The 56,584-nt window shown below is 43.0% G+C and overlaps 1 protein-coding gene across 1 annotated transcript; it reads left to right on the top strand.

Annotated features, from left to right (window-relative positions):
* Window positions 1-29,647: 29,647 nt before the first annotated feature.
* On the top strand, window positions 29,648-55,973 carry TMEM200B (transmembrane protein 200B). Its single transcript, XM_083370049.1, has 2 exons — window positions 29,648-29,751; window positions 53,951-55,973. The coding sequence occupies exon 2, from the start codon at window positions 54,006-54,008 to the stop codon at window positions 55,308-55,310; it is 1,305 nt and encodes a 434-aa protein (XP_083226175.1). The 5' UTR covers window positions 29,648-29,751; window positions 53,951-54,005; the 3' UTR covers window positions 55,311-55,973.
* Window positions 55,974-56,584: the final 611 nt, after the last annotated feature.

Raw genomic sequence — 56,584 nt, 5'->3', positions numbered from 1 at the left:
TTTTCTCTTTCTCTTTTGCTTGGCAATTGGCACATGCTGGTTTTTAATGCCCTGGTCTCCATTGGATTCTGTACGATTCATTTAAGCAGGGATTGTGGTTGCCTTCCCATCACTTGCTCTCTGATCCTTCCACAGCTGGAAAGCCTCCCATCCAGGGGTGAAATGGCAGAGTGTGAAGTTGCTGTCTTGATTGATTATGTATCAAGTCATTTTCAATTCCTAGAGAACACACAGATAGACTTTCTCCGCAATGATATGCCTCTAAACCTGTTCTTTCAAGTCTCCCAATGGGGCACTCATCACCACCATAACCAATTTCATCCAGCTTGCTTCCGGTGACCATCATCTTTTCCTTCATCTTTCTCAGAATTACAGCTTTCTCTGGAGATCTGAGTCTTCATATAACACAGGGGTGTCAAACTCAATTTCACTGAGGGCCGCATCAGCATTGCAGTTGCCTCCGGGGGCCAGGTGGGTATGGCCTGGGGGGGCGTGGCTAGAGTGCATATGGCCTACTGGGTGGGCATGGCCAGCTCTACATCGTTCGCATCAAGGGTGCCTATGGGGGCCTGGGCAGGAGTGGGACAGATCTGAGGGTCTCTGGCAGGAGGAGGGTCTCTGGGCCAGGGCCAAGGCAGTGGGGGCCATTCCCTCACTGTTTCCAGGATGGCTTCGCAGGCTGCATGAAACCACTTCGCGGGCCAGATCCAGCCCCCGGGCCTTGTGTTTGACATGTCTGATATAACAGGTCTAAACTGGGATACTTTGATCCTGTTCATTTGTGCTTTGAGTGAGAACTCTGGATTAATTTGTTCAATGATCCATCCATTGTTTCCTTGGCTGTCCTAAGCATGGTGTTCTGCGGAATGAAAATCATTGGGGGCTGGAACCTGGAGGCTAAAACATATGAAGAATGGTTATGGGAATTGGGTCTGTCTAGTCTAGTGAAAAGAAGGACTGAGGGGGGCATGATAGCTGTGTTCCAATATTTGAGGGGCTCCTACAAAGACTAGGGGTTCAAACTCTTTTCCAAAGCACCAAACAGCAAGACAAGAAACAACGGTTGGAAACTAACCAAGGAGAGAAGCAACCTAGAACTAAGGAGAAATTTCCTAACAGTTAACCAATGGAATAGCTTGCCTTCAGAAGTTGTGGGTGCGCCATCACTGCAGGCTTTCAAAAAGAGACTGGACAATCATTTGTCCGAAATAATATAGGGCCTCGTGCTCAAGCAGGGTGTTGGACTGGAAGACGTCTGAGCTCTTTCCCAACTCTTTTATACTCTGTTCTATGAATCTTCTCCAACTCCATAGTTCAAAGGCATCAATCCTCTTCCTATTCTGCTTCTTTAAAGTCTAACTTTCACTTCCATTGAAGGTCACAGGGAGTACCACAGCTTGGATGATTGTGACATATTATGACATTTTGCTGTCCACTGCCTGAAAAAAATAACCATCCTGGAAGAAGGCATTGGTAAACCATTTTTGTGTTTTTACCAAGAAAATTACAATACTGGGTCCATTAATTCATTGGGAATTAAGCTTGGCTCAGAGTAGACTTTATTTCTTATATATTGCCAGAAATCACACATCACATTCATCCATTAACTGTATGTGGCTTAGTCAGTTTTGGTTTAATATGTTGCGCAAACAGTCAAGTCTGAAAGTCTAGGTCTAGGACCATGCATGAAGTTCCAATTAAAGTGATTTATTATTACTTTTGCCTACGCATAGCAGTCTACTCAACTGTTAGCATTATTTTGATGCTAGATAAGGGTCAGTGGAATTCAAAAGGGATTAGACTTGGTCCATTTACGGCTATGTAGAGACTCTAGGCAGATTCCTCTTTTGACTTTTGACTTCCAGGTTTTGCCACTCCTTCTCCCCAAACACAGACATTGCAGCTTATAAACCATGATTACTGTTTAGTGAAACTTCATGGAACTCAGCTTATTCCACAGCTCACAATAAATAAAACCTTTGTTCAATGTGATGCACCACGTAATCATTGTAACAATAGCTGTCAAAGACCTTCTGGAAGACTTTAGTCATGAATCTTTACACAACCTGGACATCTTAGAGATTGTGCATAGGTGGCTCCTAATCATCATGCCTAATTGCTCACCATGCAGCTGATGAACCCTTACAAATAGTTCCAGGGGAAAAATCTGGAATATTTCATTTCTACCTCCATTCCAGATGGTAAATCTGTATCAATCCATCTGGAAATGTCACAGTAAGAGATGCCCCAGTGTGTTTCTATAACCCTATTCAAGGTGAATGCCAAGATTGTCAGTCTTCCACCATCCACCTGCATTTGCAAAGAGAATCCATAGATTCTGCTGGGGAATTAGGCAGTGAATAACATGAATTAGTAAAGCCATTTATTAAGACCACACATATGCAGCTCATTAGCCAACTCAAGGTGCTGCACATGACAATGGGAGAATTTCAAACTGTACAAGCAGCTCAAAACTGCTGCCATGTGGGTCCACTTTTCCTTTGGAGGTTTCCTTGCCTGAAGGATTTGGGCACATCTCCAAGTAGTGGCTAGAGACGTGTGTGTGTGTGTGTGTGTGTGTGTGTGTGTGTGTGTGTGAGGGGGGTGTCTGCCTAGTGGGATTTTTTTTCTTGTTACTTGGCCTTTGCTCAGGAGAAAAAGTTCAGTTTTGATTGTCTATGGCAGGGATCTTCAAACTTGGCCACTTTAAGACTTGTGGACTTCAACTCCCAGAATTCCTCAGTCAGCGTGCCTGGCTGAAGAAGTCTGGGAGTTGAAGTTCACAAGTCATAAAAGGGCCAAGTTTGAAGACACCTGGTCTATGGAGACTCTCAGTCATCCAGGTCATACTTGTCTCAAAGGTGCTTTTTACAAAAGTCAACTGGACTGATTTTTTTTCCCCTTGAGGAGGAAGAAGAAGATGTTTCGCATCTCCCCCAAGAAACTTCATTGGCTGAACTGATCCAACTGAACTGAGCCAAACTGATGAAGCTTCTTGGAGGAGAAGCAAAATGTCTTCTTCCTACCCTTCATGGGAAAAAAACAGTCCAGTTCAATTTTGATCACAATTGTTTCCTCCAATTTGAAAGAAAAGAAAAAGAGTGTGGTGGGGTTCAGACCACAGGCTAAATGCAGAATCCAGCTAACAAACCAAAATTGCTGTGATGACATAAGGTAAAAGGTAAAGGTTCCCCCGCACATGCGTGTTAGTCGTTTCCGACTCTAGGGGCCGGTGCTCATCTCCGTTTCAAAGCCGAAGAGCCAGCGCTTGTCCGAGGACGTCTCCGTGGTCATGTGGCCGGCATGACTAGACGCCAAAGGCGCACAGAACGCTGTTACCTTCCCACCGTAGTGGTCCCTATTTTTCTACTTGCCTTTTTACGTGCTTTCGAACTGCTAGGTTGGCAGAAGCTGGGACGAGTAACAGGCGCTCACTCTGTTACGCGGCACTCGGGATTCGACCCGCCAAACTGCCGACCTTCTGATCGACAAGCTCAGCGTCCTAACCCACTAAGCCATAACCCACATAACCCACATAACCCACATAACCCACTAAGCCATAACCCACTAAGCCATAACCCACATAGCATGCCCTAATTCACACAACCCCCTGAAATGGTAGTCAGGTTCTCACAACAGGATGGGCCACAAACTATCCAATCTCACTTTAAACCAGTCTAGCCATTTGCTATGCTTCGCCACAAATCATAATTATTTCTTAAGGAATCTAGTTCTGTATCTCTCCGCATCTAAGATATACACCCTTGCTGTAGTCTATACAGGTAGTCCTCAACTTACGACCACAATTGAGCCCAAAATTTCTGTTGCTAAGCAAGACAGTTCCCCCTTTTTACAACCTTTCTTGCCACAGTTGTTAAGTGAATCACTTCAGTTGTTAAGTTAGTAATACGGTTGTTAACTGAATCTGCCTTCCCCATTGACTTTGCTTGTCAGAAGGTCGCAAAAGGGGACCACGTGATCCAGGGACGCTGCAACCTTCATAAATAGGAACCAATTGCCAAGCGTCTGAATTTTGACCAGATGATCAGAAGTGTGAAAAACGATCGTAAGTAACTTTTCTCAGTGCCGTTGTAACTTTGAGCGGTCATTAAATGAACTGTTGTAAGTTGAGGACTGCCCGTATATTAAAGCTGGCAACTAAATTGTACCTGAATACAGGTATTGGAATAGTGCCCCCTCCAATAGCTGAGACAACTTGTAAGATGAGGCATTGAGGTAGTTTGTGTGGGTCTACCATTGAGAATTTTCTATTTTTGAATCTGTGTAAGCTTGAGCCAGCCTGGTGTAATTCCAACAAATTAACCCAGTGGCTTTGATCGGTAGTTGCTTTTAAACTATGGGTCTTCAAACTTGGCCCTTTTATGACTTGTGGGTTTCAACTTCCAGAATTCCTCAGCCAGCATGCCTGGCTGAAGAATTCTGGGAAATGAAGTCCACAAGTCATAAAAGGGCCAAGTTTGAAGACCCCTGTTTTAAACAAAAGCAGCATTGTTTCATTACAACACAAGCCCTACCCCTTTAAATGGACCTGGTTTTTTTGTTTTTTTTTTTTTGCAATGCTTAGTATGACACAAGTAGACCCTGACTAGCAACCATTCATTTGGAGCAGAGGTCCCCAAACTTTTGGGCACCAGGGATTGGTTCCGTGGAGAAAGGTTTTTCCACGGACCGGAGAGTGCATGGTTTTCTGTGCTGTCTGCATCCTGCAAATGGGGCTTCGCTTGTGCGGACCAGTTGCTAGCATGCCGCAGCCCGGTACTGGTCCACAGACTTGGGGTTGGGGACCCCTGGTTTACAGACTTCAAAATTGCAACAGTCCTGAAAAAAGTGACCTGAGTCTTTGGAGAAGGGCGGGATATAAATGTAATAAAAATAAATAAATAAATAAATAATGATCACATGATTCACTGAACAACTGCAGTGCTTCACTTAGCAACCATAGCAAAGAAGATTGGACACAACTCGCTTAACAAATGCCTTGCTTAGCAAAGGAAAGTCTGGTCCCAACTGTGTTTGTAAGTCGAGGACTTCTTGCCTCTTAAAACTGGCAGCTACATCAGTAGCAGAGGAAGCACATCAATCTGCATTAAAATTAATTTGCTGACCATAAATTGGAGAGACTTTTCAGCACAATTGTATTCAATAACACTTGAAAGCTAAATGAAATAGCTCAATTAATAAAAGGCGGTCAAGCTTTTGCTACTATAGGATTCTGCAGTTGTATTGCGGCGCCCACTTAAGATAACGTAGCTGGCTCTGGAGAAGAGAAGCTGTCGCCAGGCAGAGCCAGTCCAGCCAAGCAGGGCCAGGTTTTTGTCAACTTGCCACCCAAGGGAGAAAGCGATTGGTTTCCTTCAGGGATAGTCAGAGGATCCAGGACTGAATGAAAAACAGTCAAAATGTAAGTTGTTTTCTATGAGTGGAGTTGTGCCACAATTCTGAAAAACATCAGTAATACTACAATGTCGTTAACCAGGGGTAGGCAACCTTGACTCTTTTATCACTCGTGGACTTCAACTCCCAGAATTCCTGAGCCAGCCATGCTGAGGGGAAAGGGAGAGGTTTCCAAGCTGAGCCATGCTAGCTCAGGAATTCTGGGAATTGAAGTCCACAAGTCATAAAAGAGCCAAGGTTGCCTACCCCTGCTTTATAGTCTTCGGTTTGCAGCCATTTGTTTAGTGACTGTAAAGAGTTACAACAGCACTGAAAAAGAGTGACTTATGACCATTTTTCACACTTACGACCATTGCAGCATCCCCACGGTCACATGGTCAAAATTTGGACTCTTGGCAACAGGCATGTACTTATGATGGTTGCAGCGTCCCAGGATCGTTCTGTATTAGGTCTGTCATGTTCTACGCAGAAATGCAAGATCCTGTGCTGGAGGTCCCCTCTGTGCAACTTTGTGGCCTAGTACCCATGTGAAGTCTCCACAAACCTAACCACATGTGGCTTTTCCATAAGTGATCCATATTTGGTTAATCTGCACAAGTATAAAAGCAGGGTAGGCTCAGGGTATGTCATTGCTGTGACATTTTTGGAGGCATTGTCAGTTCTTCTCATGTCTGACTCTGAGGCAACATCAAACAGGGAAGATGATGCAGCTTCCGGACAGTTGATGGATTAGCCATATATTCTGCATAATGCATCTTCAGTATTTAGGGCAACATGTGCAGTGCCTAAAAATAGACATCTAGGGCCTCTCTTTATGAGATTCTCATGATATTTCAATAGATAAGGTGGTTTGGGGCGCTTGGGGGCCTCTAACAACCACAGATTCTTCCCTGACTTCCACCACATAGGCCTTTTATTACTAATGGGCCTGGGGAAAATATCCTAGAAGAAAGCTATGTGTATATGTATGTATGTAGACACATACACATACATATACATACACCATGCTACAGGTAGTCCTTGACTTGCAACCACAGTTGAGCCAAAATTTCTCTTGTTAAGTGAGACATTTGTCACATCGTGATATATGATGGAAAATTTAGGCTCCACTACGGTTGTAAGTCAAGGACTATATATTCCAAGAAACTCATGCAGAGAGTAAAGCTATAACTATATGTTATAGTCATGATATAGTAAATAATTAATCAACCAGAATTCTTTGCAGCTTTCCAAACAGCCTTGAAAACCACAGGATTTGCCAAGAAAGCCAAGGAGACATAAGGCAGACCATCATACCACAGACCAGTAGAATACAGAAGCAGAACCAACTCAAATCAGAGGACAGAGCAGCCCTCAAGAACTTAAAAAGAAGGGCCTGGCCATCCCCATCTTCCCACAGACAAAGGCTGAACCACAGTTGGATACTATATAACACATTCAAAAGCCAAAGAATTCCTGGGGGAGAAAAACCTGCATCCAAGTCAAACCAACCCAGTACAGAAACTCAGCAAACGGATCAGCTGGATTTCTTCGATATATCTTAATTCGGGACGTTAGCACCCTGATGGTTAACTGCTTCAGTATGTCTCATTTGGCAGGGCTAACCCAGTCAGCTATCATTGGAAATGGTTGTTCCCTGACTTGGTTATTACCTGGATGAGGGACCACTTGGAAGTCTCAAAGTTGTAGACCAGACTGAGGCGTTGGAGAAGGGAAGCGCCAAATGGCTTCCAAATTATTGCAAAACAAAAACTACATCAACCGGACTTTGATTACAGCTACATACACTCCTGCTTTATTCATGACATTTTCTAACATTCAGCTGACAGTAGGAATCCTTTCATGTTTTTCCCATAACTACTTCTGACGTTTCTAAAAAGACAAAATAAAAGGCCAATCTGTTCAAAAGATGGACAAGGAATATAACCCTGCTACGTCTTTCAAGGAGGAGGAACTCCGAGGAAGCTTCTTGCTGAACCCCCCCCCTCCTTCAAGGAACTGCTGAGGTTTCCTAAGCAGTGGGGTGGGGGAGCAGGAGGGGCCTTGCAGCCAGATGAGCTTGCAGAGGAGGAGATGGCCGAAAGAACACTCTGTGCGCTTGACAGCCAGCCTCTGGCAAGAGCATCAGTGAATCCGTGGTGGGATGGAGGCTGGCCAGTGGACATGGTTGGCGCCTGGAAGCATTTTCCATGATGTAGGCTGTGAGGGGGGGGGGAAGGGGATGTTGGTATCCAAGCAAAGAACAAAAAGAGGAGGAGGAGGAGGAGGAGGAGGAGGAGGATAAAAAGAAGAAGGAGGAGGAAGAGGAGGAGAAGGAGGAGGAAAGAAGGAGGAAAAGAAGGAGGAGGAGGAGGAGGAGGAGGAGGAGGAGGAGGAGGAGGGGAAGGAGATTTCCTCCACCTAATGTGATCTCCCTTGAACATCTGAGGAGGGTGAGTTTTGCCTACAAGAGATAAGGAAGCTGAACTTTCCTTAGTCCTTCAAGATCTGAAACTTATGATTTCAGATCTAGTCACCTTATTTCACAATCAACACCAACTTCTAACTGACAGATGCCAGTCTGGTCTCAGGGCAGAGCACTACTGGATGGTTTTCTCCAAAGTCATTTCAGCTCTAGTGGTTGGGGCTAAGTTGCTCTTCTGCTCCCACCCTTTTTTCTTCTTCTTCTTCAAATTCATTCCCATGGTGAACATCTGACCATTTCCAGAGGGCATCTATTGAAATGAATGGAAATCCGTCTCAGCTTCCTTTTCTGTTCCGCAAGGCAGAAAAACTCTAGGGTTGGTTGCTTCCTACCAGTACCCTAAAGTAAGATAAACTGGAATAGAATACTTTGTGTTTTATCATGTCGGAGAATCCCAGCCTCCGTCTTAGCATCTTGCATGAACCAAGCCACGATGAAGCCTTGGAATTCTATCGTGTGCTGTGTGAACACAGCACTTCTATGTTCTCAGCCCTAGTACGGATTTGAACTTGTTGCATGAAGCTATCCTGTAGTTTTTACACCCTAGCATCTTTTCAGATAGTTCATCCTGAAAGAAATACTTTCATTTAGTAACTGGAGGTGTAGCAGCTGGGGGAAAAAAACCTCAGCAATAATAAGTAAAGAATTCAGTACACAAGGATCCAATTTGTTCCGAAACTCCCATGGGATTTAACCTTTCCAGAAAAGTGACCTGTGTGAAAATAAACTCTACACAAGCACTTTTATTAAAGCACTGAACTTCAAAGGAAGTTTATTCTTCAATTCAGGGATGCTGCCATTTATTTCAATATAAAATCTCTGCCCTACCCCCAATACAGCTGAAATGCTTAAACATATCTGCAGATGTTTCCATCTAAAGAAGGGGACCTTTGTAAGGCCATTACGGTATGATCTATTTTTGGTAATATATACTGCTCAAAAAAATAAAGGGAACACAAGATAAGACATCCTATTATTAAATACAGTACATTGTGTTGTTTAAGTGTTCCCTTTATTTTTTCGAGCAGTATATTTTATTGATTTAAAAAACAACATAAATTGCTTAATAATTGGTGAACAGTGTGTTGTCTGGGTTACATTTGTAAAACAATCACTAACAACTGATTTCTATAATATTAATCCACATAATAGTTTTAGCTGATTTCCTCTTTTCTCAAAATATCTTCTTTTGCAAACATTGAGTTAATACAATCCTTATTGTTTTGATAGATAACAATGAAATATATATTTTTTCCCAATAGTCCTAAAAATAATAATCTCATCAATATAATATTTCTTTTCTATCCAATCATTCTGGTTGCCTTATCACAGATCCTGTTACAGTCCTTATTTTAATTTGTTTCTCCCACCAAATTCTAGATATTCTTACCGGTTAAGATTTTCTCAAAAATTAATTACATTTAAGAATTTAACTCTATTTTTTCGTATGAACCATCTCACACTTTTACATTTCTTAAAAAATAGATAAAACAGTAGAAAAAAAGAAAAAAAGCAAGCATAAAGAAGCATAAAAATAACATACTACTTAAAATATATATCCCTTCTAAGCTAATATGTATTTATTTCCTAAATTTCTTATTCTTGTTAACCATAATTAAAATATGTTTAATCTTAAAACATTCCATTTAATACATCTAGTCATCTAGTTCTTTGACTCTTATTCAAAACATTTTTTATCCATTATAATTTTCTTAAATTCAATCACATTTAAACATCTAAAACATTTCCTTTATCAGCCTGTGGACTTCAATCATGCTGGCTTGGGAATTCTGGGAATTGACGTCCACAGGTCGAAAAGTTGCCATAATTGTTCACCCTTTGTCTTATACTTTCTGTGCACAAAAATTGGCTTGCTTTGCAAATTTAACCATAATATATAGTCTGTTAATGAATTATTGGGAACTGTATCCAGTCACTGCTCGGGCTAGATCCAGATAATTTGAATAATATGTTTTAATTATAATTTGCTGGGGAAGTCATCATTGGCTGGCTGGCTTCACCTATCACATTATGCTAAAAGCTTCATGCTATGCCCAGACTGTGTCCTGTCTCAGACAAGTGACAGATTGTCATAATAAGAGTAAAATATCAAGTAAAATGTCACAGCCAGAGGGGAGGAAAGTCAAAATAGTTGCCATAGAAATGTAACTGAAGCCCCACCCCCTTTTAATAACACATGTAAAAAAAGGAATTGTGGCGTCCTTGGTGCTCTCTGAGTTTGGGGGTTTTCTTGTAGACGTTTCATTACCAAACTAGGGAACACCATCAGTGCTAGAAGGAAGTGGGGTTTGCTATTGTTATATGCTAGTTGCTTGCCCTGTTTTGGGGTCTTGCAGTTCATGTTGTATTAAGGCGTTGTCTGAAAATCTTCCCAGAGAACATCCATTATTAAGTGGATTAAACAATAACCATTCTAATGATCAAGTACCATAACCGCTGTACTTAGTCAGATGCTAGCTAGCATGACAGCTATGTCCTTTCCCTCGAGAAATAATCAATGCATTTTCAGCAATCAGAGCATCTCTATTATACCAGCTCCTTCCACTAATTAATCAAATGACAGACGCAGCTTCTGAAGCTTTTCTGCATTCGCCAATATGAAGTGACAGCTGAAACCGTCACAAATTCATCCCAGTGGAGCTAATGGGAGAAGAAGGAATCTGCTCTTCAACACAGTCAAAGCCTGTTGGTAGCCTGTGAAAACGTTCAGGTGGAAAACTAATACAATCCATTCCTCATTTTTTTTTAAGGCCACCCCAAAAATAAGGGGAAAGAATGCAAGCCAGTTTAGTGCAGTGGTAAAGATGCTGGATTAGGGACTGGGAGACTGTGAGTTCTAGTCCTCCCTTACTTAATGTCAGGCCCCAAGAATGAAGAAAGACACAGGGAGTTACTTTTGAGCAGTTTCCTTTATTGTTCCTCAGCTAGAGACACAAATCTTGCCATACTAAAGTAACTAATGAGAATTGCTAGTGAGGAGCCTTCTGTGAGGTCTTTGGCGCTCTCTGAGCTTGGTTGTTTTCTTGCACACATGTCATTACCAAACTAAGTAAGATCATCATCAGTGTTAGTAAGAAGTGGGTTTGCTAGCAGGGAGAAAACCCCACTCCTTACTAGCGCTGATGATGTTACCTAGTTGGGTAATGAAATGTCTGCAAGAAAACAACCAAGCTCAGAAACAACCAAGGATCCTACAGTTCAACCCTGAGCTAGAAATATTCTCTTCTATCAGTACCACATATGGTTGCCTGATGCTTCAGAGGAACTTTCTTAACTCTCTCTCACCAAGCTATCTGATTTTTGCTGCCTCTTGGCCCTCTGGAATGCAGGCCCCTCCTTCTTGGGAATCCAGACTACATTTCACCACAGCCATGGAAGTCAGAAGGGTGACTATGAGCCAGGTACTTTCCCTCTGCTCAGCCCACTTGGAGAAAAGAGTAGGTGAGATCATGACATACACCATCTTGAATTGTAGAAAATCAAGGTGCAATCTAAATTTAATAACAACAACAGCAACTCTTCTAAACTTTCCTTGAGAGTTCTTCTCCCCGCCCACCTTCTGAGCTCTGCTAAAACAAATGCTTTTAAGTAAAATTGAAACTAATATACCAAGAAAGCTGAGGATTATAGGCTAGTCTATGTTGTTCAACCTCTGCAACTTTAAGATGTGTGGACTGTAACATGTACGGAATTCCTCAGCAGGATAAAGTGGAGGAACATTAGAATACAATATAATTTTTTTTTAAAAAAAATTCCCAGACATAGAGTATGGGAAATCTCTTCTGTGTGGTTGCCCAAGAAAATCACACAGATGTTCCAGCTTGTTCACGGGAACCTTCAGGTTTAAAGATCCCCTAAGAACTCAAAAAGACTGAATTGTGGACTCTCCATGCCCAGTCCAGTGAAGTCGAATCTAGCTTATTAGGTGAATTCTGCCACAATGTTAAGTAAAGATACAAAAGATGGTCTCTACTCACACGACGTATTACCAAATTCCTTCTGATTCTGTGGGCGTGTGTACATCTCTACCGTACACCTGGGTTGTGTTTGGGTCAAGCTGAAGGTTGTCTCCTTCTCCTAAAGTTCCCCCAAAGTGTGAATAATGCGTATCAGCACTCAATCAAGTGGAGCTTCATAGTAAATGTGGACAAAACAACTGCACGGAAATCCCAAAGCTGCCTCTTTTTTTTTCTTTCCAAAAGGCAACTGGACTTTCTATGATATTTTTTTTCTCTTGAAGACATTTTGCTTCTCATCTAAGAATTTTCTTCAGTTCATCTGAAGAACTGAACAGAAGAAGCATTTTGGATGAGAAGCGAAACGTCTTCAAGAGAAAAAAAAATCATAGAAAGTCCAGTTGCCTTTCGGAAAAGCACCTTTGGGACAACCGTGACCTGGATGGCTGAGAATCTCCATAGACACCTGCATGGAAAGTAAGGGATCAGCTGACACCTTGAGTTGGAAGTTGTAATTTATGGTCGCCCCCTAAGAAAATTGATTGGAGCCTTTCCCGGCATTTCTGAAACTCCAGTTCTTCCAGTGGATTTAAAAATCTCCCAGCCCACAGAAATCCCGTCTCTGCTATTGAGATTTATCTTGTGGGCAAATCAATGGGGAAGATATAGCTACCCCACCCAGAAGAAAATAGCATCCTGGATAGAAAACCTATATTATTAATAAGAGGTGTAATTGAGCTGTATGGTTGTTGTTTTTTTGAAATCTGGGCAGCCTAAGGTCTTGTCATGCATGTTTGGCTTTACAGCACTCTGTTGTTTATTCTGAGACAAATCCTCCAGTCAGTGATGAGGAAAGAAACCAGGAAGATCCATTTCTCATGCAAATGGAGAAAGATTAATCATTTCTTTCCAGAGGCTTTATGGGTCAAAAACTGTTGATTTTCTACTCCTGTCACCTCGCCAAAGCAAGTGCCTTGTGGCTTTCTTTCCTTGCCTCCCACCAATATTTTCCAGTACAGTTAAAATGAGGAATAAAACAGTAATTAAAACTAACTTTGTTAAAGACACTAGAGGAGACATGTTGCCTGAAAGAGAGATTTGGGGTAGTAAATTCCAAAGGGCAGAACTGTCCCTTTTCTTGCTATTTGAGGGAGGGATGGAGGCAGGGACAGAGAATCCAGAAATCCACCAGATTGATGCAATTAGAATGCATGCAAAGGACACTTTTACACGGCCATCACGCTCCACTCCTCGTTCCCAGGTGGCCTTCCGTTTTGCTGACTCCAAACTCTCCAAACACAATATCAGCCTCATTGTCCCAAATTTCTTGAGTCTTGCAGAAACAAAACATTCACCTCAGTTCCACTCCACGCAAAATAACTTTCTCCTCGAGGCAGATTTCATGAAAAAGAAAGAAAGAAAAAATCCCAGCGGATCATGAGAGAGGAAGCTAAAAGGTTTCAGGTTATCTTTCCTCTTCAAGGACCAAAAGTCCCAGAGCTGAAAGGCATGGGGGAACAAGGTCCCTGACACAGGAGGACTCCTGGGGTAGCCAACCTTGGCAACTATAAGACAGGATTTGAAGAACATTACAATCTAATTAAACTTGGTGGGGGGAACCACACTATTTCCACGTTTGGGTTTCAGATTAAAAGCAGAGGTGATGTTTGTGCTTTTAGGAAAATCTAGCTGGGGAATATGTAATAGCTCTCCCTCAGCCTCAATATCTTTCGAATTCAGGTTCCTGAGTTAAAATATTTAGAGATAATTATTCTCTCAGTGACATGGAAAGATAACAGTTTTAATGAATAGAAATATGCATGAAAAATAGTTCGAGGATTTGGACTGAAGCACCCCCACACTGTGAAGTCCCGAGATTTCATTCTTACAGCGTATTCACACAACATTTGATGTGGATCCTTGTGGATCTGACAATCTACACAGGGTGGTGATGACCATATACATTGCAGGGTTTCCTCCTCTCCCCCCCTCCACCTGATGCAACAACCCTGTCAGGTAGGATGGATTGGTAGACAGTGGCCCCATGTCATCCAGCGTGACTCCATGGCTCAGTGGTCCCAAATCTTCCATGGTGACTCCATGGCTGAAAGTGCACTTAAATCTAGGTCACAAATGAAGGCAAATATATTTGTCCCAGGATAATGTTGCAGGATCCAATCTGGGTCGGTCACCGGGACCTGGGGTTTAGTCTTCCGAGCTTTTGGATTCATGCTGGAACCCTTCCTCAGAGAACTTCTCTCTCACCAAGATGCGGTGTTCCCTGAGGATGGGCTCCAGCATGAAGGCTAAAGCTTGGAAGACTAAACCTCTGGTCCCGGTGACCAACCCAGATTAGATCCTGCTAAACCTAGGTCTCCCTACTTGGAACAGTTCCGCACCTGCACCTCTACACCACACTGTCCTTTCTATTTCAGCACAGAGCCAGATTTGAGTGGTTATATTTCATGGCCAAATACGGGTGCTTCCACCGCTTGCCATATCATGCCATGTTTTGGGGGGGGTCATGTTTATTTAATTACTAACTCTATGCCTCTCTTAAGCTTAGATACTTAACATCGCTATGTCAACCCTGCTAACATCGGATGTTTTTGCATTGACAACAGATGGAAATGTAGCCATTTTTTTCCTTTCGCTTTTAGAGTTAAATGATGCTGGGGAGGGGGGGATGTGAATGAGAGTCCAGCTAGACATAACAACACTAAATGTAGCGTGAGAATCAAGGTTACTGAGCCCAGAGCTGATAAAGAATTGGTGGGCTGGAGAGCTGGAGAGGAAGCTCGTGCTTCAAGCTAATTGGGGAATGTGATTTATGACTGTAAATTGGAGGAGGGAATTGTGCTTTGATACTATGTACCCAGAGGAGGGGAATTCCATTTTTGGCTTCGATTATGTAAGTGCCGATATTATGCTACTCGATTAAAGATTCTTTAAGGGAAACAATGCCTCAAAGTTCTTTTGAAGAGATGAAACTACTTGAAAGAACAGCCCATTGGGAACTGAGTCTTCCTATTGTCTTATCTTCTCCTGGATTCTAATCTATAAATGTGAGCAGAACAGCTAAGATTATAACTAAGGCATTTGATCTAAGAACCCGTTATATTGAACAGAACGGGGGTATCCTGTAAATCCAATGAATTTACCTGGATGCTGATTCCATGCACCACATATGTATTTATAGAAAGAATATTTGTAGCTCAGGGTTGAACTGTGGGGTCCTTGGTGCTCTCTGAACTTGGTGGCTTTCTTGCAGACGTTTCATTGCCAAATGTCTGCAATAAAAGGTAACATCATCAGTACTGATATTATCAGAGAGCGTCAAGCACCCCACATATGTATTATACCGCTGTATTTTCTTTTTATCTATTTTACCCATATATCGTGTATTTTTATTTGTTCTGTATTTTTCATACGGTTGTAAGACTGAGCAATCAGTAAAATATCTATTTCAGCAGAGAATAAACCTGGTTACTTAACTGTTAGAACACAATAAGGGGTTCTGCTAAGAAAGATCTCTGTTGCTTTCCAGAAATTCAGCCACAACACCCTAGCAGTTGCCTGGTCTGCCTACTCCAAACTGGGCAGTTTGTCTAGGAAGACATACCTTCTCCATGATACATGGCTCCATCAAAGGGTTGTTTGCTTACCTAAATCCCATCATTTTTCAGGCTGGTTGTTTTTAAAAACTTCCAAAAGGAAGTGTTTCACACAAGCCTTAATTTCACCCCCGGAGAATCCAACTTGGTACAGATTTCAACCAATCAACCTTTCTCAACCTCTTCCTAGAAGTCTGGAAAATCTTGCCCACATTTCATCCAAGAAAGTTCTGAAATATCGCTGAATATAGTCTTTGAAGGATTTTTTAGGTTGCCAAATTGCAGGTGTGGGAAGGAGAGGGCACTGGACTGGCTTCCTTTGGGGAAGGAATCCAATCTAGAGAAAAAGGCACACCTGAAAATCAAATCCGCCTAAAACCTGAGCCTAATTTATTTGAGCATTCTAACATGGATCTTCCCCTTGCATCCAGCAGCAATTGCTGGAATTGGGAATATCTAGACTCTAATCTAATGAAGAGAAGGATGAGGGGTGACAGGATAGCAGCCTTCCAATATCTCAGGGGCTGCCCTAAAGAAGAGGGAGTCAAGCTATTCTTCAAAGCACCTGAAGGCAGGACAAGAAGCAACGGATGGAAACTAGTCAAGGAGAGAAGCAACCTAGAACCAAGGAGTAATTTCCTGACAGTTAGAACAATTAACCAGTGGGACAACCTGCCTCCAGAAGCTGTGAATGCTCCAACACTGGAAGTTTTTAAGAAGAGACTGGCCAGCCACTTGTCTGAAATGGTATAGGGTTTCCTGCCTGAGCAGGGGGTTGATGACCTCCAAGGTCCCTTCCAACATGATGATGATGATGATGATGATGATGATGATGATGATGATGAAACAGAACAATCCAGGAAGAGCTGTGGGACATGCTCTATCTGTTCTTGCAGACACTGTGTTGTGCTCTAACTGATTAATATTCTAGGCAAATATTTTTATTTCACTTCTTCCCGCAGAATACAAAGTTCATCACATCATGCTCATTTCTGCCAAGGCCTAGAATCCAATAAATGTAATCAAGTCACTTTGACTGCTCATTTTGCTTCTCCAGGGTCATGTAATCTATTAAAAGTTACCCTATTTTTCCTTACTTCTTATACATCCCTCCTGCATTAATTTGATGAGAACCCCACCATTCTCCTTTGCTCTCCAATCGTTCAGTCATATCCAACATTCCAGCACATTGGAAGACAAAATAAATAATCAAACAAACCATGAAGGACTTTGTGGTGTGTTACTCATCTCTGAAAATGCCAGCTCCAGAGGTTAGGAATGCATTACCCACAAAAGAAGCCTGTTTACAATCCAAGAACAGAATGCACTGAAATTGGTCTCTGGTCATGTATAGATATTGGAACACTGCTATCATGTCACCTTTAGTCCTTCCCCCCACCAATTAAACTAGACATGCTCAACTCCTGCAACCAATTTTCATGTGTTTTAGCCTCCAGTCCCCTGATCATCTTTGTGCAAAATAAATGCAAAGCTTTTCTACATAGGGCAAAAACTGTGACTGGGTAACTGACTCTGATTTCCAGAAGCTAAACGTGGATAAGAAACTCTTTATCTTTAAACAGATAAAGTCTCCCTCGAGTAGCTCTTGACTCCGGGTGAGAACATGACTAGCACGTGCTGTTTTCTTGGCAACAATAGAGAAACCATTCCCTTCTGCCATTTTCTAGGATGGTTTTTTTTTTTGAGATCCTCAATCCCTAGAATTTCTGGATCATCTCCTGTCCAACAATGAAGCAGGCCTTGCCCTGTTTGAATGTTCAGAGATCAGCCAAGGTCAGCGAAATGTTATTATCATCTTTACCTTTAAAGATGATAAATGATGTTTAATGAATATAGTTTAATGAAAAGAAGGACTAGGGGTGACATGATATCAGTATTTCAATATCTAAGGGGCTAAACAGAGAAGATGAGGTCAAACTATTCTCCAAAGCACCTGAAGGCAGAACAAGAAGCAAAGGATAGAAACTAATCAAGGAGAGAAACAGCCTAGAAATAAGGAGATATTTCCTGATAGTGAGGACAATTAATCAGTGGAACAACCTGCCTCCAGAAGTGGTGAACGCGCCAACACTGGAAGTTTTTAAGAAGAGATTGGACAACCATTTGTCTGAAGTGGTATAGGATCTCCTACTTGAGCAAGGGGTTGGACTAGATCAGGGGTAGGCAACCTTGGCTCTTTTATTTTATTTATTTTTTATTTTAATTCCATTTATATCCCGCCCTTCTCCGAAGACTCAGGGCGGCTTACAAGCTTAGCAGTAGCCTTCATTCTATGTATATGCCTGCTTATTAGGGCTTTCACACACACCCCAAGCAGCATTATTACAAAGTCAGCTTATTGCCCCCAACAATCTGGGTCCTCATTTTACCTACCTCGGAAGGATGGAAGGCTGAGTCAACCTTGAGCCTGGTGGGACTCGAACCTGCACTAATTGCAGGCAGCTGGTGTTACTTAAGGAGGCATTAGCCCACTGCTCCACCAAGGCTCTTATATGACTTTTATGACTTAAAAGAGCCAAGATTGCCTATCCCTGGACAAGATGATCTCCAAGGTCCCTCCCAACTCTATTATTCTGTTGTTAAGAGTTTTTTTATTGGAAATTGTGGGCATTTCTTTGAGAAACAGAATTTTGAGCTGCTATTTTTCCCTGTGTCTTCTAATTTCAAAAAATGGGGGTGGGGGGGGAGAAAGAGAGAGAGAGAGATCCTGTAGATCCAGAAGGTCTACATGAGCAAAACTTATTTGCAAGATTCCCCTCCTGGTTTCAGAATTGGAACTCTGTTTTGTTATCATTCCTCCATCTGAGTTTGTGGTGCATTTCAGAAAAAAATAATCTGAATCAGCATGTGATTTTTTTTATTCTGAATCTCGTATTTTAGAAGATGTCTATGGAGATTCTCAGTCATCCAGGTTATGGTTGTGCCAAAGTTGCTTTAGGAGAAGATAAATACTGTTGGGAATTCAGTTTGTTCCAGGCTGGACTGAAATTTGCAAGCTCCTTCTCCAAGAGGTAGGGGTAGGTATGTGTCTGTGTGTTTGTGTGCAATGCTTGTGAATAGCAGTATCAATATATACAGGAGATTGACTAAGTGAAATGATATATCTAAAACTGCTGCAGAGGAAATTGACTAAGTGGTTTCATAAATGGAAGAGAGAGCCTTTTGCCACTGAGATTGCTTCTTTCTGCAACTGGTAATATGGGAAGTCCTGAAAATGGATCTATTTTAGATCGACTGAAGCCAAGCTCTGCAAACAGGCTTCAAGGCAACTGCATGCTGTTGAATGCACTAGGGGCTCAAATTATAGCTGCTGCTAATGAATGCTGGAGAAAGTCAGCACTTCAGAATAAAATCAGATTTGGAGCTTCTAAAATGCCCCAGAGGTAGGGCTGGCTGGCGTACGCTCAGCAGTGCAGAATGCAGCATCTATCAAACCTCCACTTTGCAGTGCAACAGTTCCTCCCCCCCTTAATGCAAGAACACCTTTTCCATTTTAAAAGCCTAGACATTTTTTTTAGATGGGTAGAAGTATGAAATTTCACCAACTCATATATACTGTACCTCTATAGATATCCAAAAGGGATATGAGGCAATATGCCAACATAATATTGGAGGCACACAATGAGAAGAAGAGAAACCAACACAAACACATTGTTGGTCAGTGTTACTGGGTTGTGGCAAGTGATATTCTATCATCTATCTATCTATCTATCTATCTATCTATCTATCTATCCATCCATCCATCCATCCATCCATCATCCATCCATCTATCTATCTATCTATCTATCTATCTATCTATCTATCTATCCATCCATCCATCCATCCATCATCCATCCATCCATCCATCCATCTATCTATCTATCTATCTATCTATCTATCTATCTATCCATCCATCCATCCATCCATCCATCCATCCATCCATCCATCCATCCATCTATCTATCTATCTATCTATCTATCTATCTATCTATCTATCTATCTATCTATCTATCTATCCATCTACCTACCTACCTACCTACCTAGCTATCCATCTATCTCTATCCATCTGTATTTATTTATACCATACCTTTATTATTTTTATAAATAACTCAAGGTGGCAAACATATCTAATAGTGCACTCCTTCCTTTTCCTGTTTACCTCACAACAGAAACCCTCTGAAGTAAGATGGGCTGAGAGAATATAGCCAAAGGTCACCCAGCTGGCTTAAGGCAGGACTAGAACTCAGTCTCCTGGTTTCTAAGTCAGCACCTTAAACACTAGACCAAACTGGCCTTCATGATGTTGTGACATCATCATGCAAATGACATGAATTGCATAATTCTATAAGAATGCCAATAATGGTCATGACCTATGTGATTTTGTCATGCCCATGGCACAATTTCTATCAAATATGAATATTTTGGAGGCCAAATTGTTTACACAATGAGGACACTAAGGACAGAAATTGTTGAAAAATTTACTGTATTGTATTCATTATTGTTATTTATTACGAGTATCATTACATTTTTATTTATGAAACTGTAAACTGTATCCCGTGACAGAGGCAATTATAAAGTCTCAAATAATTAAACCACACAAGAGGTTTGTCCATTTCAGTGGTGTAAAAGCCAAAACATATATGCACAAATGACACTTGGACCTGTGCAAATTATAAACTTTCATTGATGTTTTTCAGATAATGATGGAATTTTGCTGGCAAAAGTTAAACATTTTCCAAGTTAAATAAGTGTTTGACTATTGAAAGTAAATTTCAAAACAACATGAATATTAATTTGAGCAGCAGAAATCTGTGGGCCTTTCCTAGAATTTGTGTCTCTGCTAAGCCAAATAAGCAGGTGGAGACCAAGTGGTGAGTTTAATGATGCACAAAAATCCAAACTTAACCACTATGCCTAAGGCAGCATTTTAATAATGCATCTGACTTCCTTCTAAGTTGCTTTTGACACCCTTGTAGAGTCATGGACCAAGTTTGAACTTCCTAGTCTAAAATGGAGATCAAGGGAAATTTCTTTGTCTTACATCTGGCAGCCTAGAAGGTTGTGGTCTTATCTCACAGCCACAGCCATTGTCAGCAGAGCAAGACATTGGACAGGCTGTGCTACCCAAGAAGCCTGAAAGTTGTGGTTGAGTGTATTGGCTCCCTTTGTGTAGTACAGTATCTAGTAAAAGAAACAGTAATCTATATTGGCTTATTGTCTTCCCGGGTATAAAGCGATTGAAAAATCAGAGCCTAAAGAAGCATCTTCTGCCAGGCGGCATAAGTAGGTTCTTGATTTATTGACAGAGGCTGTTCTTCTAATGAGGCTGAAATGGAAAACTTGGAATAAATATTTTAAATTAATCCAAGTCTGTTCTCCCCCACTCTTGCTTGCAGCTACCGTCAGCTTCTGATCCAAAACTTTGGCAGGATGCAGAAGGGAGGGAGGGAGGGCTGGGGGTCCTATAAATAGGAGCTACTTAAGCACGATATGCCTAATGCCAAGTCAGCAAGTATCCTCAAATCAGATCTGTGTTTCAGTATCAGGAATACGGAGGGGATCTGTCCCACCAAGAAGATTGCAAGCAGGCAAGACTCTGCCAGTCCAGCGCTGGCTTGCTGGAACTTTCAAACATGAAAATGGATAAGGTTAATTTAAAGAAAATGAAGATTTAAGATCAGCAAATAATGAAGAGGAAGAGTGCTTTGTCCCAGCTATCAGCAGAAGCTCAGTGGTGTTGGTCTAAAGAATTCAGAGTTCCCCAAGTAAGATGCAGCATTATAGTGCTCAAATAAAGTGGGCAACTTTGCAGCATACAGTATGAGGGGTTTCCATAGCAGTAAGGTCCAAAAAAGTCAAGATGGTAGAAATGGGTGTATTAGTTGAAGCCCTGCCTTTTATTAACGTGTGCCATAAAACATGTAAAACAATGCAAGACTTCAGTCATGTTAGTTTTTCTGACCCCACCCCCTACAGCTTATTGTGTTATGCAAACCAGGCAGTGAGATTAATTCAGGGTGTCATAAGCCAAAAACATCCCCTCCTGATTTCAGAATTTGAATATGAATAAGCTATGGCTATGTTAACTGGCTTAGTATCACAGTCTTGATGAGCCCCATTACAAACCTAACAGTTGCATTCAGCCAATATGTCAAGCTTGGTTAATTTTGGTGTTGGACACAGGGTTTTTTTGGGGGGGGGCTCATACCCAACCCATTTGATTAATTTATAATTCCATGTATTGTGCAAACTCAGGACATTCATTTAATTCAATAATTAGGTTAATTTAGTTTCTAGGTCAAAGCATGTCAGATGACTCCAATCAGCCAGTCTCCAGTCCTACAGATAGTCCTTGACTAACAACCATTTGTTTAGCGACCAAAATTACAACGGCACTGAAAGAAGTGATTTACAGCCAGCTCTCACAACTCTTGCAGCATCCCCACTTTCACGTTGATAATAATTTGGGTGCTTGACAACTGCCATGTATTTACAATGGTTGCAGCACCCGAGGCCATAGGACTGCCATTTGCAACCTTCCCAGCCAACTTCCAACAAACTAAGTCAGGGGTCTTCAAACTTGGCACGCCTGGCTGAGGAATTCTGGGAGTTGAAGTCCACAAGTCATAAAAAGGCCAAGTTTGAAGACCCCCTGAGCTACGTCAGTGGGGGAAGCTGGATTCATTAAACGACTGCATGATTCACTTAACAATTTCAGTGATTCGCTTAACAACTGTGGCAAAAAAAGGTTGTAAAATTGGGCAAGATTCACTTAACCACTGCCTTGTTTAGCAATGGAAATTCTGAGGGAAAGTTTTTGTACCATGGAGATAATTTGAAGTTCATGTTGTTGTCAGATGCACAAGAACAGGGGTCAAATTAAAAATTGGCAATCCTAGACGGACTAACCCTAGTTTCACCGCCAAGCTCTTTCCTGGCAGCTTTTTCGTGTGTTTCTAAACAGCTTTCCAACAAGATGAAAAATTAACTTCAAGAAATATCCCTCACACTACCCGGCCCTTCTCTGTTGGCTTGCAAGCTGCTTCAGGAAAAAAGCAAAACTACACGTACTGAAACGGTCCCTGTATCCTTAAATCAGATTTGCAATGATTTGTTTGGTTTTGTGTTTTAACTGCAAGGAGAAAGAAACATTTTAAAACGCTCCCAATTATGTAAGTACAAAGAAATGATGTGGAACGAGCTATTATCACAGCAAATGAGTGCACTGTTCCAAATAAGCCCAGGGCAGGAAAATGAAAAACTAAGAGCGCCGGGCGAGACATTTTTTAAAAGAAAAATGAGGGGCCCAGATGGAGCTGAACAGTGTTCTTGGAAAGAAAGAATGAGTATCCCTGTGCTGACCGTATAGCCCAGAGCAAGCCAGCCTCCATTTCATGTTTCATAAAATTATTTAAGAAAAAGCATCCAAGTCTGATTAGGCAAAGGGCTGATAGGCCCTAAAGCAGAAGGATTGTATGTGTCTGTATATATATTTTTTTATTTTAATTCCATTTATATCCCGCCCTTCTCCGAAGACTTAGGGCGGCTTACAAGCTTAGCAGTAGCCTTCATTCTATGTATATGCCTGCTTATTAGGGCTTTCACACACACACCCAAGCAGCATTATTACAAAGTCAGCTTATTGCCCCCAACAATCTGGGTCCTCATTTTACCTACCTCGGAAGGATGGAAGGCTGAGTCAACCTTGAGCCTGGTGGGACTCGAACCTGCACTAATTGCAGGCAGCTGGTGTTACTTAAGGAGGCATTAGCCCACTGCTCCACCAAGGTAGTAGTAGTAGTATTTTATTTTTATTTTTTTATTTTAATCCCATTTATATCCCGCCCTTCTCCGAAGACTCAGGGCGGCTTACAATCTAAAGCACAAACCGATGTGCTTAGCAATAGCCTTCATTCTATGTATATGCCTGCTTATTAGGGCTTTCGCCCCCCCCCCAAGCAGCATTATTACAAAGTCAGTTTATTGCCCCCAACAATCTGGGTCCTCATTTTACCTACCTCGGAAGGATGGAAGGCTGAGTCAACCTTGAGCCTGGTGGGACTCGAACCTGCACTAATTGCAGGCAGCTGGTGTTACTTAAGGAGGCATTAGCCCACTGCTCCACCAAGGCGATGGCTATGGAGATTCCCAGTCTTCCAGGTCATGGTTGTCCCAAAGGTGCTTTTTCAAGAGGCAACTGGCCTTTCTTTGTTATACCTTGTGAAGAGGTTTCATTTCTCATCCGAGAAGCTTCTTCAGTTCTGACTGAATGGTTGGGAATGGAAGGATTTGTATTCCTTGCAGCCCTCATTAGCACTCTCTCTGAGAGTCGCAGAGACCCCTCGGAGGTTTATCCGTGCCCCAGAAGTCACTTGAATAGTGCAAATGGGTGTGGAACCTTTTTGGAGCTGCTGAAATCTGGGGACTATTTTTTGCGGAAAGAGAAGTCACGAGCATCTGCACAAGCCTTGCACCATCACAGGGCAAGCTCCCCTCCTTTCATACAGAATGTGTGTACCAAAGGGATGGGGTTGCATTACAGGGGTGCAATGCTCTTTTCAACACCATGTCTGCTGCGCCCCCCCCACCAGTGGATGCTGCTGAGGTCTCAAATCCAGCTTGGTTATCAGGCAAGATTTAATATCAGTTTGGCATTGTATATAATTTTTATTTATTTATATCCCGCCTTTATTATTTGTATAAATAACTGAAAATAGCCAACATGCCTAATAACCCTTCCTCCTCATTTTTTCTCCATAACAACATTATGAGGTGGGTTGGGCCGAGAGAGAAAGACTGGCCCAAAGTCATCCAATCAGTTTCATGCCTAAGGTGGGAATAGAATTCACAGTCTCCTGGTGATTGGTCCAAAGCCACCCTGCTGACTTTCATGTTTAAGGCAAAATTAGAACTCAGAGTATCCTGGTTTTTAGCCTGGTGACAACCATTAGACCAAATGGGCTCTCATGAACACATATGAATTGCTCTACTTTAATGTGTTTGCAATCCAAACAAATTTGGTGATTTGACTCCTGGCCCAAGACTGTGTCTCTTGCAGATATTGCATTGTTGCACTTGAAAAACTGTAGTGCTAAATGCAAACAATGTTGTCTGCATGTGAATTTTAGAGCAGGGAGTAAATCAATCAAATATTCCCAAGGAGACCCTCTCCATTTTCAATACTCGAGGAGCATTGGCCAGCATGTAATAATAATAATAATAAAATTGGAAGGGACCTTGGAGGTCATCTAGTCCAACCCCCTGCTCAGGCAGGAAACCCTAAACCATTTTGGACAAATGGCTGTCCAGTCTCTTCTTAAAAACTTCCAGTGTTGGAGCATCCACAACTTCTGGAGGCAGGTTGTTCCACTGGTTGTTCTCACTGTCAGGAAGTTTCTCCTTAGTTCTAGGTTGCTTCTCTCTTTGGTTAGTTTTCATCTATTGCTTCTTGTCCTGCCTTCGGGTGATCTGGAGAATTGCTTGACTCCCTCTTCTTTGGGGCAGCCCCTTAAAGATTGGAAGACTGCTATCATGTCACCCCTCGCCCGCCTCTTCATTAAAGTAGACATACTCAATTCCAGCAGCTGTTCCTCATATGTTTTAGTCTCCAGTCCCCTAATCATCTTTGTTGCTCTTCTCCGAGTTTATTATTATCATGTAAAATAATCTATTCTATGGATCAGCAGTGCTGTCTGGAAAATTGGGGAGCTGTAGCTCCAACTCATTGGGGGACGCCTGAGTTCCTTTTACTTTCTGCATTGGTGCTAAGCAGCTGCATCTGCTAAAACCAGAGAGTTTACCAGTTTCTGTGCTCCGTGAAAAATATAACAATTTTAAAAAAGCATTTTGTAATCCAGTTTCGGTGAGGGAAGAAGCACTTGCCAATCTGGCTGGGACTAAACTTTCCCAGGGCCCATGTGGGCAAGAGACTGGAGGAGGAGACAAAGAGATTTGAGCAAGGCAGTTCTTGAAAGCGATGGTCGCTTGATAGGGAAAAGATGACACGGGAGAGGAGTTTTCATCCTCCTCTGGAAACAATACAGGGATTGGTGCTAAACAGTTGCCGTTTTTAATTTTCCAATCTGCTGAAATCCAGGACAGGGATACATCATGCAGATTGTGAAAAATGTAAGGGGAAATGGCCCGATTCCAGTCAGAGAAGGAACCGGCTGGGGTGGATGTGGGTGTTATTTATTTTATTTATTATTTCAATTTCAAGGCCACCCAACTCACAATGGTTCCCAGTGGCTTACACTAAACGTTTAAAAAGAAAACAATATATATCAAAGAAAATCGAAGAGGCTCAGCCATCTGAGTCTTTAACAATTTGCAGAAAGTCAAATGGGGAGCAATATCCAGGATCTCAAGGGTGGCTGGAGGAGACCATTCCACAGGGCAGCACCGATCCTGATTCCCAGTCCTGAAAAGTGTCCCTGCTTAATTGATGGGACCTGGAGTGTGTCCATGCTAGTGACCTCCCCCGACAGGCAGACACCTATGGAGAGCATCAGGGTCTGAGCGGGAGAAAAAAGTTGGCAAATGCTGGGGAAAAAACATGATCCAATTGCTCATTAGCCAAGGATCACTGACTAATGGTCATGATCCAATTGATCACTGATCAATGATCACGATCCAATTGATCATTGACCAATAATCACAATCCAACTGATCAGACCAATGATCACGATCCAATTGATCAAATAATGACCCAATTGATCACTGACCAATCATCACGATCCAATTGATCACTGACCAATAATCACAATCCAATTGATCACTGACTAATAATCACGATCCAATTGATCACTGACCAATAATCACGATCCAATTGATCACTGACCAATGATCATGATCCAATTGATCATTGACCAATGGCCACGATCCAACTGGTCATTGACCAATAATTAGGATCCAATTGATCATTGACCAATTATCATGATCCAGTTGGACTAATAATCACGACCTAGTTGATTATTGATCCAAATCCATGATCCAATAGGTAAATGCTGGGGGGAAAATGATCCAATTCACATAAGCTGCAGTTTATGTATTGTACCCAAAATTGGGATTGAGGTATGTTGCAGTGATGTTTGTACGATGACATCAGCACATGTGTTACTGATTCAACATCCTCCAATTTGCTACAGAAGACACTCGATACCCCAACTGTCCCCGATTAACCACTAAACTAAATAAATGTGTGTTTGGGGCACTAAGGAAGGGAGACATTCCCGAGTTTTCTCCCCCAGTTCTCGGGTCCTTAACGTTTTCAAGGCCCTTGACATTTTCACTGCCACATTCACTGCCTCTTCCACCATGTTCAGCTTTAATCTGCATTGTTTGAAAAATGTTTCTTTGACAGGGCGAGCGACTAAAGTTTAAAAGTTTGGTTCCAAGGTGTTGTCAGATATTCCATTTGTTTCAAGTCTCAGGGCAGGAGAGTTTTGCTTCCTTCCACAAAGAGGAAGAAATGGAAGGGAACGTCTTTTCAGCGAGGGCTTTAAGAAAGGGGGCTCTGGGTTCTGGCTCTGGAAAAAGGAGGGGATAAGGAGGCGCCCAAGTTTTTCCCTCCCCCCCCCCATAAACAAGAAGTTTGAGGCAGAAGGAGAAAAATCAACTTCTTTGTTCTGTGAGGGTGCCCTACTTTGGCCTGCAGTTTAAATATAGTTTTCACTGTTTGAAAAGAAAAAGAAAAAAAACCCTAAAAGGCTATTATTTCAGCCAGCTGCGAATCTCTGAACTTGAGAGCTTTTTTGTAAAGTAAACACACACTCATCCCTCTGCAGATTTCGGGGGCAGCCGGCGATCCATCCGAAATGCAGGTAATGTGATCCTACCAAACCCGCAGTTAGGTGATGCTGCGGGGGTTCAGTTCACACAAGGTTATCCAGGAATGCGGCCAGCCGGTGGGGGCTTCAGAATCCAGACGGCTGACCTGTCCCCTGTATTTTCCTGGTGCCACGAAGGATGCCTTAGCAGATAGCAGGTCGTGCGAAGCCCCCCTCCCCCCCTCAGCATGAAGCGCTTGCATTTTTAGGCTTTACACTTTACACCTAAAAATTTCCTGACAGTTAGAACAATTAACCAGTGGAACAACCTGCCTCCAGAAGCAGTGAATGCTCCAACACTGGAAGTTTTTAAGAAGAGACTGGACAGCCACTTGTCTGAAATGGTATAGGGTTTCCTGCCTGAGTAGGGGGTTACACTAGATGACCTCCAAGGTTTCTTCTTCTTCTTCTTCTTCTTCTTCTTCTTCTTCTTCTTCTTCTTCTTCTTCTTCTTCTTCTTCTTCTTCTTCTTCTTCTTCTTTCTTCTTCTTCTTCTTCTTCTTCTTCTTCTTCTTCTTCTTCTTCTTCTTCTTCTTCTTCTTCTTCTCACCTGAAGGCAGGACAAGAAGCAACAGATGGAAACTAATCAAGGAGAGAAGCAACCTAGAACTAAGGAGAAACTTCCTGACAGTCAGAACAATTAATCAGTGGAACAACTTGCCTCCAGAGGTGGTGAATGCTCCAACACTGGAAGTTTTTAAGAAGACACTGGACAGCCATTTGTCTGAAATGGTATAGGGTTTCCTACCTGAGCAGGGGGGTGGTCTAGATAACCTCCAAGGTCCCTTCCAACATTATTATTGCTGTTATTTAGCCCGGTTTGAAATCAGATATTTCAAGTTCCCACCCTAATGTTCTGTTTTGCCCCTACGCTGGATAACCCTCCTTCTAGAGGGGGGAGGCGACTCTCTCCCAGCAAGTTGGTGAGAAAAAGTGAGAAGCCGGAAGCGAGCGGGCTCTTTCGACTCCCCCCCCACCTCACACACAAGCCTGTTAGCCAAAGTAGCTCGAAGCCAGCCTGACTCCGGGGCGGGGAGGGGGGGACACGGGGGCGGCGTGGCGGGGGGAGAGCGGGAAGCCCAGTCCCTGGGCAGGGCAGGGCTGGGCGCACGGCTGCAAGAGGCGAGCCGAGCCGAGCCGAGCCGAGCCAGGCTGGGCGCAAAGCAAAGCGGAGGAGCCGAGCCAGTCAGCGCGCCGGGGAAGAAGGGACGGAGGGCGCAAGACGGTTCCCGTCCGGCTCCCTGGCGGGATCTGTCGGGCTGCAACGCGGCGCTCGCGCCTTCCCACCCCAGTTTTCTTCCCGCCCCAATTGGGGGTGGGGTGGGGGGGTTGCCGTTCCGACAATCTTTTTCTGCCCGGGGCGGAGGGGAAGCCGACCGGGGGTTTGGCGAGCCGCGGTCGGCCGGGAGGCGCCTCTCTGCCGGGGAGGGGGGGAAAAGCTGGTGGGGGGGTGGGAAAGAAGAAGCAACCCGGCTTCGGAGCGACGGCCGAGACTGTGGGGAGCCCGAGAGCTGGGCTGAAGGTAACTGCGGAGGAGGGGGGGGAGATGGTTGGGGAATGGGGGGGCTCGCTCCCCACGCGCTCCGATCCAACTTCCTTTGGCAGCGCGTGGCGCGGTTTTTGCGGAGGGCGGGCGGGCGGTTTTGCTCTGCTTTGCAGCCGAGGTCCCCCCCCTTTCTCTCTCTCTCTCTTCTGGGACGGGTGGGTGGGTGGGTCGGAGGGTTTCTAGCCCTGCGCCCCCTCCTCCCCTTCTTCTCGAGCACGGGATGGGCGACCGCCGGCTGAGAAATCGCAGGGAGAGGGAGGGGGCACCCCTTCAAAGGACCCGCAGCTCAAGAAACTCAAAGACTATCCCCTGCAATTTGCCTTTGAGGAATAGATGCGCCACAAGTGTGGAGCAGAATCTCTCCTTCCCAGCCGTTTCCCCAGACAGCCCTTTTAAAGGATGGCCGGCAGGACCCCCGACTACCAACCCCGCTCCCCTGCCCCCAGCCCACCCACCCCCGCCGCCAGAAGAAATTTAGCCCTCCTCCCGGAGTGTTTGGAGCGTGTGGGGGTAAGGAAGCCACGAGGAGACCTTTCATTTGGAAAGGACTGGAGGAGACAGAAGAGGAGAGCCAACCACGTGTCTGGGGGACCTCAGTGTGACTTCGATTTTGCACGCACACCTTTTTGTAATTGGTTGCCCTGCAAGGAAACTTGTGATGTCAGCTCAGAAGTCTCTAACGCTCCCCTAAGGTTCTTTGCAAAGATTGGAATTGTGGTCCTAACCAGTTGCAGCCCACCTTTCCTGACTGCCTTGTTGTTGTTTTTTCAGATGGTCCAGGAACAAGCTGGGAAGCTACAGTGGCTTTTCTTCTGGTAGAGGAAACCCCATGAGTTTAGAAAATAATGGGCAGGGAAGGACATCAGAGGACAACAAATTAAATGTGGTGGATGATTCCTTTGCTGATGGTAAGTTGTTTTTTTAAAGGCATTTTCTCTCCCCCTGAGTACCTGCACTGAGGTGGGTGAACAGGATTGCTGACTTGTGTGCTGCCTAATGAACCAGCTTGCCTTCAGAGGTTGTGGGTGCTCCCAACACTGGAGGCTTTTAAGAAGAAACTGGACAGCCACCTGTAGGGTCTCCTGCTTGAGCAGGGGGTTGAGCTAGAAGACCTCCAAGGTCCCTCACAACTCTGTTATTCTGTTCTTTCTTAACTTCTTCCCAGTGGCATCTAAGCAAAGCCTTTAACTTGTGCTTGAGGGAAGAAACCGGCCTGTCCTTTCCTAGAACTGACTGTGTCTCCCACAACCATCCCAAACGGAGAATCCTGAAAGTATATAGTGGGAAGAGAGCCAGTCTGGGAATTGGGGACTTAGTACAAACCCTCTTGCGATGTGCTGTGCGTTGATTTAAGCAGAGATCCTGTTACGCTTGGAAAAGAAATGAAATGCATTTGCCGTGGTTTGGAGTAAACTTCTATGAGACGTGCCATAAATTGCAAAACAGAAAGATGAAAAGAGAAAGGGAATTGGGACTTATGTTGGCTGCAGCATCTCAATTGCTAAGTTGATAAATTAAAGCACGTCTTTTGCATTCTTACATGCGGTTCCCCCCCCTCCCTCTTTGGCTCAGCCAAGGTTAGAGAGCTGAAGACAAAACGTAATCCTTGTCTTGAGCTGTTCCCTAGAGTTTTTCAAGAAGAGGCTAGGTCTAGGAGGATCCTAAATCCACCCAAACCTGCGCTTTGCTCTTTTGATGGCGAATTGGAACGGTGGTAATGATGAGTTTAAATTAATACATCCAGATGTTTGGCTCCAGGACAGTTTCTGCTTTATTTTTTTTTAAAGGACTTTTATGAGTCTGGTGGGAGCTCCAAAGTGCTTCTAACAGTTGATGGCTTTAAAAGAGTGGGAGGTAGAGGAGGCTGTGTCTCAGGCAAGGATATTAAAGGAGAAAGCAACGTGAGTTGAAGGCGTTTGGCTAGCATCCAGTCCTGGTTGATCAAAGGGATTTCAGTGTGGGGAGAGAGGCTTTACAATCTCTAAGGGAGAAGAGATGTGCTGGGTGAAGGTTCAAGAGCGTCTTGAGTAGTAACTGAGTAAAATTAGCTGCACATGTGATCCTCCTCCCCCCTTCCTTCTGTATTTTTAGAAAAGTTTTATGAATAACAATAAAACAGGATAAGTTGGTGCCTGCTTTTGCCCAGCTTGGATATAGCTCAAAATATACATGCTTCATGTCAACTCAACCAATCTGGCTTTTGAAATTTAACACCTAATAGACTGCCCTGAGGCGATCAAACCAGTCAGTCCTAGAGGAGATCAACCCTAACTGCTCTTTAGAAGGCCAGATCCTGAAGCTGAAACTCAAATACTTTGGCCACCTAATGAGAAGGAAGGACTCACTGGAGAAGAGCCTAATGCTGGGAAAGATTGAGGGCAATAGAAGAAGGGGACGACAGAGAATGAGGTGGCTGGATGCAGTCACTGAAGCAGGAGGCGTGAGCTTAAATGGACTCCAGAAGATGGTAGAGGACAGGAAGGCCTGGAGGAACGTTGTCCATAGGGTCGCGATGGGTCGGACACGACTTCGCAATTAACAACAACAGACTGCCCTGATTCAAAAGGTAGTTTGTGCAACAAACCGTGCCCTTGTGTAAAGTGCGGCTCCAGTATTATCAGTATAAAACACAAGTAGTCCTCAACTTACACCAGTTCATTTAGTGATGCTTCAGAGAGGTACAAGGGCACTGAAAAAGTGACTTATGACCGTTTTTCACACTTATGACCACTCCAGCATCCCCCTCAGCAACTGGCAACGACAATTGCAGTGTCCCGGTGTGTGTGTGTGTCATGTGATCCCCTTTTGTGACCTTCTGAGAAGCAGAGTTAATGGGGAAGGCAGATTCACCTAACACACATTTTCCTAACTTAACTGCTGCAATGATTCACATAACAAGTGTGGCAAGGAAGGTTGTAAAATAGGGCATAAGTCACTTAACAATTGTCTCAGCAACAGAAAGTTTGGGCTCAGTTGTGGTAACAAGTCAAGGACTGCCTGTACTTCAGTAGATGAACTTAGATGATCTGTAAAACAGTTTATTTGTATCCAGGAAGAGCCAAGCTAGAGGAACGGCTTATTGGTGTTCCTCAGCCCCACAGGTGCGTGGGGTAGTCAGTGGGATGTGTAGTCCAGTCCCATCAGAACTGTGTAAAATTAGAGGACGTGTGAAGATGTTTTTAAGAACTAATCAGTAGGTAAGGTATTAGTAAACTCAACGTCTCCAACAAATCCCTTCCCCACTGGCTGTTGTCTTCAATTCCTGACCTTGCCTACAGCAAGGAGGCTGTCATAAGAGGATGCTCTTTCATTCCCCTTTAGGACTGCGATGTAGATGCTATTATAAGCACCACACCACCCCCTTGTCTATGTGGCATTGCACTAAATGGTAGGATCAGTCTCCATTATTTGGGTTTTATTAAAATTAGATTTATTTTTTTGCAGTTTTTTGCCTAATTGCTTTGTGAAATGAACATCACTGAATCTTGCACTGGGAAACATATCCTTCAGGTTGCAATCAGTCCTGTTGATGTTTATTTCTAAGCAAGAGCCAGTAATGGACAGTGTTGCTTCTTGCTGGACCAGAGGGGTGGAGCTCTGGTTTCATGGGCATAACATCACCCAGGTTTGTCACCTGGCATCTTTTAATTAACCCCTAAACTGATCAGGGTTGCTAGGTGTTAACCAAATGGCTTGGATTAAGAGTTTCTCCAAAGGAAGCCCACCAATCTGATGGGGTTTACTCTAGAATAAATATGCCTAGAATTGTAATTTGAGCATATGGAATTCCTCCCCCCCCCAAAAAAAAGGAAAATATACATTTGAGTTACACAAACCCAATGCAAATGTTGCTACATAAACTTGGTCCATCAGTAAATTCAGAAGCTAATTAAACAGCTTAGCATACAACTAAGCCAACCTGCTCAAAAATAAGACACCTCTTGACTTTACTAGAGCTTCCTCAGTTTTGGCTGCTTGATTGACTATGTGCCGTCAAGTCATTGTCAATTCCTAAGAGACCACATAGATTTTCTTCATGGCAGTCTGTCCCTAACCGTGTCTTTCAGGTCTTCCAAAGATGCACTCAACACTACTCTAAATGGGTCCCTTCCATCTTACTGGTTGTCTTCTTCTCTTTGCTTCCCTCTTCCCCAGCCTTGGAACCTCCTCTAGAGAGCCAGGTCTTCACATAACGTGTTCAAAGTAGGAAAATTGGAGTCTGGTAATTTGTGCCTTGAGTGAGAACTCTGATTTGATTTGTTTGATTATCCCTTGTTTGTTTTCTTGGATGTATTTCAGGAGCCCTCTCCAACACAAAAGATCAAAGATCATCTCCTTTGCTTCTTCAAAGTCCAACTTTCACTTCCATACAGCATCCTAGGGAATGCCATGGCTTGCGTGATTCTGATGCTTTGCATGTATGACCCACCTCAGCATTTGAGTACCTTTTCCAAAGCATTATGACTGTTCTACCAAGTGTTAGTCTGGGGTGTATTACTTGATTGTTGATCCTTTACTGTTGATTGTTGACTTTAAAAGGCAGAAGAGGAATTCTCAATTCCTAGTTGTTATACATATTAATCTGGTCTTCCTTATATTTACGTTTTGTCCCATTTTTTTATGTCTCCTTGACTTTTATTACTAGAGCTTGCTGGTCTTTGCAGTTTCAGCTATTAGCTAAGTATAAAATTGCTTACTTTAGTACAGCTTTTATTCACCCAGATTAATATGTTGTTTATTTATTGGTTCATTACATTTTTCATAACGAATCAATCTGGCAATCCTCAATATGCTTGTGCATTAACATTTTGATCTAGTATGTGAATTATTTTTATTTCTGTTTCTTTTCCCAGACTTGGAAGAATCTGTTAAACAAACCAAATTTAGTTTCTCTCTTCTGTTCTACTCCCAGACATGTTAATATAAAAATAGCTGATGATGGACCAACCTTTTTCCCCCCATAAATTTATCCTGGCAGGTTCTTTGAGATCTAGTTGGTCTGTGTATAATTGAACATAGGAAGAATTTATTTTTAAGCATCGCTTCCCTCCAAGCCACAGAACTGCATTTTGAGAGGCCTCTCATTTTGATGTTTGCACTGTATTAAAAGTGTGGAAGAGGATTGCAGAAAACTGTTACAAAATCACTTGAGAAACTATCTAGAAATGAGACTACAAGTCTAGCCCAGCCTTTTCCAGATGTTGTTGAGACTACAACTCGCCAGAAGCCACATTAGGAGGACAGTAAGGTTGGAAAAGGTTAGATAAGTAACTAGAAAATTTTGTGGAGTTGTTGTGTAGCTTCCCACCTATCGGACTTGGGGAAAGGTTTTGTCTGCCAGATAGAATCCACCAATTTAATATAAATAGGATATTAATAGGATGTTGGACCCATTGTTGCCTCATGATAACAATTCAACACATTCTTCCAATATAAGACTTTTCAAAATTGTCTGTCACAGATTTATGCTTTTAAGATGTTCCAAAGAGCTGCTTAGTCATTTCATATGTAATTTACCCATTAGCTGATCAAAGAAGTCTTGAGTATTATGAAATGTCTTCTTATTTCTGAAGATGCATTGTGAAAGGACAATGCTTGAGTTTCTCCAACCTTGGTAGAAACTGCATCACTCTGAATTGAAGGTGGAGAGAAGGGCGCAATCTGTTTTATGACCACCTGCTTAGGGGAGACTGTGGTTTCATTATCTGACGGAAAAGCAGAGTTTAATTAGTCATCTTTAAGTCTGGGGAAATGAAAACAGCTCAGTAATTAGCAACCGGCACAATTGTACATTGTTCCCTGTCTTTCACGGAAGAGAGGTGGGGAGGAGCAGGTTTTTGCTCCATGTTAATTGCATATGCTGTAATAAATTTTTATCGTGGCCTGAAGCCAAACAGACATACAGAGAAGCCAAACAGACATACAAACAAGCCACTTTTATAAGATTAGACCTCGATCTTTGGGACGTATCTTCTGCCTCATTCTTGACGCTAAGAAGCAAATGTTAGAGACATTAATAATGACCTGGAAGTTTTTTTGTAGGCTAATAGGACAGTTACAGAGCAATCATCTGATTGCCCTGGAATTGTTGCTAGAAAAGGAAAAATTAAATGTTGATGTCAACCCAAATAAAAACTGCAGCGTAATAGCTTGCATGCAATGGATTCAACTTTCTCCATGCTATAAGGGAGGAGGCAGCAAACTGGAGGCAAACTATTAAGGTATCTTCTTGTGATAACAGAGGAAAGGGCTTTGAAATGGATGCTTGTAAACATCCAACAATATTTAAATCCAGCAATATTTAAGGTAGACAGTTGTGTAAAGGTGAGATGCCACAATTCAAGTAAAATTAGGGTCCAGCATGAGCAGAACTGAATTTTAATTCCGGATCCAGAAGATGTTCTGTCATATGTAATGAATAATAAATTGATTACCTTCCATTTCTTTTACCAATTGAAGCATTTTTAGGAACTTTTTAGAAACACTCGTTTTGATAGGCAACTTTTTTGCTAGGCATACATTCCTGCATAGGTGTCTGGGGCACAGCAGATGGCAACCCAAGTAGGATGTTGTCTCCACAGCAATGCCATGACATGCATACTGGCATTGGATATGGGGATGCAAGGTATATAATGACAGCATTTGCCTGAAGGGACTGCTGTCCCTGTATTGTTTTGGAATCAATGGGTATCAGTGAATCATCTGTAATCAATATGTGACTGAGAATTGCATCACCAGTGCTCAGAAAGGTGAAGTCTGAAAGAAAAGCTTTACAATCTGTGTTTAGGCTTGAGAAGAAATTACTTCAGTATTCTTAAAATGGGGAGGGAGGGAGGGAGGAAGGAAGGAAGGAAGGAAGGAAGGAAGGAAGGAAGGAAGGAAATACACAAACCCCATTGAGATTAAAGTGCCTTTTTAAAGGTATCTTTTAGGAAGGATCTTTCCTTCTCAGCTGCAGGCTTCAAAATGCAATGGTGGAACTAAAGGTAATAGGCCTAATGGATGTTCCCCCTCTTCAGATTTGCTGGCTTGGGAAGTCGAAAACCTGACGTTGTAATTCCTCCAGTCTTCAGCTTGGATTTGCAGTGGGGTCCTTTCTGGTATTCAGAAGTCTAGCAACAGAATTAGACATGAGGAGTCATATGGAGGGGCTGCCAAGGGGGCTGTAGAAGGAGTGAAGGACTCTCCATCTGAGGTCCTCTTGGTCCTCAGCAGCCAAACTGGTGTGTAATCTATACCAGTCCTGAAGCTGGCATAGAATGATTCTCCCCTACGGCTTCCAATGAAAGGGAATTCTATTTTTAAAAACCACATGCACACATATGTTCGGGGAGGCACACACTAAGTCACACACGAACATTGCTCTTCCTTGGCTTCAGCTCTGCTAGCAGGAATCTGGCAAGGCTCCAGAAAATTTCAGAGTTACTACATTGCAGGCTCCAGAAGCTGAGTCCAGGAGACGCTGTAGCTGGTGGCATATCTTCAGCTGGTGGACCTGGACTCAGAAAGAGGTCGAACCCAGAGGAAGATGGACCACAGCCGATCAACATTTTCACAAGGAGGAAGAACAGATGGAAGTCAGGCTAGATGGAGGAAAACTAAGCGTTGATTCAGTTGGGTCATCGTGGAGCCACCTTCCTTGACTTGATTGCTTCCAGATGAGTCCATTACAGTGTAATAGGAAACGCGATGGGTATCGTAAGGGATGGCAGTTGCAAAACATCTGTCTCAAGAAAGGCAGCCCTGGGAAAGCAGAAATTGAGAAGCAGGGGGAGGTTGGCAGCGTTACACGAGCAGAAAGAAAGGTTAAGAATTGGATTGGTGATCAGGCTCAGATTTTCTGTTTGGTTTCTGATTCAAGCTGTGAGTTCTCCAGCTGCCTGCTTTTGGCATGACTGTACAGCTTCTATTGCCTTGATTGCCAAGTCTGTAGCTGATGTTGTAAAGACCAGGGCAATCTACCAGCTATTTGAAATGCATTTCTGTACAGATAGTCCTCGACCCTTACGACTTGTCAGTTACCAACTGTTTGAAGTTATCACAGACACCCCCCCAAAAGGGGTACCCATGAACTGGATAGTTGTGACAGTTGTCCCCCTTATGATTGTTTGCAGCATCCCACAGTTGATGTGCCTGCAATTTACTTTTTTTTTCCTGGGAAACGGTGTTTATGTCTGGTTTCTGGCAAAAAAATATTTGTTGCAGACAATTTACTTAACAACCTAATAATAATAATAATAATAATAATAATAATAATAATAATAATAATAAAGTTGGAAGGGACCTTGGAGGTCATCTAGTCCAACCCCCTGGTCAGGCAGGAAACCCTATACCACTTCAGACAAATGGCTGTCCAGTCTTTTAAAAACTTCCAGTGTTGGAGCGTTCACAGCTTCTGGAGGCAGGTTGTTCCACTGGTTAATTGTTCTACCTGTCAGGAAGTTTCTCCTTAGTGCTAGGTTGCTTCTCTCCTTGACTAGTTTCCATCCATTGCATGGAGTTCACTTAAGAACGACTGCAAAAAAAATGTTGTAAAGTTGGGTTGGTTACCTGATGACCCACTTAGTGACCGGCCTGACTATAATTCTGGGCTCAACTATAGTCATAAGCTGAGGACTACCTTTATGTACAAGTTTTCAGAATGACGTTACTTAAAAATCTTGCAGAAGGTGTCAAAAGACGGAAAGCCAATTGAGCTGAGCCCAATCTCACTTTCTTGTCCCACCCGATTCTTCCAGTCCACCTCTGCCACAGAGCTGAGTGTAGTTGTGTGACGACTTGTGGCTAGTATCCAACTCCATAGAGAAAATAATGTCACCCCAACAATGCTTCAGAGAGAACACAGAAATGTCAGAGAGCAAAGGCTGTATCTGAATACGCTGCCGGTGTTCCCATTCTAGAGTTGTTGCTGTTAAAGCGGATGCATTCTTGTTCATTATGAACTATTAAGCACCCGCCATCACGATGGCCATCTTTGGACCAGGGTTTCTGAACTTTGGCAACTTTTAGGCTGTGTGAACTTCAGCTTCCCAAATTCCCCGGCCAGCTTGCAGAAGTTTGTTCTGAAAGGATGGAAGGCTGAGTCAACCTTGAGCTGGTGAGGATCGAACTCCTGGCAGTCAGCAGAATTAGCCTGCAATACCGCATTCTAAACAATGCACCACCGTGGCTCACATCCGTGCATCACATGTCAGGATGCAAGTCGATAATAGCAACCTTTGTGTCATGATGGCAGAGACATGGTCTTCATTTTAGCATCACTGTTTGTCACAAATGTCATCCATTGTTCTTCTTTTGGGGTTGTCATGTCAAACATGTCAAACTCGCGACGTAACGTGACGTCGCACGACGTATTGGAGCTTTTTCTCCATTGCTGGCAATGGGGTGGGCGTGCTTTCCTGATGATGCATCCGGCCCACGGGCCAGCAGTTTGACACCCCTGCTATAGAGGACAGCAGTTAAGCTCTATATACCAAGTCTAGAAGCTATTGGATTTTGTTTTTCCTCCAGTAGTGCTAAGATTGTAGTGTAACAGGCACTTACAATCCAGTGCAAAACACAGAATTTTTAAAGTATTAGCCCAGTTTGATTCAATTTGTGCTCAGGAGACCGGAAGTGAATTGAATTGGACCAATACTGATCGCTTGCACTGAAATTAAAATGCTTGTCACGCAAACAATCTTATGGTCAATATTGGCCCCGTCTTTCTGGAAGTCCTTTGTGCAATTTAAGATGACTCAGACTTTTTAATTTTAAATATGCTTTCAGTTAAAAGAGGATGGACTGGTTTTTAAACTGTTAATGTTCTATAAACAGATCCTTGAAGTGATTCATCAAGATTTTGGAATGGATTACAAATGGTTCGGAGTTTGGGCTTTGTTTATTTAAGTAGTGTAATGGATGATAGACAGCTGATAACAGTCCATAGATGAAAAGCACACGTAACTGGAATGGGATATTTTCTTATCCTCCCCCCCCCACCGCCCCATCAGCGGGGTGGAGGGTTCAGATTTTCTGGGTAAGTGCCAGGAATAGAGATTTTGCCAAAAAATCAGCCCCTCCCTTCTCCTGGCGGAGGGAAAGCAATATTATCCCCTGGCTTCATTTTAAAAATATGATATTGATTATAAGCTTTCTGGAGAAAACTTGGACAGGGCAATAGCCTTAACTAAAAATCCTTAAGATGTAAAGAGAAACTCTTTTCATAATTGGATTGCTGCTTTTAATTCTTGCTCAGGGATTTGAAAATCCAGCCCCAAAGCAGGTTAACCTCCTTGCTTAAGGGCATGAGAGTTTCTCAAGCCAGGAGTGATTCTTACATCTGACTGTGCAGTTGGACATTCATTTTATTTCTTTAGCCTCCTGTAGGCTGCAGAATTTTGAAATGTGTCACTTGTAGGGTGTATTCAAAATTTTTTAGCCGTGCCAATTAAAACATGGGGTCTGCATTCACACAACAATTGAAGTATGGTTAGTTTGAAAAGTATTTAGTGTTTTTTTATTTACCCATTGTGTGTGAACCCAACTGATACAATAAAGTTATGGTCTGATGTACAGTATAGTATAGATAGTCCTCAACTTACAACAGGTCACATTGACTGTTTGAAGTTACAACAGCACAGGAAAAGTTACTTACGACCATTTTTGACACGATCATTGCAGTATTCCCACAGTCGTGTGATCAAAATTCATATGTTTGGCAACTGACTCCTATTTATGACGGTTGCAGTATCCTGGGGTCATGTGATCCCCTTTTGCAACCTTCTGACAAACAAAGTCAATGGGGAAGCCAGATTCACTTTACAACCATGTTACCAACTTAACAAGTGCAGTCACTTAAGGCAGAGGTCCCCAACCTTTTGGGCACCAGGGACCGGTTCCGTGGAGAAAGGTTTTTCCAAAGACCAGAAAGTGGATGGGTTTGTGTGGTGCCTGCATCTCACAGATGGGGCTTTGCTTCTTTGTGCAGACCAGTTGCTGGAATGCCACAGCCCGGTACCAGTCCATGGACCGGGAGTTGGGGACCCCTGACTTAAGGGTTGTGGCAAGAAAGGTCATAAAGTGGGGTAAAATTCCACACAACTGGAGCTTTAAAGGAGGGTCATGGATGCTGCTGAAAGCCACATCAGTATGTAAACGTAACCGTAAGATTTTCTCAGGATGGTAAAACGGGGCATTGAAGAGAGTAAAAAAAAGATGACCTTGATGGTGATATGCAGGAACTGTTCAGGAAGCAGGACAAGAAGCAATGGATAATCAAGGAGAGAAACAACCAAGGACTAAGGAGATATTTCCTGACAGTGAGAACAATTAATCAGTGGAACACTTTGCCTCCAGAAGTTGTGAGTGCTCCATCACTGGAGATTTTTAAGAAGAGATTGGATAACCATTTGTCTGAAATGGTACGGGGTCTCCTGCCTGAGCAGGGGGTTGGACTAGAAGACCTCCAAGGTCCCTTCCAACTCTGTTAATCCAGGGGTCCCCAACCCCTGGTCCGTGAACCAGTACCGGGCTGCGGCCTGCCAGCAACCAGGCTACACAAACAAGGAAAGCCCCATCATAGGCTGCAGGCAGCACACAAAACCACACGGCCGCAGAAAAACCTCTCTCCATGGAACTGGTCCCTGGTGCCCAAAAGGTTGGGAATCTCTGGTCTACGAAACAAACATGATGTAGGACAGGGCTCCCCGATCCCCGGTCCATAGACCTGCACCGGGCCGCGGCATGCCAAAAACCGGGCTACGCAAACAAGAAAAGCCCCATTCACAGGAAGCAGGCAGCACACAAAACCACGCCCCCTCTGGTCCACGGAAAAAACTCCGTGGAACCAGTCCCTGGTGCCCAAAAGGTTGGGCATCTCTGTGTTAATCTATTAGAAGCAGGAGCAGCAAGATTACATCCAAAAGCAGCGCAGAAAGTTGCTGCAATATAATGCCAAAGTTTGCAAGATTCTGTTTGCAGGTAGTCCTTGACTTATGGCTGGTCACCTAGCAAACATTCAAAGTTAAGAACGGCCTTCCCAAAAGGCACTTACGGCCTGGTTCTGAAGTTCCAATGGCCACCTCTATCCCCCTCCCTCCCCCACATTTTGGGTGCTCAACAGCTGGCCTACATATACAGCTGTTTGTACTGTCCTGTGGTCTCATGAACACGATTTATGACATTTTTGCTGAAAACTGGGGTTTACTTCCGGTTTTCAGCACAAATGCCCCATAGTGAACAGTGGATTTACTTAGCGACCTTATTCACTTAATAAACATGGTAATTCATGTAATAGCCACCACAAAACAAAGATCATAAGTCGCAACTTACAGTCATAATGTACAGGCTCCATAGGACTACCTCTGTTGTAGCCTATCTCAAAAAAAGTAAATTTAGCCTTCCAGAAAGTTCTTTTCTTAGTCTGATCTATCTTGTGGGGCTGTGTTAAGTTGGATTGGGGGCAGATTGGAGAAGGTGATGGTCCACCTGTCCTTTAACTCAGGGGTCCTTAACCTTGGCAACTTTTAAGACTTGTGGACTTCAACTCCCAGGATGCCTGAGGAATTCTGGGAGTTGAAGTCCACAAGTCTTAAAGTTGCCAAGGTTGGGGACCCCTGCTGTAACTCATGAATTCTTCAACATATTCCAAAAAAGGCAGTTTAGGTGAGCAGAAGTGATATTTTTTTAATTGTTAAATTTGTCTCCTGTCTTCTATTTAGGCTAGTTTTCTCATTTTCTTTCTGTGTATGATCTACTGCTTCAGCAAATGCCTTTTTTAATGGGGCTTATAAATATCTAGTTCAACTTAGGAAACATCCAAAAATCTCAGCCGAGCATTTCTGCAAAACTTGAAATAATACATGAAATTGACAGCTTCATCCTATCTTTTACTTGGAAGCGAATTGAATAGGATTTAGCTCTCCATGTTCTTAGGATTATTGCTTAAAAGTAGATAAAATATATAGGTTAAGCGTGTTCTAATAGCAAAAGCGACACTGAATTTCAAGATAAGGAGGAAGATTTACCAGATTCTTGGAGGCAGCTAAGTTTGCTGCTGCATTTTATTGGAAAGAAAAGAGTAAATGTGGTCTCTGCATTGCTGAATGTTTGTAATGGAATATTGCCATGAAAATAAAACTATATTATATAAAGGCCAAAAAATGCAATTCAATGTGCCGGGTATGACCTTAACTCTAAGACTATCTTCTCCCACCAGTTTTGACATGAAAGTCCCTGAAGAAACTTTTAATAGTCCTCTACCCACCCACCCCTTACGTGAACTAAAGGGGATGGAAATGTTGCGCTGCTGCATTTTAGTCAAAGTGCAGATTTCTAGAATATGATCCTTCCAGATACGATCAACTCCCACTCATTAATAAATCCTAAAAAAAACAGAAGAGTGTTAGAATTGTGGTGATTGCTGTTGACATCCTTATTGCTTTTCTTTGGGGATTAATTTTGTAGCTTCCCTCCCCCCCAGTATATTATTACATATATATTCTTTTTCAAGTTTGATCTTTATGTTATTCATATAATACTGCACTGTAGATGTTTCAGTGCCAATAGAACCGAATTTAGCCCAGGGCTGAAGTATGGAAAGATGTTACCTAGTGGGATAACGAAACGTCCGCAAAACAAAACCACCAGGCTCAGAGAGCACCAGATTGGATGCATTGTAAGCCAGCAAGAGTTGTTTGATTGTGGCAGGCAACTAATTTAATACCAAGACAAATAAAGAAATGAAAATAGTTGAGAACGGTCCAGTTTCAGGACTGTGTTTTACTTCTTTTCACTGAAAATATTTGTAGATAGGCTTTCTTTTACAAAACCTTTCCCAAAGAGGTTTATAAAAAATAAGATCACATACAGGAAAGAACAAGTAGGAAAATAGGAAACGGTTAGTAAAATTACAGTCCTATTAAAACCCACCATGATTTAATAGAAGTGAAACTGAGCCACATTTTGAACGAAACAAATTTGGATTCAATAACAATAACAATAATAAGTTGGAAGGGACCTTGGAGGTCATCTAGTCCAACCCCCTGCTCAGGCAGGAAACCTTATACCATTTCAGGCAAATGGCTGGCCAGTCTCTTCTTAAAAACCTCCAGTGTTGGAGCATTTACCACCTCTGGAGGCAGGTTGTTCCACTGGTTAATTGTTCTAACTGTCAGGAAGTTTCTCCTTAGTTCTAGGTTACTCCTCTCCTTGACTAGTTTCCATCCGTTGCTTCTTGTCCTGCTTTCAGGTGCTTTGGAGAATAGCTTGACTCCCTCTTCTTTGGGGCAGCCCCTGAGATATTGGAACACTGCTATCATGTCACCTCTCACTCTTCTCTTCGTTAAACTACACATACCCAATTCCAGCAACCGTTCCCTATATGTTTTAGCCTCCAGCCCCTCAGCCTCCTTCATTAGAGGAGAGAATGTTTGTAGCTCAGGGTTGAAATGAGGGGTCCTTCTGCTCTCTGAGTTTGTTTGTTGCCTTGTAGACATTTTGTTACCCAACTAGGTAACATCTTCAGTGATGGAGGGTGTGAGGTTTGCTCTCTGTTTATATACAGTAGCTTGCCCTGTCCGTTAGGGGCGTGTTGTTGAGAGCAATCAAACAGGAAACAATAGGCTAATCAAGAAGCTGCCAATTTTAAAAAAAACAAGGATGCCCCAATATTGCTTACTACTTTGAGAACTTGAGATTTGTTTGGTAGTGCTACCTTTGGATAAACACAACACATTGGAAGCCTGTGTCCATTTTAAAGGTTTTGAACTGGTGCAAATCCATAAGACTAAGCACAGACCAATCAAGATAGATTGAGCTGCAGTTGTGCACAAAGCATAACCTGACATTTTTAGGAACCATTTCTGCTTCTGCCATCTTTATTTTCTTGGAGCAGCTGCTTCCTCCAAAATAGAAACATGCACTTTAATTTGGGGGGGGGATACATCCTGCTTCAACATTTTGTGCTTCATTCACACGCACCTGTCCCCCCCAAAAGGTGCTCTTGACCTAAGAGTAACCCCGCAATCTCTAAATTTGCTGATTATCCACCATTAATTAGCGCTGAGGGGGGGGCGGGGGTATTTCCATGCATTGCTGAAATATATTTTAATACCAACAAAGGGAAAAGGGTGAGTTAGAGAGATTTGTGCTGAGATGGTTAATTTCAGACAGAAGCTGGTGGTTTGCACCTGCTGAGGGAGAGGAGCCATCTTTACCATTTCCAGACCTTGCATGTAGAAAGTTAGTCTGGCAGGGAAAAAAGATCAAAATTATGTACCCATTAGGCTGCTTCTTTATGTACTTGTACTTTCTCTGTATTTTCACAGCAAAATGTGTCACTCCTGCTACAGTTACGGATGGCATTTCAGAGCATTTAGTCATTTTAAAGTTGACTCCTAAGCCTGAGTATTAATGCTAAACAGAAAAGCAGAGGCTGCGCTGAGCAAGCATTTAAAAAAAATGATCTTGTAAGCAAAGAATCCAGTTACCGAGAACAATCTGCACTATGTAATGCAGATATATATGAAGGGGGCCCGTGTGAGTCACAAGCAGGAAAAGCACTGTTGTTTGGCTGTTCCTTCTCCCCCCCAGTTTAATCTTAAAATACAAGAATAATGCAGCAATGCAGAAGGTGGAATTTTCCGGACACATGAGCAAAAAAGAAAAAAGGCTGTGCTGGTGACCCCAAAAAGCTGTTGCCAAAGACTTCTGCAAATAAAAAGTTTCCTGTTTTAGGAAACAAATGATGTGACATGGGATCTGGAAGTTAGTTTATCCCCATTGCTTAGCCTAGTGCCCTTTGTGGGCAGGATGAATAGCAGAATAACAGAGTTGGAAGGGACCTTGGAGGTCCTCTAGTCCAACCCCCTGCTCAGGCAGGAAACCCTATACCATTTCAGGCAAATGGCTGTCCAGTCTCTTCTTAAAAACTTCCAGTGTTGGAGCATTCACAGCTTCTGGAGGCAGGTTGTTTCACTGATTAATTGTTCTTACTGTTAAGAAGTTTCTCCTTAGTTCTGGGTTGCTTCTCTCCTTGATTTGTTTCCATCCATTGCTTCTTGTCCTGCCCTCAGGTGCTTTGGAGAATAGCTTGACCCCTTTTTCTTTGTGGCAGCTTCTTAGAGTCGAGACTCCTGGAGTACCTGCAGGGCTATTTTGGGGTGTGTTTGTGGCAGTGGTGGAAGGAGTTGGCTAAGTGCTGAATGTATTTCACCAATGAAAGCCCTGAGAATATCACTCCAACCCAGTATTTCTCAGTCTTATCCATTTGTAGATGTGTGGACCTCAGCTCCCAGAATTCTCCAGCCAGCCATGTCAGAATACCGCTGGATGGCCTCTTGTAGTCCTTTTGGAAGTTGGGAAGCTGAGTTATGTCCTCCGATGAATTCTACTTTTGCAGAAACCTGATAGACACAATGGGCTAAAATTCCCAGAAAGGGAATTCTGGGAGTTGAATGCTACGCATCTTCAAGAGGTCAACGTTGAGAAACACTGCTCTAATCAATGGGTGGCATGTTATATATTGCTACCTCTCTTTAGTGTTGCACCCAGTGATCAATAGCCTTATAGGCCCAAAAATCTGGTCCATGCAATGTTGAATTCCAACACCTTATGTGGAACACATGATTCTAGTCTTTTGCATTGTGGTCTTTATGCATCAATAGAAGGGCTCAGGTCCCTTTTTTGCCCCCACCCCAAATCTCTCCAGTCACATCTACAGAATGTTAGTGCCAACATTTCCCATCCTTTTGCAGTGGGAAAGCCAGTAGTTTCCCAGGAGTGCTCAGTCTAAAAATAGTCCTAATAACAGTAGTTTTAAAAATTCAAGTTCTCTCTCCCAAATTGGGAGGAAAAGGGAAACATCCCAGCTGTGTGCACATGCGTGGTACGACTTTACCCACTCTACCCTGCTGCCCCTGCCCGCTGCAGTTCTCAGCTCTCCAGAAAGTACAGCCATTGTCCAGCTACGTTCAATTGTAGAAGAAGTTTCAGAGAGTGATTACAGGTACTTCTTGACTTATAACCATTCGTTTAGTGACCATTCAAAGTTAAAACAGCACTGACATCATTACAGTAGCGACTTATGACTGTTTTTCACACTTAACGACCATTGTAGCATCCCCATGGTCATCTGATCAAATTGGGCACTTGGCAACTGGCATGTATTTATGACGGTTGCACTGTCTCAGGATTGTGTGATCACTTTTTGTGACCTTCTGACGAGCAGAATCCACGGGGAAATCAAATTCACTTAACAACTGAGTGTGCTGACCCGCTCGCTCACTCACACACACGTAACTGTGGTTTAGTGAGTCTATTAATATTCTCCAGCAATTCTCTTCACCAAAACCCCCAGAACTGTCCCAATTAAGTCCAGCCACGAGCAGACCAATGTTAGTCCACAGAGGAATGGCCAAAGAGTCCACAAAGCATTTGAAAGTTTCTCAAACAAAATAAATCCACCAGGCAAAACTGAAATCCACAACACACGAGTCAAGAAGAGTTTCCAAGGCATGATTCAAGTCCAGCCAGGGTGTCAATCCAAAGCGAGGCAGGAATCACTACGACCAGAAAACACACAGCTAAGCAACAAACAGGTTCCCAGCAACGCCTCCCTCTGTCTCCTGTGCTAAATAGCCAGCTTCCAGGTTTATCTGAAAATACTTTTAAGGAAGAGAGAAAATAAAGGCTAGCTTTCCTCTGGCAATGGGAATGGCCTTCTTTTGCAGAGCGTTTAATGTTTGGAATAGCATCTTGCCAGCCTAAGGAGCTTGCCAAGAAGACTGATTTTGTGATTTGAGTGGGATGTGAGCCTGCCGTTTGAGCAGAGGCTGGTCAGTGCTTAATGCAGGATGTGTGAGCTCTTCACTCAGTGCAAGAAATTAGGTCTGTTTGAACTCATATAATAGCATAAAACCGGCAGTGTTGGAGGCAGTCAGGAAACTATTTCCACAGATTGCTAGAAGCTAGTTAATCCAGTTCCTGATTTGGAACATTTCATGCAAACAACATGGGTTTGTCCCATTAATAGCTTCCTTAATTAGTACCAGTTATAAGATCATGGCCTTTAGGGAATTTGCGAGTTTATTGTCGCAAGTCTTTGACCTATCCATTTTCTGCAGCAAGTGAGTTTAACGAGCAAGGAAACATGATGTTGTCAACCACTGAATTTAAACCTGGTGTGTTTGGTCCAAGAATGGGTGCAATGCCTGGTCAGCTCATCAATTCATCATGTCCCATTTTGCAAAAATTAAACTATGTCTGTTTTCCATCTCTGTCTCTGAAAACACATTTGTGTTCCAAGAGAAATTAATGACATACAGTAAATAAAAAAGGCACTGGCCATGTTGGCTGGGGGATTAAAAATAAAAATGAATAAATCCTGACCTGATTTTTTTTTAGAAGGAACCCAGACGACCTAAAAGATTTCACAGGTGTTTAGCCAGGCAATTGCCATAAAGAAATGGGAAGAAACAAAAAAAAGCTCAACATTATGCCAAAAATGTCAGCCGGGGGGGGGGAGGTGTGTGTGTGTGTCTGTATTTCAGTTTTCATGATGCTGGTTAGAGACAGAATGCAGACTTCAGGTAGTCCTTGTTTTACAACCATTCATTTACTGATAGTTCAAAGGTACATTGGCACTCAAAAAAAGTGACTTATTACTGCTTTTCAACTTAAGACCGTTGCAGCATCCTGGCCATGTGACCAGAATTCAGGCAGTCATAGCTTGACAATAATAGGGAGGGTATGTGTGGTTGGACTGCAGTGGATGGAGGTATTCAAGCATCCGTCAGCACCATGGGGCATTGCTGGCATCCCAAGGTCACCCCAAGCAGATGTCCCGGTTTGCAGACCGTTTAAATGGGCAGGCATGATTGGTGGACGTGTTTTGTTTTTTTAATCCCATTTATATCCCGCCCTTCTCCGAAGACTCAGGGCGGCTTACAATCTAAAGCACAATGTGCTTAGCAATAGCCTTCATTCTATGTATATACCTGCTTATTAGGGCTTTCGTCCCCCCCCCAAGTGGCATTATTACAAAGTCAGCTTAATTGCCCCCAACAATCTGGGTCCTCATTTTACCTACCTCGGAAGGATGGAAGGCTGAGTCAACCTTGAGCCTGGTGGGATGCGAACCTGCACTAACTGCAGGCAGCTGGTGTTACTTAAGGAGGCATTAGCCCACTGCTCCACCAAGGCTTCTCATAGTTTTGGACTGTGAGTGGCCCATAAGGAAAAGGGGGGGGGATTAACTGTGCTTGCTTTTGCATGGGAAACCCAGAGCTGGTTTTGCTTCTTCTGTGCCAATGTAGTTTATTCAGTAAAGTTTTTGTACCCTTGGAAAAACAATGTCTCAGGAGTTTCTGTCCCCAACTGGACAGTTGACAGCAGCTATTTATGACAGTTGTGCTGCCCTGGGATCGTGTGATCACCATTTGTAATCTCCCCAGCCAGCTTCTGACAAGCAAAGACAATGGGGAAGTCAGATTCGCTTAATGAGCACATGGTTCACGTGACGATTGCAGTGATTCGCTTAACAGCGGTGGCAAAAAAGGTTCATAAAATGAGGCATAACTCACTTTAACAACTGCCTTGCTTAGCAGCCTAAATTTTGAGCTCAATTGTTGTTGTAAAGTTGAGGACTACCCATAATGTTAAGTTTGCTTTCTGGATATAGAGCTCGTACATAGAATGGAAGCTCCTTGGGGTAATGGTTCCAATGTTTGCCTATCACTCCAGCTCCTGACTGCAGGGCAAGATGTGTCAGTTGTTACTACAAAAAGTGGACACTGCTACTAACTGAGTGGCATTAAGAAGGAAGTTGACAAAATCATGGTTGATAAATCTGTACAGGTGCTTGCACTCATCCTATTCAAATATAGATAAATGATTGATTGATTGATTGATTGATTGACTCATAGCATATGTATACATATCCATACACACATAGAATGCTTTATTAGTAAAATCATAGAGAAACCATCCAAAGTTCCATTATCTGAACTTTAACCAAAATCTCCAAGTATTACAGACAGGCAGACAGACACACACACACAGACAGACAAAGAGAGAGAGGGGGCATTCTTAAATATTAAAATCAGAGCCAAGCAGCTTTCAGTATATTTTGGGATGTCACTAATGTTTCCATTTCTGTAGCATTTGTCATTCTGAATTGTCGCTAATCTGAGTCTCCCTGCTCTGTGAATTAAAATGCCACAGGGCAACACAGAACAGTTTATAAGAATGGACAGAATTCACAGTTGAATCATAAGCTGACCTTGGAAGCAAATGCCGTAACTTTTTATTTAGAAAGGTCAAATAACTTCTGCCAAAATGTGGACTTAATCAGTCCACTTCAGTAATAGTGTCAGGGTCCTGGAACCTTTTTTTTTTCTTAAACAGACACATAGACTTATATGGGCTTATGTAACCTTTCTTGAGAATTCTAATAATAACATTATGATTTTGAACTCTGCATAGAGTGTAGCTTTCTCTAGCTCTGAGTTACGTTCTGTCTTGCTCTGCTTTTTTTAGCTGTACTTAATTCCAGATAAAAGAATATTAGCAATAGTTGTCATGTTAAATCTACCTCACAGTTTGGACCACTTTTTTTTTTAAAAGTCTGCATGATTCTTGAATTGTTTTCCATTAAAATCTGTCTCTCCACCTTGTGTCTTCCTGAGTCTGCTGGAATTTCAGTCTCCAGAGTTCCCAGTGGGTTACAGTCCCAATGCATGCGAAGGGCATCCAGTGAGATACTAATTCTTACACAGTCCCCAATGGCTTTGTTCCATTCCTTTTAAAATTAGGATCGGCATTAGTTTCGCTATCATATTTGGCAGCCATACCAAGCAAGTTATGCCAAGCTTATCCAGGTAATGCTTGTATTTAGAGGGGACTCTAAATAAGTCACTCAGATCTCCCTTGATGAAAAGTTACTGGATTTCCACGTGAGGTCTAAAATGTATACAACTATGGGAGTTCAGAATCTAGATGCGCTTTCTGGTCCAGTGCTTCTCTACTTTGGCGGCTTGAAGAAGAAATTTCCTGACAGTTAGAACAATTAATCAGAGGAACAACTTGCCTCTAGAAGTTGTAGGTGCTCCATCACTGGAAGTTTTTAAGAAGAGACTGGACAACCATTTGTCTGAAATGGTATAGGGTTTCCTGCCTGAGCAGAGGGTTGGACTAGATGACCTCCAAGGTCCCTATTCTATTCTATTCTATTCTATTCTATTCTATTCTATTCTATTCTATTCTATTCTATTCTATTCTACAATCTGTCCTATTCTATTCTATTCTATTCTATTCTATTCTATTCTATTCTATTCTGTTCTGTTCTGTTTCTTATTCTATTCTATTCTATTCTATTCTATTCTATTCTATTCTATTCTATTCTATTCTATTCTATTCTATTCTATTCTATTCTATTCTATTCTATTCTATTCCATTCCACTCCACTCCACTCCACTCCACTCCACTCCACTCCACTCCACTCCACTGATATGTAGACTTCAGCTCCCAGAAATCCCCCAGAAAGCCATGTCCTAACATAACTTAGCTTCCCAACTTTTAAAGGTCCATAGGAGGCTATCCAGTGTTATGTGGAGATCACTAAAAGTGAGGGACCCAATCTATCCACGTTGGGGATGGTTGAAGGGATTAAGAGGGAGGGTTTCAAATGATTTCACACCTACAGGCCTTTCTCCTTCATTCTAACTCACGATAGGCAGGAGAGACCCAGAGCAAAATGCCACTGTCAAAATTCAAACATTTTGTGACCAGAATCTGGCAACACCATCTTGGATCTTGGAAGTTTTACCCAACCATTCCCATTTCAGCCAGATGGAATTAAGTTTAGATCATGGGGAAACGAGGGAGGTGGGAGAGAAGGCGATCCAAGGAAGTCTCTGCTTGAGACCTCATTTATCAATCCAATTTGTCTCCCGCTGAGATCATGAACAGTGCTATAATCCCTTGCATCGGGCTGGAGAAGGAGCAACTGAAGGAAGCTGAGTGTTTACTGGCCAGATGCCCTTCCTGATGCCCATGTGGAGTCTGTGCCCTAGAAAGATAAATATCTGTTGCTACTTAGGATTGAACCTACAGCCTCCAGAGAGGCTGTTGTCATGTGGCTGCCATGACTACAATATATACCGAGTCACATGGAACACTATTATGTTCCCACCAAATTGGTAATTATTTATACACTCGCATTTGGATGCTTTCAAACTGCTAGGTTGGCAGCAGCTGGGGCAAGAATGGGAGCTTATTCTATCATCCAGTGCTTGTAGTAGTCTTCAACTACCAACCTTAACTTCTTAGGCCACCGCACTCCCAGCAAAGTAGCTGCATCTTTTCTGGATTTGTTTGACTGTGGCCCACAGTGCAGGACTCCAGGAAAAGATGTGCTTGATTTAAGATGGTTCCCAGGAGATGCTGTGTGTGTGGTTAATACATATTCTTAATTACAGTCTACCCTTCAGTGTCATATGCCTTCCTATATCTCCTCGAGTTGCTGAGGAACTATAGGAGGCTATAGTTGCATGCATGACCTACTTCCCAGAGGCATTTGATTGGAAACCATGTTGAGCTGACTAGGTTAAGGAAAGACAACCTGAATGGTGGGATGCAGGCATTCTTAAAGAGGTGATCCCTGCAGACCACTGTTCCATGTGACCAGGCGGGGTGTTGCAGAGCATTCCTCCCTGCAACTGTTGTGTGAATACACTCACAAGACCTCCTCCAGACTGCAGGAGGAGCATCCAGAAGCTCCAAGATCTTGTCTAGTCTTCTCTTGGGGTAGACCTTCAGTTTGCTTTAGCGCTCGCCTTCATTGTCTCTAAACCAGGCCATCTTATCTGTCCTATTTTAAAAAGTGGGTCTGGTGATACAAGGCAGGAGCTCAAGGTGATTTGCAGTCTGCCGTTTTTGCTAGAAATATGAACCTCCAAGGGACTGCAGACATGTCAAACACAAGGCCCGGGGGCCGGATCAGGCCCGCAAAGTGGTTTCACGCGGCCCGCGAAGCCATCCTGGAAACAGTGAGGGAACGGCCCCCACTGCCTTGGCCCTGGCCCAGAGACCCTCCTCCTGCCAGAGACCCTCAGATCTGCCCCACTCCTGCCCAGGCCCCCATAGGCACCCTTGATGCAAACGAGGTAGAGCTGGCCACGCCCACCCAGTAGGCCACACCGTCTAGCCACACCCACCCAGTAGGCCACGCCCACCCAGGCCACACCCACCCGGCCCCCTGAGGGCAACCGCAATGCTGATGCGGCCCTCAATGAAATTGAGTTTGACACCCCTGGACTAGAGTTACATTTGATATGTAACCTGGGTAAGGCATCGTGGGATGTTCCTAGTTCTCTTTTCATGAGCTGAACAACGGAAGCGTCTCAAGTGGTTATTTAGGAACTGTGATGGATTAGGTTGTTTTCATAATATTAAACTCTTAAACTGACATCTTGAAACTTTGAATGTGAGGATTTTTTTAGCTGAGAGTTTGAGTTCTTGGAAAGTTCAAGAAAGACAGCTCATTCCAGAAATTTTTCTCTGTGTTGTCGATGCCTATGTTAGGAGATCCAGGATCCGGATGTTTAAATTATTAACATGGCTGTAAAATGAATCTAACTTCTTTGCTGGTCAGAAGGTTGCAAAAAGTGAACCTGGGACAGTGCAACCATGAGCCCAGTTGCCAAGTGACAAACTTTGATCATGTGACCATGCTGTAATGGTTGTAAGAGTGAAAAATGGCCATCAGTCACTTTTTTCAGTGCCGGTGTAACTTTGAACAGTTACTAAACAACCGCGAACTACCTATATAATTTGTCAGATTGGAAATATTGAAAATATTAATTAAATAGATAGGCTATTTGGGGAATAAAAGCAACTAGGCAGCAACCAAAATGTATCGGTTTATGAAATATCTGGTATATGCGAGATAATAGATCTATAGCTACATCTGTATTGCTTTATATCTTTAGGGATTACATAATGTTGGTAGATTCACGTTTGTGAACTTTTAAAAAATCCCTTTATTTCTCTTTCTTCCAATAATTTTTCTTGATGTCAGAATTTGACAGTTTGGGACAAGAACACATTTGTCATTAAAAAGCTTGTTCACTTAATGTCTTTTTCCAGAGACAGATAATACCTTAAAATGATTAAATGAAAACAAAAGAATTTATGTTGGATTTGCTTGCGTGCTCAGTGCATTGCTGATTAATTTTAAATCATGTTTCTAGCAACGTGGCAGGCTGCAACTCACCTTGAGCTCAGACCCATTTTTTAAAAATGTAGGACAGATACAAAGGGCTGAGATAATGCAAAACAGCAAGTGTTTTGGCCTCCAAAGCCTACAAGGAGCAAACATGATGTGGAAGACCACAAAAAAAGATTTGTGGGACACCCACAATAGAAAATGGGCTTTCAAGGACATATTTTCACACCCTCAATAAAGTGGGGATGGGTCTTTCTACTAGGGTAAATTAATTGCCAAATTTAGAAAGCATTTACCCCTAGGTTGGCTAAGCTGGCCAAGAAGAGTTAGGTTTGGATCAGGATTTGAAATTCAGGTTATCAAGTCCCAATCTAGCCTGTTAATTCACTAAAAGTTTGGTTGTTGATCAGAGCTTAGCTATCCCTTTTCTCGGATTTGAGGCTGTGTTATGCAAAGAACACGTGCCTCTGGTTTCTTATCAACCTAGCTGGAAGATGTTCTACATTGTAAAAGATGAGAACACCTCTGTGTATAACCCTATCTGAGTCAGTAGTGGAGCTTAGAGGTGGAGCTGCCTGTTGGTAAGGAAAGCCCTTACTTCAAGGGTCTTCAAACTTAGCCCTTTGATGACTTGTGGACTTCAACTCCTAGAATTCCTCAGCCAGGCATGCTGGCTGAGGAATTCTGGGAGTTGAAGTCCACAAGTCATCAAAGGGCTAAGTTTGAAGACCCCTGCCTTACTTTTTAGATGAATTGCAGCCTTCCAACTACATTCATGCTGTCCAGCATGGAATAAAATCTTAGGCAAAGGGTTGGACTAGAAGACCTTGAACCTATTAATCTATGTTCTGTGTTCTGTTCTTCTTAACCCTTTTCTTTCTCCCTCTCTCACTATTGTTAAGATGACCTGTGGACCACCCAAGAGGAACTGTCAGTATAACTGAAGTTGCCGAAGCTATGAAGACCCATAACACCTCCGAGAAGGAAACATCAGGATCCTCGGGTCCTTCCCGATGGCACAGGGGCAGGTTTCGGCGCAAGGCCTCCCCACAGATGGTGGCGAAGGGACAGCTTCGGATGCGCTCACCCTCAGGAGTCTTCGTGATGGTGGGGATCTCGGTGGTCTTAGTGGGAATGACCATTGCTGTGATTGGATATTGGCCTCACCGTACAAAGTCTGGAAGTGGTAGGCCAGGGAACTCTAGTGTTGCCGGAGACATCAGGAAGGAAATTAAGGTTTCTCCCCAAGCCCACCCCTTCCTTCACAGTGAGAAATTGAAGCTCATTGGACCGGTTGTCATGGGTGTGGGACTCTTCATCTTCATCTGCGCTAATACTTTGCTGTACGAAAACAGAGATATGGAAACTCGCCTGTTGATGCAGCAGGAACTCTATTCCATGAGCCTGAATTTCCCACAGGACACGGGACCAACAAGTGATTACTTTCAGAGGAGAAGGACCACTTCATCCACCCTCAGGGACAATGCCGAATGTGTAGAAGGCTACTACGAGGTGGACCTTTCTTCCAGTGGCTTCCAATCTTGCTCCAGCCCTGTGAAGAAATGGGTCAACAGCTGCAATTCCAGCAGGCTCCAAACCACGACCCAGTTCTTCCATCACAAGAGCCTCTCACCTTCGCTGTCCCTCTTGAGCGTCCATTCTGACTGCAGCAACGCCCTGCCAGAGAACGGAGCCTTCTCCTTCGCTCGCGGAGCAGAGTCGGTCCTATCTACGGCTGTCAGTGCCCTGCCTTTGCCTCTCATCAAGCTTAATAACTGCCTTCTCGAAAAGCAGAGTGTTTCCCGGGTGGGTATCCAGGACTTGGAAGGCAATTCTAGGTTGCCAGAGGAGAGAGAGGAGGTACGGAGACTCTCGTGGGCTCTTCTGCCTGGATGTAACCGCATTGTGCCCAGGAAGGACACACTGAAAGGCAGCCACATAGTTATTGATATGGATAGCACACCCCACTCAGGCACCTTGGTGGATAAATTTCATGAATGTGCAAAGAGAGCGTTCCCAAATTCAGGTCATTCTAAATCCTTGGATCTTGGCCAGCCAAGAACGGCATTGGTGGCACCGAGCATAGAAAGGAAACATAGGAGCTGGCCTAGGCTGGACCACATTGACCTACTCAACTATGCAAAACTGGAAAGCCAAGGAGAATCTTCCGATAGGCTTTTGGAAGCATCAAAAGAGCTTTTGAGGGGGGAGAGCCTTTCATTATCCCAGGAAATCCCTATGAAAGCAGGTCCTATCATTTGATCCGGCACCTAGAGGGAGCTGTGTTACTTTGCTATGTCAGGTTAGGCATTGCCAAGAGAGGGCAGGCTGATAACGTATTTGCAATGAGCATTGCAATGCTGGCTGCTTAATTCATCAGCCCAGGTCTGTTGCCAATGGAGAAATACTTAGGATGGACTTTCTTCCCGAGGCTCTGCGGTTTCTTGCCTTAACTAAAAGTCTGATTGAGTGTGAAAAAACTTTGCCATGAATGAACTGCACATGCCAGGTTGCGTACGTCTGTGTAGGACCACAAGCCCTGGTTGGGTCCGTGAGCCTGAAGTTCCATGTCACACAACTGGGCTGCTAACCATGCATTTATAAGGGCTGCAGGGAAGTCAGAAAAATAGCCTGACTTCAGAAATCCTAAAGCGATGCCCCCTGGTTTTAAAAAATCATTTTGTACAGGGATGCAAGTTTCTCAGTTCTTTGAAGCTCAGTTACAGTTCCTGACTAATGCTCGGCTAGGAATACTAGTTAATTTTTCTTTTAAAGACAGTTTGAATACACTTGTATTGCTGATCTCATCATTTGGAAGCTAGAGGTTTCTAAAGTTAAAAAAAAATCCTACAAGTTAATTGGTGTTTTTTCTTTATGTGCTTTATTTTTAGGGAACCAATGAGTGTGTAAAATGTCTGTGGAGAATTCCCAGTCATCCAAGTCATGGTTATCCCAAAGATGCTTTTTCCAAAAGGCAACTGGACTTTCTTGGGGTAATTTCTCCCTTTGAAAACATTTCGCTTCTCATCAACGAACCGAAGAAGCTTCTTGGATGAGAAGTGAAATGTTTTCAAAGGAAAAAAAAACAAAAACAAAAGTCCAGCTGCCTTTTGGAAAAAGTACTATTGGGAGTATCTAAAACCCTTCGAAGTAGGCCATGTCAAGAAAGAGTCTCCAAATTTTACTGACAACTCTATTGAGTGTCCTCACTTCCATCCCCGCTTTGGGGACTATACTGTTGTTTACTGAACAATTGTTGAATATCTTCTTCAAGGCCACTTCCATAGCCTACTACCAGTGGTGGGATTCAGCCTGTTTGCACCAGTTTGGCAGAATCAGTAGCTGATGTTTTGTGGCCCAAGCCCAGAATGGACTTCCGGAAGCTGCGTCCAGACAGAGAACCAGTTGTTCACATATTTGAATCCTACCACTGCCCACTACAATAGGGTTGTTAAAGTGTCTCATACTATTTAAATCTAAGCAATTAGTAATGTCATATGTCTATGGAGATTTTGGTCATCCAGGTCACGATTGTC

The sequence above is a fragment of the Vipera ursinii genome, assembly GCF_947247035.1.
Source record: "Vipera ursinii genome assembly, chromosome: 9".
Taxonomy (NCBI): domain Eukaryota; kingdom Metazoa; phylum Chordata; class Lepidosauria; order Squamata; family Viperidae; genus Vipera; species Vipera ursinii.
This window is presented reverse-complemented; position numbering and strand designations above follow the sequence as displayed.

What these genes read in the sequence shown, in the direction of transcription:
- TMEM200B (XM_083370049.1), top strand. Translation starts at nt 54,006, where the DNA reads ATGAAGACCCATAACACCTCCGAGAAGGAAACATCAGGATCCTCGGGT.